The sequence below is a fragment of the Pseudorca crassidens genome, chromosome 3 (genome assembly GCF_039906515.1).
Source record: "Pseudorca crassidens isolate mPseCra1 chromosome 3, mPseCra1.hap1, whole genome shotgun sequence".
Classification (NCBI taxonomy): domain Eukaryota; kingdom Metazoa; phylum Chordata; class Mammalia; order Artiodactyla; family Delphinidae; genus Pseudorca; species Pseudorca crassidens.
Window position 1 is genome coordinate 157,939,105 of NC_090298.1, and position 72,089 is coordinate 158,011,193.

Here is a 72,089-nt window from a genome sequence, read left to right on the forward strand (position 1 = left end):
AGCTGCTCCGCAGCATGTGGGATCTTCCCAGATGAGAGCTTGAAACCATGTCCCCTGCATTAGTGGGTGGATTCTTAACCACTGCACCAGCAAGGAAGTTCCTTGATTAATAGGATTTTATTACATTTTAAATTGCAAGTGCTTAGAAATACTGCTGTTTTGATTATTTAAACCTTTTATTTGGAAATATGTCATATGTACATAAAAGATGCAAGAATAAGAACAGTCTAAAGAATAATTCCATAACCCTCCCACCCCAAGATTTACCCATTGTCAACACTGACATTGACATTCTTGAAGAATATAGTCCCCTCCCCCTTTTAATAGAACTTCCTCATTTGAAGTTTGTCTGGTGTTTGCTGATGATTAAATTCCAGGTTCTCAAACAGAAACACACAGTAGTGATATTGGTTCCATCTCAAGTCATCTCACCTGAAAGCAGACATCCACCTGCCCTCACTGATATTTTTTATTTGATGGTCAGGTACTGTCCAATTTCTACCCTTTATATAGTTACTATTTTTCTTTTGCAACTGATTAGCCAGCTGTAAAAAGATAATTTCAGACTACACAAGAATACTGCTTATCATTTAAATTTCCTATTAGGTTTTACCACCCATTGCTGCTTCATGTCTCACCCAATTTTAATTGTGATGGTTGCAACGAATGATTTCTTTCCAACTGCATGTGTTGATGTTTGTATATTGATTTTCTGTCCATCACCTTTACTTATTTTTTAGTTCTACTAGTGTGGAAAACCTCATGGAATTTTCCAAATTAATAGTTATATTGTGGGGTATTTATCTGTTAAGATATTCCTCTTGACCACTGAAAGGTAAACTCTTAATCCAGTTTTGAGATCTTAATGAACAGAAATTTTTCTTCAGTCTTTCCAGCTTAGCTGTGTTTTTCTCATTGTGTTTTATCCTGCACGTCAAGGTGTTTGTGGCAGAGAGGCAGTCTGCAATATCTCACTTCACTAAGATGCAAAAAAGCAAATATAGAGATCAGAGTTACTCAAAAGTGCTAGTCCTAGACTAGAAAAAGACTTTGCACCAGAATATAAATCACATACTGCTTCCCTTACTGAAAAAGTCTTATCATGAAAAAAGTCAGCTCATCTAAAAAGCATACTTAGTAATTTGATTGATTTACATTCTTGCAAAATCTCCTTACATCAACAGTCCATAGGCTATACTTTGACAAGCAGAGGTCTAGATGACTCATTTGAAAAAGGAAGTGGTATTTCCATCCTGAAAAATTCCATGTGGTTTAAGAGTTGCTCCCTGTGTGGAGAAGCAATCATTCAATATATATTAATGATTTAATGCTATGTGAAGTGTGGTAGATGAAATGCTCCTGGAATGTGATAAATCCAAGATAAGCTCTTATAACTGAAGGCAAAATGCATTTTCTACGTAATACTTCTATTTATGAATATAGGCTCCCTCTACTCTAAAACTTTCTTTTGCATGATTTCAACCTCCTGTCCTACCAGAGCTGAAATTTCAACCATCAGAGTTAGGATAAGACATTTTTTTTTCCTTATTCATTACAATTGAATCGTTTGGCAAAGAGACTTTTTTAATACATGAAGCAATTTAATTTATCTTTAGTAGTTTAGATAAATAAGTAAAAAGATTTCTAGGCACCCTCTCTTAAAATTAAGGAAAGGAAACAAATTAACTCAATAAATACAATAAAGTTTTTCTATTTTCCAAATTTTCAACCAGCTACAATAAAATAAAATGAATTATTTTATTAGAAAATATAACTGTTCAAAGATTAAAAATAAATAAGTTGCCGCCACAAAATTGCAACATAATATACAGTTAACTCATTCTGTTCCGGTCAGTTAAGAGAAAGATGGCAGGAGGAATGATACAGTCAAAAGTAACCAAAAAGGGGGGGGGGGGGCAAGATATGAGGGAAAGGAGAGCTAGAGCAAAAAGAGGAAAAGAAAGAAAAAGTGCTTTATTGAATGAGTTAGTTACATGAGGTCACCAAGAGGAACACATCCTCTGACTGAGGCAGTATGGTGAGACCTGTGTTGTTTGATGACTTTAGTGCCCTGGTGTCTTCAACCCAGAGGTAAAGGAGATGCTCACATCCTCTAGGCAAAGGCACCATCAGCAAGCTTCCACTCTTCCTCACTGGACCAGAAGAATCACAGTGTGGTGGTCTTAACCCTGCTGGAGGAGTATTCACTACCACTTATCCACACCTAGATGGCAGGGGAGGCAAAGAACCTTGGCGTCTGGCAGCCCTGCTTCCACCACTACCGAGCAGGCTCAAAGACAATGGTCAACTCAGGCTTTTCTTCTTGAAGTGTTTCTAACGCACGTTTTGTATCATAATTGAAATACATTCCACACAACCTGTAAAAGTAAACAGAGAAGCTTTGGATTGTACTCTTCAAATAAACACTTTCAGTTTTTGGCTTTAAAAATCTCATCTCCTCACTTAGCCTCACACGTCTAAGCTTTCCAATGCTGCACTTCATGCCTAATGTGGTTTCTGTGATATTCAATATTTTTAACCTTCGAGTTTGGAAATGTTTAAACATGTGCAGATATCGAGAGAATAGTATAATGAATCCCATTACCCATGTTTGACAGTTAACAGCTCATGGCCAATCTTGTTTCATCTATCACCCACCCACTCCTCACATCAGTGGATTATCTTAAACACAGCAGTTCATGCATCTATAAGTATTTCAATGTGTGAAACTAAATGCAGTCTTTTAAAACATAACTGCAATGCCATTAGCACATCCAAAAAAGTTAACAATAATTTCTAAATATCAATATATGTCCAATCAGTGTTTAAACTTCCTCAACTGTCTGATAAAACTTTTATATTATGTTCATTTAATCAGGAGCCACATAAAGTCCACACATTGGGAATTCCTGGCAATCCAGTGGTTAAGACTTGGTGCTTTCACTGCCATGGCCCAGGTTCAATTGCTGGTGGGGGAACTAAGATCCTGAAAGTCGCACAATGCAGCCAAAAAGAAAAGGTCCACACATTGTAATTGCTTGGTATGCCTCTCAAGTCTTCTTTGATATCAGTTCTTCCTCCTTCTCTTTTTTTAAATTTCCCTTGCAACTTAACTAAGAAATCATACCCTTTGTCCTGAATCATTTCTAATAATCTTGATTTGGTTGTGTTATGGACTGTTTGTGTTCCTTCAAAATTCATATGTTAAAGCCCTAACCCTCAATGTGATGGTATTTGGATATGAGGTCTTTGGGAGGTAATGAGGGTTAGATGAGGTCATGGGGGTGGGTCCTCATGATGGGATTAGTGCCCTTATAATAAGAGATACCACAACACACACTCTCTGTCTATCTCTGTCTATCTCTCTCTCTCTCTCTCTCTCTCTCTCTGTGTACACATGAGGACACAACAAGCCCAGAAGAGAGCTCTCATCAGAAACCAAATCAGCCAGCACCATGATCCTGGGTGTTCCAGCTGCCAGAACTGTGAGAAATAAATGTCTATGATTTGTTTAAGGCACCTAGTCTATGCTATTTTGTTATGGCAACCTGAGCTCACAAGACAGGTTGACTGCATCCATGGATTCCCCAGTCTATTTTGAGCCTGTCCCTTATCTCCAGAGTGTCCTTCAGGGCTAGGTCAATTAGCCCACATACAGCAATGTCCCCAGCTTCATCCTGACCAATAATTCCTTTTGTTCCTATTTCTCTTAGCTCTAGAAATGGCTTTTCTTGCAAGAAACATGCTCCACTCTGTCCACACAAGGATACAACGCTGATCTGAACTACTGTTTATTCAAACCTCTATTCCAATTGGTTCTCAGCCTTAAGGCCATGGACAAGGACAGAAATTTCTGGGCTAACAGAATTTATAAACTAAGGGTAAGATATAGATAATAAATAAACAAGAAAATGATATAGCATGTATTATGATGGTCAACGCTATGGAGGAAAATAAGCAGAGAAGAGGAAAGACATGCTGGGCTGTTATTTTCAGTGGGATGGTTACAGTCAGACTCACAGAGAAAACCCTGAGCAGAGAATTTAATGATGCACAGGAATAAGGCATGTGGATATCAAAGGGGGGAAGTTCCAGGCAGAGGGAACTGCAAGTGCATAGTTTCGGAGGTGACAGTGTTTTTCGAAATAGCAAGGAAATCAGTGTGCGTGGAGCAGAAGGAACTAGCGTTAGAAGATGACTTTGCAAAACCAGCAGGAGCCAGATCACATGGGGCCTTAGACACTGCCATGAGTTTGTGGCTCTTACTTTGTGATAGAAGCATGTTAGTCGGAGTGATATGCTCTGATGTTTTAGCTACACCCTACATCTGCAATGGTAGATGCAGAGTAGCCTGACAGAATGATACCAGGGCAGTCCAGACAAGAGGTGACGATGGTTTGAACTAGGGTAGGAGCCATGAAGCTGGCAAAAGTGGTCAATGAGTGGGCATGCTGTGAAAGCAGAGTTAACAGGACATGCCAGTGGATTGGATATGTGCATAAGGAAAAAGATGTGTCAAAGATGACACCAGGATTGTTTTGACCTGAACAATTCAGACTGAGTTACCATTGACTGAGATAGGGAAGAAGCAGATTTTAGACAGAAGGGAACAGCACAGGTTTGGATTTGGACATGTGAAATTTGGGAGGCTTATTAGACATCCAAGTAGAAAGGTGAGACAAGCATTTGAACATGGAATTCATGGAGATATGAACTGGGGGGAGGGGAGCAGCACATATATGATAAAACCAGAAGACTAGACTATGATGTAAACAAGGGAGAAAGTGCAAAGGAGAAAACTTAACCCAGTGATTGAGTCCTGGGGATTCAGTATGTAAAGGTCAGAATGATGAAGGGATGCCAGAGGAGACTGAGCAGAAACAGCCAATGTAGTAGGAGAAAATCCAGAGGAAAGTGTGTTGACCCTAAAACCAAGTGAAAGGAATGTCTTTAGTGGAGACTGTGATCGTCAGAGCTGACAGAACTTATGAAACTAATTAGGAAGCTTTTACTAGCGAGGTAATGTGTACCTCAGTGGTATCATTGATGATGGAAAGGAGCCAACGGTCCCAACACCCTGAAGACAGGCCAAAGTTTATGGAATTTCTAATCTTGATGTTTCTGGAGCACTTTCTATTTAGAAATTCTCCGAAACAAGACCAACAACACCCCTACTACGCAAGGACCTTTGCAGTAAGGATGACCCATGGACAGGTCTAGATCTACAAAGTATGATACCTTGCACAGAAATACAATTCTCTTTGGCTATTTTTCATTGGGACTTGTGTTTCTTTCAGGAATATGGATGAAAGGTCTTTTCACACCCAGATGAACCTTGATTATTCTAAATGTCTGGATGAAATTGAATACATAGTTCATGACTCAATTATTGTATACATATATAAATCTGCAACTGGCCCAGGCCCAACCTCACCCAGAGTGCAAATGAAGCCAACTTGGATTTTGCAAACTGGCCAACTTTTCCTTAGCAATAGGAGCCCTGCCACACAAATCTCTACAGAGCACACTTACTTCAGGCATTTCAGGAGGCAGCCCTGCTGTTTCAGCACTTCACAGAGTAGCATGACCCCCAGATCACCCAGGTCATTGTTACCTAGGCTCAACTTTCGCAGGCTCTGGTTAGAAGTCAGAAGTGTGGAAAGACCCCAGCAGCAGTGTGACGTGAGGCTGCAGTTGTCTAATCTGCAAGAAAGAAGGTGATTTCAAGAAAATGTCCCCTTAAATTATCCTCCACAGGTCTTCCAGATCTTAGCCTGCAATATTTCAAATGCAGGAAAGGCTCAGGATTAACAAGCTTGGAACTGCCTTATGTGCCAAGGGTTATCATTCTCTCCTCTTCAGATGAGAATATTTTTTCCAGTCTACTGGATTTTGTAGTTCAAATGATTAACAGCAGTTTATGAAATGATTTTTCCCAAATTCTGTGTCTCCCCCCCAGATTTTCCTAAAACACTAGGGCCATACCACCCCCACTCTTTTGTGGTAGAGAGATTTATGGTGAAAGGAACTTCAGTATTTACCTTTACACCATCTAAAAGTACAGGTCCTCCTAGTCCCATAATCCTGTAAGAAGCCAAGCCCTAGGAAGACTCTCAGATATAGATGATCTCATCAACATTCCCCTCAACTATCCCCTTCCCTGTAGCCACCATGCATTCCCATCACTGTAATAAGCTCAGAGACTTACTCCAACACCTGAAGCTTGCAGTGGGCATGTAAGAGTCCCTTACAGAGTAGCTTGACCCCCACGTCTCCAAGAGCATTGCCCCGTAGGTAAAGGTGTGTGAGATTCTTGTTTGTGCTGAGCACCGAGCACAGAGCTACACAACCACCTGATGTAATGCCAGAATTCACCAACCTGTAGAAGGAACAGGGAGAAGAATCCTCAGTGCCCAGACTTCCTTGAACATTGCACAGCTGTCTCAACACAGGAACTTCATTTTATCTGAAAAGCTTCATGCTTCAAGTTAAAGGCCAGCATCTTGGATATAATCTGAGGAGAGCAAGACTCTCTATCTCTTGCCCCACAAGAGAGACAAATGATTTCTTAGCAGATGCTTTCCTGGGATCAGCAGGAGAGACAGAGCAAAAGCAATTCCCTCCACATTCCTCCTTCTTACACGTATTCCCTCTGACCATACATGTTCCTCACTACCACTTCTTCCAGAAAGACATCCCAGATTGTCTCTTACTAATTATTCTCATTATTATTATATTAACACTGCAGAGGCCTACCTTATTTGATTCTTATACCAACCAAGCAAGGTGGCAGTGCAGCTGTAACTATTGAATATTTTCTACAGATTAGAAAGCTGAAGCTCATCAAATCATGTGTTGCTTTTAAGGTCAAAGAGAGAGTATTTGGTAGAGAGGGGACCCAGACTTACACCTTCTAGAGCCATCCCCTGTTCTATTGGCCCTTCTGTCCATTGCACACTAACTTCTGCCTTTTAAATGGCCTCTCAGAGTACAAAGCCCTAGGTTTGCATTATTTGCAGTGGAACTAAGATTTTTGATGTACTACTCTTGGGTCAAGTTGAGAATATACTATCACCTAACAAGAGCATAAGGGCTCTGAAATGGAGAACTGTGTCACTCCTGCCTAGAAGCTCAGAGAGTAATATACAGTATACAGAAAGTCACATGTGCTAGGCCTTCAACAAAGCTTTGATTTAAGAATATCTCATGTGGTCACATTTCCTTCTTAACAATGACATGTTTTTAAGTTCCAAGGTGCCTTAGAATCAGAAAAAATAGAAATACAGAAAGAAGTGGTTCAGACAGCATAACATGAACAGATGACCAAAAGGAAACAGAAATAATTATCCATCCGCTAGTCTCCATCTTCCCAGTGAAGAATGAATCACAACAAAAAAGACTGAGTAAGCAAGACAAAGAGGGAAACGAAGCCCAAGAGGGATGAACAAAAACAACTGAGTGGGTTATAGTAAGTTCTTCTTTCTAGCTAAGGAGAATTTTATCAGAGGATCTTCAGTGAACATGCAGAAGGGATTTTCAGGATTTCTGGCTGTCATAGACTGAATGTTTGTAGTCCCCCCTCCTCCAAATTTCATATGTTGAAATCTTAACTCTCAATGTGATGGTATGATTGGGTTGGCCACAAAGTTCATTTGGGTTTTTCTGTAACATCTTATGGAAAAATCCGAAAGAACTTTTTGGCCAATCCAATGGAATGTGGGGGCTTTAAGACGTGATTAGATCTTGAGGGTAGAATCCTCATGATGGGATTAGTGTCCTTTTAAAAGAGACCCCAGTGAGCTGCCTCCCCACTATCACCATGTGAGAACACAGCAAGAGTGGCTGTATGCAAGCCAAGAATAGAGTCCTCACCAGGAACCAGGTGATCTACAGGCACCTTGGTCTTGGATTTCCAGCCACCAGAACTGTGAGAAATAAATGTTTGTTGTTTGAGCCACCTAGTCTATGGTATTTTTGTTACTGCAGCCCAAATAGACTAAGACACTGGCAAAGATGAAGACCATTCCAGAAGACTAGAGATGGTCCTCAAAAAGGAAAAGAAGGAATATTTTGAAAGTTACAGAATAGTAAGATTTACTACTATTTCCAGAAAAGGGCTAAAAAGTATTAGGAACAGCTGTTTGAGGAGAAGTGAAGTGGCAGCAATTACAAGTAGATAGGGTGGTTTTGTTAAGAATAAGTCACATCGGGATTATCAAAATGTTGGTAACCACTGAGACTGAGTGATGGGTACATAGAGTACATAATGAAATGTTCAGAAAATCAAACAACCAAGCCCTACCAACCAAACCACTAGATTAGAAGAATGTAACCAACATCATATATCTTGGTTTCACCCAATCCATTCGACTCAGATCTACATTTACTGAACATAGATGTCTTTCCATGTACTATCTTGTTACTGATTTTTTTTAAAATTTACTAATGATATGTCTTATGTCACAAAAATGTCTCACAAAGAAAATTGAGGAAGAAGATTTAACATTTATTGTGTATCTACTAACTGCTTGGCTGTGTGATGATGACTTTAAATAGGATTACTTCATTGAATTATTACAAAACTAAGATGCACGTGTTGTTTTTATATCTATTTCTAAATAGAAAAACTGAGGATCAGAGAAATCAGTTGAAGAATAAGAAGGAGTTTTCTAGATGGTCAGTAGGAATGGGAGAGTAAGGGTAACCCTCAGGCAAAAGGAAAATGGTATACAAGGGTGAGGAAGGGTGAAAGAGTGGGCCAGGTTCTTAGAACTAAAACTTCAGTATGACTCAAAAGAGTGAAAGGTATGGTAGGCAAGAGGGAAGAAGCAGCAATCTAGGGCTGATCAGGGATAGCCTTGTGTGCCAAGCTAAGATATACCAAATTTACCCTGATTTCAAAGAAATACGTTTGAAGGTTTTTTGAGCGAAAGCCCAGTATTATCAAATTTGCATTTCAGAAAATTCCCTCTGTTGTTATGTAAAAGGAAGATGAGAGGCAGAGGAAATTGAAAGTAAACACAAGATTAGAATTAGCCTCTGTTTACTTGTCAGCTCTCTGGAAAGTCCCACTATTCAACAAGGCAGAATAGAGAGGACAAGAAAAAGGAGAGGGGTAGGAAAAAAGTTACAAGAAATAAAGAATTTTGCAAATGCTTAGTGTGTGATGCTTGTGTAATATTGTGGAAGGGGCAGGGGCAATATGCAGCCAGAGAGAAAGACCTAAAGTTCAAGAAAAGAAATGTTGGCTATACCTAACAAAATATAAAATGCCTAAAAGTTTTGCCTCATTAATTCCACCTGTAGGTATCTGTCTGAAAACAAATACACACACATAAAGTTGTATATATAAATATGCTTGCTGCAGAGTTATTTGTAATAGTGAAAAAGTAGAAACTCATCCAAAGGTTCATTATTCAATGAGCAGATAAATATATTACCATAATGTATAGTATAGAGCATTATGCCAAAATCTGTAGATCTGTATATACCAGCATGGCAATGTGTCCACAATAAATGAAAAAAGTAAATCATGGAAAAATGGTCTCATAATGATTCCAGTTTGGACAGACAGTGTTTGGGGTTGAATCATGTCCCCCAACATTTCATATGTTGAAGTCTTATCCCCCAGTACTTCAGAATATGACCTTATTTAGAAGTAGGGTCATCGAAGATGTAATTAGTTAAAATGAGGTCATTAAGGTAAGTCCTAACCCAATCTGACTGATATCCTTATAAAAGGGAGATATTTAAACTCAAAGATAGACACACACCAACACAGTGAGAACACCATGTGCAGATGAAGGCTAAGACTGAGGTGATACACCTACAAGCCAAGGAATGTCAAAGATTGCCGGTAAACCACCAGAATCGGGAAGAGAAGTATGGAACATATTCTTCCTCACAGCTGTCAGAGGAACAAATCCTGCCGACACCTTGATCTTGGACTTTTAGCCTCCATTACTAAGACAAAATAAATTTTGTTTGGAACATTTTAACAATAGCAGAACATGCTTCTCAAGTGCACATGAAACATTTTCTAGGATAGATCATATGTTAAGCCACAAAACAAGTCTTAGCAAATTCAAGAAGACTGAAATTATACCAAGTATCTTCTCAGACCACAATGGTATGAAACTAGAAATCAATAACAGGAGGATAATTGAAAAACTCAAAAATACATGAAAATTAAACAATGCTCTTCTGAACAACCGATGGGTCAAAGAAAAATTATAGGGGCAATAAAATATCTTGAGTCCAAAAAAAAATTAAAAACAACATACCAAAACTTATAGGATGCAGGAAAATCATTTCTAATGGGAAAGTTTCTAGCCATAAATGCATACATCAAGAAAATTGAAAGATCTTAATTAAACAACTAATTCTACACCTCAAGGAACTAGAAAAAGAGGAATAAACAAAGCCCAAAGTTAACAAAAGGAAGGAAATAAAAGATTACAGCAGGGCTTCCCTGGTGGCGCAGTGGTTGAGAGTCCGCCTGCCGATGCAGGGGACATGGGTTCGTGCCCCCATCTGGGAAGATCCCACATGCCATGAAGCAGCTGGGCCTGTGAGCCATGGCCGCTGAGCCCATGCGTCTGGAGCCTGTGCTCCGCAGCGAGAGAGGCCACAACAGTGAGAGGTCCACATACCACAAAAAAAAAAAAAAAAAAAGATTACAGCAGAAATAAGTAAAATAAAAAGTAGAAAAATAATAGAAAAAAATAACAAACTAAGAGTTGGACCTTTGAAAAGATAAAATTTACAAACCTTTAGCTAGAAACCTCCCCCCCCCAAAAAAAAGGAGAGAGAGAAAGAAAACACAAATCAATAAAATTATAACCCAAAGAGGAGACATTAAAACTGATATCACAAAAATACAAAAGATCATAAGAACTGCTATAAACAACTATAACAAACTGGACAACCTAGAAGAAATGGAAAAATTCTTAGAAACATACAAGCTACCAAGACTGAATCAGGAAGAAAAAGAAAATCTAACCAGATTAATTACTAGTAAGGAGATTGAATCAGAAATAAAATTAAAAAACTCTGAGCAAAAAAAAGGTCCAGGACCAGATGGCTTCACTACTGAATTTTATTAAACATTTAAAGAAGAATTAACACCAATTCTCCACAGACTTTTCCAAACCTCAAAAAGGAGGGAACACTCCCTAACTCATTTTATGAGGCCAGCATTACCTTGATATCAGATAAGACACTATAAGAAAAGAAAACCAGAGACCAATTTCCTTGATGAATATAGATGTAAAAATTCTCAACAAAATACTAGTAAACTGAATTCAGCAGCATGTTATAAGAATCATGCAGGACTTCCCTGGTGGTCAAGTGGTTAAGAATCTGCCTGCCTGCAGGGGACGTGGGTTCAATCCCTGGTCCAGGAAGATCTCACATGCCACGGGGCAACTAAGCCCGTGCACCACAACTACTGAGCCTGTGCTCTAGAGCCTGCGAGCTGCAACTACTGAGACCATGTACCACAACTACTGAAGCCTGTGTGCCTAGAGCCTGTGCTCTGCAATAAGAGAAGCTACTACAATGAGAAGCCCACGCACTGCAATGAAGAGTAGCCCCTGCTCACTGCAACTAGAGAAAGCCCATGTGCAGCAATGAACACCCAGCACAGCCAAAAAAAAAAAGAATCATGCAATATGATCAAGTGGAATTTATCTCTGGGATGTAAGGATAGTTCAACATATGCAAATCCATCAATGTGATACATCACATTAATAAAATGAAATAAAAAAATCACACGACCACCTCAGTAGATGCAGAAAAAGCATTTGACAAAATTCAACATCTGTTCATGATAAAAACCCTTAACAAATTAGGTATAGAAGGAACATACCCCATCATAATAAAGGCCATATATTACAAGCCCACAATTAACATCATACTCAACAGTGAAATTTTGAAAGCTTTTCTCTATAATCAGAAACATGACAAAAGTGCCCACCTTCCCCACTCCTATTCAACATAGTACTGAAATTCCTAGCAAGAGCAATCAGGCCAGAAAAAGAAATAAATGTATCAGAATTGGAAAGGAAGAAGTAAAATTGACTCTACAGATGACATGATTTTTATATAGAAAATCCTAAAGACTCAACAAAAAAAACTGTTAGATCTAATCAATGAATTCAGTAAAGTTGCAGGATACAAAATCAACATACAAATGTCAGTAACATTTCATGTAGCATTGGTGGTATAGTGGTGAGCATAGCTGCCTTCCAAAAGCCAGTAGCATTTCTATACACTAATAACATTATATACAAAAGAAATAAAGAAAACTATCCCATTTACAGTAGCATCAAAAACAATAAAATACTTAGTAATAAACTTAATGAAAGAGGTGAAAGATCTCTACACTGAAAACTATAAGACATGGGTGAAAGACATTTAAGAAGACACAAACAAACGGAAAGATATCCCTTGTTCATGTATTGGAAGAATTAATATCATCAAAATGTCCATACTACTTGAAGACATCTACTGATTCAATGTAATCCTTATCAAGACTTCACTGGAATTTTTCACAGAAGTAGAAAAAACACTTCTAAAATTTGTATGGGTGCGAATAAACAAATAAACATTTTCAAAATTATAAAAAAAAAATTTATATGGAACCATAAAAGACCCAGAATAGCCAAAGTAATCCTGAAAGAGAAGAACAAAGCTAGAGGCATCATACCTCCTAATTTCAAAGTATATTGTAAAGCTATGGTAATCAAAACAGTATCATAGTTGCATAAAAACAGACAATAGACCAATGGAACAGGATCCAGAGACCAGAAATAATTTCATGAATATGCCGTCAACATATATTTGATGAGGAGCCAAGAATACTCAATGGAGAAGACAATCTCTTCCATAAATGGTGCTCGGGAAATTAGATATTCACATGAAAAAGAATGAAACTAGACCCCTTTCATACGTCACTCACAAAAATCAACTCGAATAGGATTAAAGACTTAAAGATAAGACCTGAAACCATAAAATTCCTGGAAGAAAATATAGAAAACAAAGCTCATTGACATGGGTCTTAGTAATGATATTTTTTTAATATGACTCCTAAAGTATTAGCTGCAAAATTAAAAATAAACAAATGGGACTACATAAAACTAAAGCTTCTGCATAGCAAAAGAAATAATCAACAAAATGAAAAGGCAACCTACAGAATGGGAGACAATATTTGCAAATCATGTATCTGATAACAGGTTAATATACAAAATGTAAAGAACTCATATAACTCAATAACAAAAAAGCAAATAATCCAATTTTAAAATGAGCAAAAGGCCTGAATAGATATTTTCCAAAGAAGGTATTCGAATAGCCAATGGGTACATGAAAAGATGCGCAACAGGACTACTCACCACGGAAATATAAATTAAAACCACAATGAGATACTACCTCATGTCTGTTAAAATGGCCATCATCAAAAAGAAAAGTAATAACTATAGATAACACTGCTGTGTGGTATATTTGAAAGTTGTTAAGACAGTAATTCTAAAACATTTTTGGTAACTATATGAAGTGATGCCTATTAACAGTGGTAATCATTTTGCAATACATGTATGTCAAGTCATTATGCTATACACCTTAAACTTATACAGTGCTGTACTTCAATTATATGTCAATAAAATTGAAAGAAAAAAAGTAAAAATAAATGTTGCTTAAGCCACTCCTTTTGTGGTACTTTATTACAGTAGCCCTAGAAAACCAATACACAGAGTGTATTAAGATGGATGGGTAGATGGACAGATAAATGGATGGATGATTGTTCGTGTATAACAAAATGTCTGGAAGTTTGCTCATCAGCCTGCTGTAAATGGTTCTCTCGGGAAGTGAGCTGAAAAGGAGCTTTCAATTCTTACTTCATGTATTTGTATTATTTAACATTTTCACACTAAGCATGTATTACTTTTGTAATTAAAAAACTCACAAGCAGGACGTCCAGTTTCCAGGCCAGCATGTAGAAAGCTTAGAGTTGCCATTCCGTCCTAACAACAAGGTAAAAGCTGAACAAGCTGACGAATCAACAATACTTCTTAAATCCACGAGAAGTATGGCCACAGCACAATTTGCTGCCCCCAAAATTGGGGAGACACAGAGGAAAATACAAATACAAAGAATCATAACTTCCTGAAACCCATGAGCTTAAACCTCCGAGGGAATCAGTGCCCAGGGAGGAAAACCTGAATTGTAATTGACAAATAAATAAAGGCTAGTTTTGGACAAGTCTGAACAATAAAAACACCAGAGGACCCCGTCATAAGGGGACCTGCATACTTTTGTGAGTTTTACCTTCAGGAGCTCAACCAAGTTCTCACATTAAAAATCAGGGGAAAATCCCTCTGTGCTTCCAGTATGGGGAGGAGTAAAGGAACCATTTTAAAATACAAGCATTATGTCAGAGATATTGTCAGTTCTGTTCCAGACTACTGTAATGAAACAAATATTGCAACCAAATTAGTCACACGAATTTTTTGGTTTCCCAGTGCATATAAAAGTTATGTTTACACTGTACTGTAGTCTATTAAGTGTGCAATAGCAATATGTCTAAAGAAAACAATATGCATACTTTAATTGAAAAATACTTTATCGCTAAAAAAATGCTAACCATCGTCTGAGCCTTCAGTGAATCATAATCTTTGCTAGTGGAAGGTCTTGACTCAGTGTTGATGTCTGCTGACTGATCAGAATGGTGGTTGCTGAGGTTTAGGGTGGCTGCGGCAATGTCTTGAAATAAGACAACAGTGAACAACAAGGTCCTACTGTAGAGCACAGGGAACTATATTCAACATTCTGTGATAAACAGTAATGGAAACAAACGAAAAAGAACGTATACATATGTATAACTGAGTCACTCTGCTGTACAGTAGAAACTAACACAACATTGTAAATCAACTACACTTCAATAATTTTTTTTTAAAGACAACCATGAAGTTTGCCATATTGATTGACTCTTCACTTGAACACTTAGAAGAATTGTAGGGTTATTAATTGGCCTAATTTCAATATTGTTGTGTCTCAGGGAATAGGGAGGCCCACTGAGAGGAAGAGAGATGACACAGGAACAGCCAATCTGTGGAGCAGTCAGAACACACACAACATTTATCAGTTAAGTTCACTGACTTATATGGGTGTGGTCTGTGGTGCCCCTAAAACAGTTACAGTGGAACTATCAAAAATTGCTGATCATATGGATCACCATAACAAATATAATAATAGTCAAAAAGTATGAAATACGGCGAGAATTACCAAAATGTGACACAGAGACACAAAGTGAAGAAATACTATTGGAAAATGGTGCGAATAGACTTGCTCAACACAGGGTTGCCACAAACCTTCAATTTGTAAAAATTGCAATGTCTGTGAAGCACAATAAAACAAAGATCAATAAATTAACGTATGCCTATATACCAGAAAACTCTGTTCTTTTCAACAATACTTGTCTTCAAGAGAAAATAGTTGCCCAAAGCCTAACCTGCTGGGATATTATTAGTCTAACTGATCTTAGGGAAGGGAAATACTCAGCTTCAGCCTACTCTAGGCATACTGTTCTGCTAAGAGGGGGGGGAAAAAAACTGAGAAGCAGTTGAAAAGCACTGAGAATTAACAGTCCAGAGGTATAAATTCACTAAAAGACTGAAACCTAATCATAGGATTATAGAGTGCTTCAACTCTTCCCACACTTCATTACCACATTACTAAAGTTCTATTTAGAGTAGTTCCCGCTACACAGTACGTCATGTCCAGGATTAAAGAAGAAGTTACAAAACAGTATAAAAGGCAAAAAATAAAGGTTGAAGAAACAGAGGAAACATCAGAACCAGAGTCAGATATGGCAGGAATGTGAAATTATCAGACCAGGCATTTAAAATAATTATAACTAATACCCTAAGAGCTCTAACGGATTAAGTAAATAGCATGGAAGAACAGACAGGCAAAGTAAGCAGAGAGAAGACCAGTCTCTCCCAACAGGAAACCTGCACAAGCCTCTTAGACAGCCTCCTCCACCAGAGGACAGACAGCAGAAGCAAGAAGAACTACAATCCTGCAGCCTGTGGAACAAAAACCACAGTCACAGAAAGATAGACAAGATGAAAAGGCAGAAGGCTATGTACTAGATGAAGGAACAGGATAAAACCCAAGGAAAACAACTAAATGAAGTGGACACAGACAAACTTCCAGAAAAATAATTCAGAATAATGATAGTGAAGATGATCCAGGACCTCGGAAAAACAATGGAGGCAAAGATTGAGAAGATGCAAGAAATGTTTAACAGAGACCTAGAAGAATTAAAGACCAAACAAACAGAGATGAACAATACAATAACTGAAATGAAAATTACACTAGAAGGAATCAATAGCAGAATAACTGAGGCAGAAGAATGGATAAGTGACCTGGAAGACAGAAGGGTGGAATTCACTGCCACGGAACAGAATAAAGAAAACAGAATCAAAAGAAATGAAGACAGCCTAAGAGACCTCTGGGACAACATTAAATGCAACAACATTTGCATTATAGTGGTCCCAGAAGGAGAAGAGAGAGAGAAAGGACCCGAGAACATATTTGGAGAGATTACAGTCGAAAACTTCCCTAACATGGGAAAGGATATAGCCACCCAAGTCCAGGAAGGTCAGCGAGTCCCATACAGGATAAACCCAAGGAGAAACACACTGAGACACAACTAATCAAATTGGAAAAAATTAAAGGCAAAGAAAAATTATTGAAAGCAGCAAGGGAAAAATGACAAATAGCATACAAGGGAACTCCCATAAGGTTAACAGCTGATTTCTCAGCAGAAACTCTACAAGCCAGAAGGGAGTGGCATGATATATGTAAAGTGATGAAAGGCAAGAACCTACAACCAAGATTACTCTACCTGGCAAGGATCTCATTCAGATTCGATGGAGAAATCAAAAGCTTTACAGACAAGAAAAAGCTAAGAGGATCCAGCACCATCAAACCAGCTCTACAACAAATGCTAAAGGAACTTCTCTGAGTGGGAAACACAAGAGAAGAAAAGGACACAAAAAGAAAAGAGAACAAAAACAAACCCAAAACAATTAAGAAAATGGTCATAGGAACATACATATCAATTACCTTAAATGTGAATGGATTAAATGCTCCAACCAAAAGATACAGGCTTGCTGAATGGATAAAAAAACAAGACCCATACATATGCTGTCTAGAAGAGACCCACTTCAGACCTAACGACACATACAGACTGAAAGTGAGGGGATGGAAAAAGATATTCCATGCAAATGGAAATCAAAAGAAAGCTGGAGTAGCTATACTCATATCAGGCAAAATAGACTTTAAAATAAAGAATGTTACAAGAGACAAGGAAGGACACTACATAATGATCAAGGGATCAATCCAAGAAGAAGATATAACAATTACAAATATATATGTACCCAACATAGGAGCACATCAATACATAAGGCAACTGCTAACAGCTATAAAAGAGGAAATTGACAGTAACACAATAAGAGTGGGGGACTTTAACACCTCACTTACACCAATGGACAGATCATCCAAAATGAAAATAAATAAGGAAACAGAAGCTTTAAATGACACAATAGACCAGATAGATTTAATTGATATTTAGAGGACATTCCATCCAAAAACAACACATTACACTTTCACCTCAAGTGCGCACGGAACATTCTCCAGGATAGATCACATCTTGGGTCACAAATCAAGCCTCAGTAAATTTAAGAAAACTGAAATCATATCAAGCATCTTTTCTGACCACAACGCTATGAAATTAGAAATGAACTACAGGAAAGAAAAAACGTAAAAAACACAAACACAGGGAGGCTAAACAATACATTACTAAATAACCAAAAGATCACTGAAGAAATCAAAGAGGAAATCAAAAAATACCTAGAGACAAATGACAATGAAAACATGATGATCCAAAACCTATGGGATGCAGCAAAAGCAGTTCTAAGAGAAAAGTTTATAGCTATACAAGCGTACCTCAAGAAACAAGAAAAATGGCAAATAAACAATCTAACCTTACACCTAAAGGAACTAGAGAAAGAAGAACAAACAAAACCCAAAGTTAGCAGAAGGAAAGCAATCATAAAGATCAGAGCAGAAATAAATGAAATAGAAACAAAGAAAAAAATAGCAATGATCAATAAAACTAAAAGTTGGTTCTTTGAAGAGGTAAACAAAATTGATAAACCATTAGCAAGACTCATCAAGAAAAAGAGGGAGAGGACTCAAATCAATAAAATTAGAAATGAAAAAGGAGAAGTTACAACAGACACCACAGAAATACGAAGCATCCTAAGAGACTACTACAAGCAACTCTATGCCAATAAAATGGACAACCTGGGGAAAATGTACAAATTCTTAGAAAGGTATAACCTTCCAAGACTGAAACAGGAAGAAATAGAAAATATGAACAGACCAATCACAAGTAATGAAATTGAAACTGTGATTAAAAATCTTCCAACAAACAAAAGTCCAGGACCAGATGGCTTCACAGGTGAATTCTATGAATCATTTAGAGAAGAGCTAACACTCATCCTTCTCAAACTCTTCCAAAAATTTGCAGAGGAAGGAACTGTCCCAAATTCATTCTCTGAGGCCACCATCACCCTGATACCAAAACCAGACAAAGATACTACAAAAAAAGAAAATTACAGACCAATATCACTGATGATTATAGATGCAAAAATCCTTAACACAATACTAGCAAACAGAATCCAACAACACATGAAAAGGATCATACACCATGATCAAGTGGGATATATCCCAGGGATGCAAGGATTCTTCAGTATAAGCAAATTAATCAATGTGCTACACCATATTAACAAATTGAAGAATAAAAACCATATGACCATCTCAATAGATACAGACAGAGCTTTGGACAAAATTCAACACTCATTTATGATAAAAACTCTCCAGAAAGTGGGAATAGAGGGAACCTACCTCAACATAATAAAGGCTATATATGACAAACCCACAGCAAACATCATTCTCAATGGTGGAAAACTGAAAGCATTTCCTCTAAGATCAGGAACAAGACAAGGATGTCCAGTCTCACCACTATTATTCAACATAGTTTTGGAAGTCCTAGCCATGGCAGTCAGAGAAGAAAAAGAAATAAAAGGAATACAAATTGGAAAAGAAGAAGTAAAATTGTCACTGTTTGCAGATGACATGATACTATACATAGATAATCCTAAAGATGCTACCAGAAAACTACTAGAGCTACTCAGTGAATTTAGTAAAGTTGCAGGATACAAAATTAATGCACAGAAATCTCTTGCATTCTTATACACTAATGATGAAAAATCTGAAAGAGAAATTAAGGAAACACTCCCATTTACCATTGTAACAAAAAGAATAAAATACCTAGGAATAAACCTACCTAGGGAGGAAAAAGACCTGTATGCAGAACACTATAAGACACTGATGAAAGAAATTAAAGATGACACCAACAGATGGAGAGATATACCATGTTCTTGGATTGGAAGAATCAATATTGTGAAAATGACTATACTACCCAAAGCAATCTACAGATTCAATGCAATCCCTATCAAATTACCAATGGCATTTTTTACAGAACTAGAACAAAAAATCTTAAAATTTGTATGGAGATGTAAAAGACCCAGTTAGCCAAAGCAGTCTTGAGGGGAAAAAACGGAGCTGGAGGAATCAGACTCCCTGAATTCAGACTATACTGCAAAGCTACAGTAATCAAGACAATATGGTACTGGCACAAAAACAGAAACATAGATCAATGGAACAAAATAGAAAGCCCAGAGGTAAACCTACGCACCTATGGTCAACTAATCTATGACAAAGGAAGCAAGGATATACAATGGAGATAATACAGTCTCTTCAATAAGTGGTGCTGGGAAAACGGGACAGCTACATGTAAAAGAATGAAATTAGAACACTCCCTAACACCATATACAAAAATAAACTCAAGATGGATTATAGACCTAAATGTAAGACCGGACACTATAAAACTCTTAGAGGAAAACATAGGAAGAACAGTCTTTGACATAAATTACAGCAAGATCTTTTTTGATCCACCTCCTAGAGTAATGGAAATAAAAACAAAAATAAACAAATGGGACCTAATGAAGCTTAAAAGCTTTTGCACAGCAAAGGAAACCAAAAACAAGACGAAAAGACAATCCTCACAATGGGAGAAAATATTTGCAAACAAATTAATGGATGAAGGATTAATCTCCAAAATATATAAACAGCTCATGCTGATATTAAAAAAACAAACAACCCAATCCAAAAATGGCAGAAGGCCTAAATAGACATTTCTTCAAAGAAGACATACAGATAGCCAAGAAGCACAAGGAAAAGTGCTCAACATCACTAATTGTTAGAGAAATGCAAATCAAAACTACAATGAGGTATCACCTCACACCAGTTAGAATGGGCTTCATCAGAAAATCTACAAACAACAAATGCTGGAGAGGGTGTGGAGAAAAGGGAACCCTCTTGCACTGTTGGTGGGAATATAAACTGATACAGCCACTATGGAGAACAGTATGGAGGTTCCTTAAAAAACTAAAAATAGAATTACCATATGATCCAGCAATCCCACTACTGGGCATATACCCAGAGAAAACTGCAATTCAAAAAGGCACATGCACCCCAATGTTCATTGCAGCACTATTTACAATAGTCAGGTCATGGAAGCAACCTAAATGCCCATCGACAGACGAATGGATAAAGAAGATGTTGTACATATATACAATGGAATATTACTCAGCCATAAAAAGGAATGACATTGGGTCATTTGTTGAGACGTGGATGGATCTACAGACTGTCATACAAAGTGAAGTAATTCAGAAAGAGAAAAACAAATATCGTACATTAACGCATATATGTGGAACCTAGAAAAATGGTATAGATGAACCTGTTTCAGGGCAGAAATTGAGACACAGATGTAGAGAACAAATGTATGGACACCAAGGGGGGAAAGCTGAGGTGTGTTGGGGGTGGTGGTTCGATGAATTGGGCGATTGGGATTGACATGTATACAGTGATGAGTATAAAATTGATAACTAATAAGAACCTGCTGTATAAAAACAGATACAAAAACCTGAGCCTAGGGGATTAGGGGAGGGATGGAGTGGGAGGTTGGGGTTAGCAGATGTAAGCTATTATATATGGAATGGATAAACAACAAGGTCCTACTGTATAGCACAGGGAACTATATTCAGTATCCTATGATAAACCATAAAAAAAAAAAAGTAAGCAGAGAGATGGAAATTCCAAGAAGGAACCAAAAAGGAAAGCTAGAGATTAAAACAACAACAACAAAAAAAACCCCAAAATAATAACACTGTAACAGAAAGGATGAATGCCTTTGATAGGATTATTAGTAGACTGGACATAGCTGAGAAAAGAATCTCTGAGCTTGAGGATATCTTAATAGGAAGCTCTAAAACTCAAAAGTAAATAGAAAAAAAGATGGAAAATAAAACCCAGAATATCCAAGAACTGTGGAATAACTATAAAAGTTGCCATATGAGTGTAACACATACATAATGGGAATACCAGAAGGAGAAGAGAATGGAACAGAATAATTGCAGGAAACAAATAGGACCAAAAATTTTAACTAAGTTAATGTCAGATGCCAAATCACAGATCCAGAGAACACCAAGCAATATAGATACCAAAAAAAAAAATGGAAAAAAAAAAAAAAAAAACTACAGCTAGGCATATCATTTTCAGAACACAAAAAATCAAAGGTAAAGGAAAAATCCTGAAAGAAGCCAGAGGGAGGAAAATACTTTTTCTGTTTAGGAGCAAAGATAAGAATTACAACTGACTTATTCTCAGAAATCATGCAAACAAGAAAAGAATGCAGTGAAATATTTAGCGTTGAGAGAAAAAAAAATCCTAGAATTCTGAATCCTGTGACATTAGCCATCAAAAATGAATATTATTCAGCCTTTGTTTCTCATACAAACAAAAACTGAGGGCATTTGTAGCCAATAGAACACCTTGCAAGAAATGCTACTTTAAAAACTTCTTTAGAGAGAAGGAAAATAATATATGTCAGATGTGCATAAAGAAAGGAAGAGCACCAGAGAAGGAACAGGTGAAGATTAAATAAAAACTTTATTTTTATTATTCTTTTTTTTTTTTTTTTTTTGCCGTACGCGGGCCTCTCACTGTTGTGGCCTCTCCCGTTGCAGAGCACAGGCTCCGGACACACAGGCTCAGCGGCCATGGCTCATGGGCCCAGCCGCTCCACGGCATGTGGGATTTTCCCGGACCGGGGCATGAACCCGTGTCCCCTGCATCGGCAGGCGGACTCTCAACCACTGCGCCACCAGGGAAGCCCTATTTTTCTTATTCTTAATTGATCAAACAGATAACATCATGTTCAAAATAATAGCAACAATGTATTCAATGATTTATATTTATGTGTATAAATATCCTTATATATAAATTGAATGAATGACAGCAATTATACAAGAGACAGAAAGGAGGAATTAGGATTACTTTGTTATTATAAGGTATTCATACTGTGAAGTGGCATAGGGTTATTTGAAAGTAGACAGATTAGTTGTAAATATGTATTGCAAACTCTGGAGCAACCACTAAGAAAATTTTTTTGAAAGTAAAATGGAGGGAATCTTGGCTGTCCAGTGGTTAGGACTCAGCACTTTCACTGCCATGGGCCCAGTTCAATCCCTGGTCAGAAAACAAAGATTCTGTAAACCGGGCAGCACAGCCAAAAAATAAAGTATGATGGATGTGCTAAGAAAAGAGACAAAATGGAATTATATAAAAGGTCCACTTAAAGTCACAAAAGGCAGAAAAAGAGATGAAGACAAAAATAAGATAAAAGAACAAGAGCAATAAATGGAAAATGGGAACAAATATGAGATATTAATCCAACAATGTCAATAATTAATTTATCAACGATCTAAATAAATCAATTAAAAGGCAGGTATCAGAGAGTGAACAAAAAATAAGACCCAACTGTTTATTGTCTACAAGAAATCCACTTTAGGACTTCCCTGGTGGCACAGTGGTTAAGAATCTGCCTGCCAATCCAGGGGACATGGGTTTGAGCCCTGGTCTGGGAAGATCCCACATGCTGCGGAGCAACTAAACCCATGCACCACAACTACTGAGCCTGAACTCTACAGACCACGAGCCAGAACTACTGAGCCCATGTGCCACAGCTACGGAAGCCCGTGCACCTATAGCCCTTGCTCTGCAACAAGAGAAGCCACTGCAATGAGAAGCCCACACACTCCACCAAAGAGTAGTCCCCACTCGCCACAACTAGAGAAAGCCCGTGCATAGCAACAAAGACCTAAGGCAGCCAAAAATAAATAAATAGAAATCCACTTTAAATATAAACACATACAGATTAAAATTACAGGAATGGAAACAATGTTTTAAAAAATAAGTGTAAAGGGATAGAGAAAGATATAGCATGCTAACACTAATCAAAAGAAAGCAGGGGATATGTGGCATAGGTGATACATGATAGATAGATAGATAGATAGATAGATAGATAGATAGATAGATAGATAGATGTATACATATATGCAATAGAATATTATTCATCCTTAAAAAAGAAGGAAATCCTGCCATTTTGTGACATGAATGAACCCAGAGGACATTATACTAAGTGATTTAAGCCAAAGAGAGAAAGACAAATACCATGTAATCTCACCTATATGTGGAATCAAAACAAACAAACAAACAAAAAAACCCACCAAACTCATAATTAACAGAGTAGAATGGGGGTTACCAGAGGTTGGGGGGATGGGGGAAAAGGGGAGATGTTGATCAAAGAATATAAACTTTCAGTTATAAGTTCTGAAGACTGAATGTACAGCTTGGTGACTGTTCATTCACCAAGTTAATATGTTGTATATTTGATATTTGCTAAGAGTAGATTCAAGTGCTCTCACCACATAGGGACAAAAAAGTAACAATGTGATGGGTATGTTAATTAGCTTGTGTGTGGAAATTAGTTCACAATGTATACATATATAAAAACATCACGTGGTACATATTAAATATATATGACTTTTATTGGTCATACCTTGATAAAGCTTGAAATTTTTTTTAATTTAAAAAATAAAGTAGGAATATCTATATTAATTTCAGACAGAGCAGCCTGCAGAGCAATGAAAATTATTAGGGATAAAGAGGGACATTATATGATGTTTATATTGGTCAATTTTCCAAGAAGACATAACAATCCTTAACATATGTGTGCCTAAAAAAAGTCAAAATATGTGAGGCAAAAACTGATAGAACTGCAAGGAGAAAAAATATATGTATCTATAACACATTGCTGGACACTTTAACACACCTCTATTGGAAATTAACAGATCCAGCAGGCAGAAAATCAGTAAGGACATAGTTGAACTCAGCAACTCTATCAATGAACTGAAAATAATTGACATCTACGTGTGGTTGCCAAGGGGGAGTGGGAGTAGGGGAGGGAGGGATTGGGAGTTTTGGATTAGCAGATGCAAACTATAATATTTAGAATGGATAAACAACAAGGTCCCACTGTATAGCACAGGGAACTATATTCAATATCCTGTGATAAACCATAATGGAAAAGAGTATATATGTATATATCTGAATCACTTTGCCGTACAGCAGAAATTAACACAACACTGTAAATCAACTATACTTCAAAAAAATAAATTAAAAAAAATTGACATCTATGGACTACTTCATCCAACAACAGAGGAACACACATTCTTCTCAGGCTCACATGTAACATTCACCAAGATAGACCACATTCTGTGTCATAAGACATATCTTAACAAGTTTAAAAAACAAATCAGACTGCAATCAAATGAAACTAGAAATAAATAACAGAAAGATAGCTGGAAAATTCCAAAATACGTGGACACTAAACAAGACACTTCTTTTTTCTTTCCATGTTAATGACTGTGTTTTAATTATTGCATCTTCCCCTTTACCAGAATATTTATGAATTATTCTTTGTGTAATCCCAAGGTGCATTATTAATGCAAATCAAAGGACAGGTTAGTTATAAATATTAATGACCCAGGCAAAGTACCTTTGGCATGGAATTTCATAACACAGTCAATTTTCTAAACAACACACTTCTAAATAAAGCATGGATCAAGGAAGAAATCTCAAAAGAAAATTTTAAATATTTTAAACTAAATGAAAATAAAAACAAACTTAAAATTTGTGGGATGCAGCAAAAGCAGTGCTTAGATGGAAATTTATAGCAAGGGATGCATATATTAATAAAGAATAAAAATCTAAAATCAATTATCTAAGCTTCTACCTTAGGAAACTAGAAGAAGAAGAGCAAGTTAAATTCAATGTAAGCAGAAGAAAAGCAATAAAAATTAGAGCAGGAATCAATGAAATTGAAAACAATAAATTCTTAACAAGAAAATTAGTGAGGGCTTCCCTGGTGGCTCAGTGGTTAAGAATCCGCCTGCCAATGCAGGGGACACAGGTTTGAACCCTGGCCCGGGAAGATCCCACGTGCCGTGGAGCAAATAAGCCCATGCTCCACAAGTACTGAGCCTCCACTCTGGAGCCCGCAAATCACAACGACTGACCCCATGCCACAACTACTGAAGCCCACGCGCCTAGAGCCCGTGCTCCGCAACAAGGAAAGCCACTGCAATGAGAAGCCCGTGCACCACAACGAAGAGTAGCCCCACCTTGTCTCAACTAGAGAAAGTCCACACACAACAACAAAGACAAAACACAGCCAAAAATAAATAAATATATATATATATTAAAAAAAAAAGAAAACCAATGAATCTTGGGCTTTCCTTGTGTTGCAGTGGTTAAGAATCCACCTGCCAATGCAGGGGACAAAGGTTCAAGCCCTGGTCCGGGAAGATCCCACATGCTGAGAAGCAACTAAGCCCATGTGCCACAACTATGGAGCCTGCGCTCTAGAGCCCACGAGCCACAACTACTGAAGCCCGCATACCTAGAACTGGTGCTCCGCAACAAGAGAAGTCACTGCAATGAGAAGCCCACGCACCACAAGGAAGAGCAGCCCCACTTAACAGAACTAGAGAAAGCCTGCATGCAACAACGAAGACCCAACACAGACAAAAATAATTTTTTAAAAAAAGAAAGAAAATCAATGAATCCAAAAGAATCCTGAAAAGATCAATAAAACTGATAAATTTCTAGCCAGGCTAATGAAGAAAAACAAAGAGAGAGGACACAAATTACTAATATCAGAAATGAAAAAAGGGAAATCTCTACAGTTCCCCAAAATATTAAAAGGATAATAAAGGAATCCTACAAACAATTCTATGTGCACAAATTTTATAAGTTAGACGAAATGAACCAATCCTTTAAGGACAAAATTTGCCAAAACTCAAACAAGAAGAAATAGTCTGAATAGAACTTTATCTATTAAAGAAATTGAATCAATAATTAACAAACTTCCAAAAGAGAAAGTACTAGACACAGATGGTTTCACTGATGAATTCTAACAAATGTTTAAGGAAGAAATTTTACCAATCCTCTACAACTTCTTTCAGAAGAGAGAAGCAAAGAGAACATTTCCAAACTCATTCTATGAAGCCAGCATTATAAATATCTCTTATGAGCAAAGGTGCAAAAATCCTCAACAGAATATTACGAAATTGAATCCAACAATGTATAAAAAGTTATATACCATGATCACATGGAATTTATCCCAGGTATTCAAGACTGAATCGACATTTGAAAATCAATTAATATAATCCATCACATCAACAGAATATAGAAAAAATTGTATGATCATATCAATAGATACAGAAAAAGCACTTGACAAAATTCAACACCAATTCATGATAAAAGTACTCAGCAAACTAGGAATTAGGGAAACTTCCTGGACTTGTTTTTAAAAATCTACAAAAAACCCTACTGGTAACAGCATACTTAAAGGTAAGGAACTTGAAGTTTTCCCACTAAGATTAGGAAAAAGACAAGGATGTCCCCTCTCACCACTCCTTTTCTTCATCAGAGTAGAAGTCCTAGCTAATGCAATAAGACAGCAAAAGGAAAAATAATAAAAGGTATACAGATTGGGAAGAAAAAATAAAGCTGTGTTCACAGAGGACATGATCTTCCATATAGAATATCTGAAAGAACTGACAAAAAAACTCCTAGAATGAAAAAGCAATTTCAGCATGGTTGCAGGATATAAGGTTATGAGGACACAGGGAGGGGGAAGGGTAAGCTGGGACGAAGTGAGAGAGCAGCACTGACACATATACACTACCAAATGTAAAACAGATAGCTAGTGGGAAGCAGCTGCATAACACAGGGAGATCAGCTTGGTACCCTGTGACCACATAGAGGGGTGGGATAGGGAGGGTGGGAGGGAGGCACAAGAGGAAGGGGATATGGGGATACGTGTATACATATAGCTGGTTCAGTTTTGTTATACAGCAGAAACACAACATTGTAAAGCAATTATATTCCAATAAGGATGTTAAAAAATGTGGTATATATATATATATATATATATAATGAAATACAACCCATCCATAAAAATAGAATGAAATAGCGACCTGGTGGTGCAGTGGTTAAGGATTCGCCTGCCAATGTGGGGACATGGGTTCAATCTCTGGTCCGGGAAGATCCAACCTGCCACGGAGCAACTAAGCCTGTGGGCCACAACTCTGAGCCTGCACTCTAGAGCCCATGGGCCACAACTACGAGCCCACATGCCACAACTACTGAAGCCCACGTGCCTAGAGCCTGTGCTCCACAACAAGAGAAGCCACCGCAATGAGAAGCTCATGCACCTCATCAAAGAGTAGTCCCACTCGCCACAACCAGAGAAAGCCCACACGCAGCAACGAAGACCCAATGCAGCCAAAAAATTAAAAAAATAAAGAATGAAATAATGCCATTTGCAGCAACAGGGATGGAACTAGAGATTGTCATACTAAGTGAAGTAACTCAGAAAGAGAATAACAAATACCATATGATATCACTTACATGTGGAATCTAAAATATAACACAAATGAACTTATCTATGAAACAGAAATGGACTCACAGACATAGAGGATAGACTTGTGGTTGCCAAGGGGGAGGGTGTTGGGGGGATGGAGTGGAAGTTTGGGGTTAGCAGTTGCAAACTGCTATATATGGAATGGACGGACAATGGGGTCTTACTGTATGGCACAAGGAACTATGGTCAGTATCTTGGGACAAACCATAATGGAAAAGAATATTGAAAAAAGAATGTATATATAAATATATGCATAACTGAATCACTTTGCTGTGCAGCAGAAATAAACACAACATTGTAAATCAACTATTTTAAAAAAAGATGTGGTACATATATACAATGGAATATTACCCAGCTGTAAAAAAAGAATGAAACAATGCTATTTGCAGCAACATGGAGGGATATGGAAATTATCATACTAAGTGAAGTAAGTCAGACAGGAAAGACAAATATCATATGATATCATTTATATGTGGACTCGAAAGAAAAAAATGATACAAATGAACTTATTCACAAAACAGAAACAGACTCACAGATTTGGGAAACAAACTCATGGTTAACAAAGGGGAAATGTGGGGAGGAAGGGATAAATTAGGATTTGGGGGTTAACATATACACACCACTATATATAAAATAGATAATCAACAAGGACCTACTGTATAGCACAGGGAACTCTACTCAATATTCTATAATAACCTATATGAGAAAAGAATCTGAAAAAGAATGGATATATGAATATGTATAACTGAATCACTTAGCTGAACACCTGAAACCAACACAACATTGTAAATTAACTATACTCTAATATAAAATAAAAATTTAATTAAAAAAAATCCATCCCTTTCCTATACTAGCAACGAACTAGTAGAATTTGAAATAAAACACAATACCATTTATATTAGCACCCAAAAAACTGAAACATTTTAACCGAGCAGGACCCTATGAGGCCTTCCCAGAATAGATCCACACCCATGTCCTCCACCTGCCTTTTGTCTGAAGAAAAACTTTAGTCAACGAATAAATTTAATCAGAGAACTGAGAAAATGCAGAAAGAAAGGAAAACAGTCAAGCAAGACAAAATAATAATACTTTAGTCATTAAACAAAATCAAGGACCTTTAGTTCTTCCTCAAGGATTATAGATACTATTCTGAGCCATGTTCTTTGAGTTGTTTTGCAGAAACTGAAACCCCCACCAGGTGGAAGAAGTTAACTGTATGCTGCCCACAAGTGCGTAGACCCCAGACCATTTGGAACCAGGTTGATGATGCTGACTCTTGATTACCTCACCACCAGCCAATCAGAAGAATGTCCACAAGCTGACCACGCCCTGCTCCTTGAACACTATAAGGCTCCTTACTACACCCTCCAGTGTGGGACTCACAGTTCTGAGGACATTAGCCCATTGTGGCCCCCTTTGCCTGGCAAAGCAATAAAGCTATTCTTTTCTACTTCATCCAAAACTCTGTGTCCACATTTTTATTCGGTGCAGGTGAACAGAGGCCGAATTTCAGCAACAATACTTAGGTATAAATCTAACAAAATAGGTATAAGATCTACATAAGGAAAACTACAAAAGCCTGATAAAAGAAATCAAAGAACTACATATATGGACAGATATTTCATGTTCATGGATAGGAAGACTCAATGTTGTCAAGATGTCAGCTCTGCCCAACGCGATCTATAGATTCAATGCAGTCCCAACATACTTCCCAGCAAGTTCTTTTGTGTGTGTGGATATTGACAAAATGATTCTAAAGTTTATATGTAGAAGCAAAAGACCCAGAATAGCCAACAAAATAGTGAAGGAAAAGAACAAAGTCGGAGGACTGACACTATTCAGCTCAATGACTTATGTAAAATAACAATAATGAGGACAAAAGAATAGAGAAGTTGATCAATGGAACAGAATAGAGAGCCCAGAAATAGAGGAACATAAATATAGTCAACTGATCTTTGACAAAGGAGCACGGGCAAAGATAAGTCCTTTCAACAAATGGTGCTGGACAACTAGACATCTACATACAAAAACATGAATCCAGACACTCATATCCTTCACAAAAATAACACAAAAATTAACTCAAAACAGACCTAAAGATAAAACACAAAACTATAAAACTCCTAGAAGATAACATAGGAGAAAATCTAGAGGACTTTGGGTTTGGCAATGACTTTAGTTTGGAGATGACCAAACTCATGATCCAAGAAATAAATAATTGATAAGTTGGACTTTATCAAAATTAAAATTTTCTTCTCTGAGAAAGACACTGTCAAGAGAATAAAGAGACAAGCTACACTGGGAGAAAATATTTGCAAAAGATATATCTGATAAAGGACTGTTATCCAAAATATACAAAGAACACTTAAAACCCAACAGTAAGAAAAGAAAAAATCCAGTCAGAAAATGGGCTAGGGTTCCCTGGTGGTGCAGTGGTTGAGAGTCCGCCTGCCGATGCAGGGGACACAGATTCGTGCCCCCAGTCTGGGAAGATCCCACATGCCGTGGAGCGGCTGGGCCCGTGAGCCATGGTCGCTGAGCCTGCGCATCCGGAGCCTGTGCTCTGCAACAGGAGAGGCCACAACAGTGAGAGGCCCGCGTACCGAACAAAAACAAACAAACAAACAAAACAAACAAACAAAAAATGGGCTAAATGCCTTAACAGACACCTTATCAAAGAGGATATACAGATGGCAAATAAACTTATGAAAATATGCTCCACATCATATGTCATCAATGAAATGCAAATTAAAACAACAATGAGATACCACCACATACATATCAGAACAGCCAAAGTCTGGTACACTGAAAACACTAAATACTGGCAATGATATGGAACAATAGGAACTCTCATTCATTGGTGGTGGGAATGCAAAATTTTATACCCACTTTGGAAGACAGTTTTTCAGTTTCTTACAAAACTAAATATTTGTTACCATATGATCCAGCAATATCACTCCTTGGTATTTACCCAAAAGAGCTGAAAAGTTATGTCCATGCAAAAGCCTGTACACAGATGTTTATGGAAGCTTTATTCATAATTATCAAAACTTGGAAGCAAACAAGATATCCTTCATTAGGTGAATGGATAAATAAAGTGGTACATCCAGACAATGGAATTGTATGATATTCTGTTTAAGGCAAAATTATGGAGACAGTAAAAAGATCAGTGATTACCAGGGATTAGAGGTGAGGGTGGGATGAATAGACCAAGCATGGAGGATTTTGGGGTCAGTAAACCTACTCTCTGTGTTACTACAATAGTAGATACATATCATTATACAATTGTCCAAACCCACAGAGCATACCAAATGAAGAGTGAACCTAATGTAAACTATGAACTTTGGGTGATTATGATATGTCAGTGTAGGTTCATCAGCTGTAACAAATGTACCACTCTGGGGGGTGATGGTGATAATGGGGGAGATTATGCATATGTGAGGTAGGGGGCATATGAGAAATCTCTGTATCTTCCTCTCAATTTTGCTGTATCTAATTCCCCTCTAAAAAATGTCTATTTAAAAAGAGAAAAGCACAAGAGCAACATCTAGGTTTAAGATCTGTTTGGGGAGCCACCTGTATACAGGTTGTTTCCAAAGCTGAGGGGCATATGAGAGTTCCCAGAGAGTGTAGAAACATTTAGTGAAAAAGAAAACCAATCGTGAAATCCCCAGACCACAGGAAGAGAAGTCAATGCAGAAGCCAGAAAAGCAGAAGCCATAAAATTAGCAGGAAAAACTGAGCAGTGCCCTAAAAACAAGAAAGAAGGGTTTCAAGGAGGAGATGATGAACAGAATTAAAGGCAACAGATTTCAACTAGGATTAGGACTGAGGAGAATCTACAAGAGTCAGAAACAGGATCACTGAGGGTCAACTGAGAGTTTATGCTCTGGGCCTCTTCACTTCTTTTTGCTTTGTGTGGAGTGTTTTCCCCTGGCTTCCTCATGGCTCTCACTCTCAGTTTATTTAGTACCCAATCCCATGTCATCTGCATGAGAGGCATTTACTGAACACTTGGGCAAGGAAGGAGTCCTCATTGTCACTCCAGTTTTTATTATACAGCTTACATATATTGTACATTGTTTTGCTTGTCTATTGTCTAGTGTTTATCACCCACTATAAGAATGTGAAACCCGGGTCTTGGTTTGTTTTACTCACTGCTACTATCAACACCCACAACTGAGCCCCCAGAGTACCTGGAAAATAAAGGGGATAAATCATATCTGTTGAACAAACCAAGAGTAGCAGAAGCCAAATTGCTGAGATAGAGTAATGATATAAGGGAAGGAAGTGAAGGCATTGAATATAGACTTTTTTTGGTAAAGAGCTTGGCAATATATGAGGATGGGTCACTGGGACAGGTCCAAGGAGGTAACAGAGCTTTGGGAACATCTATGGGTTTTAATTATGGATTAACAGATTATTCCTCAGTAAAGACCCTTCCTGATGTATTTGGTGCTGATCTGGTTGGTATTTCTGTCAATAACATTAATGAAGACATTTACAGTTTGCTTGTTATATGTCTAGGTAATACTGACCGGACCATTATTCAAAAATGCCTAGACAGCTCTCTCACTTGCCCGCTTGCATCTCTTACAAGCATCCTACATTAATAAATCTAGTTCTTGCCTATCACTGTGCCTCTTGCTGAAGTTCTTCTGCACTGAGACACAAAGAACCTGAGCCTCAATAAGTCCAGACACCAGCACAGAGATTTCTTCAAGATGGCAGAGTAGAAGGAGGTGCACTCACTCCCTCTTGTGAGAGCACCAGAATCACAACTAACTGCTGAACAATCACGGACAGGAGGACACTGGAACTCACCAAAAAAGATACCCCACATCCAAAGACAAAGGAGAAGCCCTAACGAGATGGTAGGAGAGGAACAATCACAATAAAATCAAATCCCATAACCCCGGGGTGGGTGACTCACAAGCTGGAGAACACTTATACCACAGAAGTCCACCCACTGGAGTGAAGGTTCTGATCCCCACGTAAGACTTCCCAACCTGGGGGTCCAGAAACAGGAAGAGGAATTCCCAAGGAATCAGACTTTGAAGATTAGTGGGATTTCATTGCAGGACTTCGATAGGACTGGGGGAAACAGAGACTCCACTCTTGGAGGGCACATACAAAGTAGTGTGCACATCAGGACCCAAGGGGAAGGAGCAGTGACCCCATAGGAGACTGAACCAGACCTACCTGCTAGTGTTGGAGGGCCTCCTGCAGACGTGGGGTGGGGTGGCTGTGGCTCACCACGAGGACAAGGACACTGGCAGCATAAGTTCTGGGAAGTATTCCTTGTTGTGAGCCCTCCAAGAGTCCACCATTAGCCCCACCAAAGAGCCTGTAGCCTCCAGTGCTGGGTTGCCTCAGGCCAAACAACCAACAGGGAGGGAACACAGCCCTACCCATCAGCAGACAAATGGATTAAAGTTTTACTGAGCTCTGTCCACCAAAGCAACACCCAGGTTTACCCACCACCAGTCGCTCCCATCAAGAGCTTGCACAAGCCTCTTAGATAGCCTCATCCACCACAAGGCAGACAGCAGAAGGAAGAAGAACTACAGTCCTGCAGCCTGTGGAATGAAAACCACATTCACATAAAGATAGATAAGATGAAAAGGCAGAGGATTATGTAGCAGATGAAGGAACAGGATAAAACCCCAGAAAAACAACTAAAAGAAGTGGAGATAGGCAAGCTTCCAGAAAAAGAATTCAGAATAATGATAGTGAAGATGATCCAGGACCTCGGAAAAACAATGGAGGCAAAGATCGAGAAGATGCAAGAAATGTTTAACAAAGACCTAGAAGAATTAAAGAACAACGACCTAGGAGGATTAAAGAACAAACAAACAGAGATGAACAATACAATAACTGAAATGAAAAACACACTAGAAGGAATCAATAGCAGAACAACTGAAGCAGAAGGATGGATAAGTGACCTGGAAGACAGAATGGTGGAATTCACTGCCACGGAACAGAATAAAGAAAACAGAATCAAAAGAAATGAAGACAGCCTAAGAGACCTCTGGGACAACATTAAATGCAACAAGATTCACATTACAGGGGTCCCAGAAGGAGAAGAGAGAGAGAAAGGACCCGAGAAAATATTTGAAGAGATTATAGTCAAAAACTTCCCTAACATGGGAAAGGAAATAGCCACCCAAGTCCAGGAAGTGTAGAGAGTCCCAGGCAGGATAAACCCAAGGAGAAACATGCTGAGACACATAGTAATCAAATTGACAAAAATTAAAGGCAAAGAAAAATTATTAAACGCAGTAAGTGAAAAATGACAAATAACATACAAGGGAACTCCCATAAGGTTAAGAGCTGATTTCTTAGCAGAAACTCTACAAGCCAGAAGGGAGCAGCATGATATATTTAAAGTGATGAAAGGGAAGAATCTACAACAAAGATTACTCTACTGGCAAGGAACTCATTCAGATTCGATGGAGAAATCAAAAGCTTTACAAACAAGAAAAAGCTAAGAGGATTCAGCATCACCAAACTAGCTCTACAACAAATGCTAAAGGAACTTCTCCAAGTGGGAAACACAAGAGAAGAAAAGGACCTACAAAAACTAACCCAAAACGATTAGAATATGGTAATAGGAACATACATATAGATAATTACCTAAAATGTGAATGGATTAAATGCTCCAACCAAAAGACACAGGCTCACTGAATGGATACAAAAACAAGACCCATATATATGCTGTCTACAAGAGACTCACCTCAGACCTAGGGACACATACAGACTGAAAGTAAGTGGATGGAAAAAGATATTCCATGCAAATGGAAATCAAAAGAAAGCTGGAGTAGCAATACTCATTTCAGATAAAATAGACTTTAAAATAAAGAATATTACAAGAGACAAGAAATGACATTACATAATGATCAAGGGATCAATCCAAGAAGAAAATATAACAATTATAAATATATATGCACCCAACATAGGAGTACCTTAATACATAAGGCAAATGCAAAAAACACTTATAAAAGAGGAAATCGACAGTGACACAAAAATAGTGAGGGACTCTAACAGCTCACTTACACCAATGGAAAGATCATCCAGACAGAAAATTAGTAAGGAAACATAAGCGTTAATGACACAATAGACCAGATAGATTTAACTGATATTTATAGAACATTCCATCTGAAAACAGCAGATTACAGTTTCTTCTCAAGTGCACATGGAACATTTTCCAGGATAGATCACATTGTGGGTCACAAATCAAGCCTCAGTAAATTTAAGAAAATTGAAATCATATCAAGCATCTTTTCTGACCACAACGCTATGAGATTAGAAATAAATTACAGGGAAAAAAACATAAAAAACACAAAAACATGAAGGTTAAACAATACACTACTAAATAACCAAGAGACCATTGAAGAAATCAAAGAGGAAATCGAAAAATACCTAGAGAAAAATGACAACAAAAACACGACGATCCAAAACCTATGGGCTGCAGCAAAAGCAGTTCTAAGACGGAAGTTTATAGCAATACAATCCTAACTCAAGAAACAAGAAAAGTCTCAAATAAACAATGTAACCTTACACCTAAAGGAACTAGAGAAAGAAACCCAAAACCCAAAGTTAGCAGAAGGAAGGAAATCATAAAGATCAGAGCAGAAATAAGTGAAATAGAAACAAAGAAAACAATAGCAGCGATCAATAAAACTAAAAGCTGGTTCTTTGAGAGGATAAACAAAATTGATAAACCATTAGCCAGACTCATCAAGAAAAAGAGGGAGAGGACTCAAATCAATAAAATTAGAAATGAAAAAGGAGAAGTTACAACAAACACTGCAGAAATACAAAGCATCCTAAGAGACTACTACAAGCAACTCTATGCCAATAAAACGGACAACCTGGAAGAAATGTACAAATTCTTAGAAAGGTATAACCTTCCGAGACTGAACCAGGAAGAAATAGAAAATATGAACAGAACAATCACAAGTAATGAAATTGAAACTGTGATTGAAAATCTTCCAACAAAGAAAAGTCCAGGACCAGATGGCTTCATGGGTGAATTCTTTCAAACATTTAGAGAAGAGCTAACACCCATCCTTCTCAAACTCTTCCAAAAAATTGCAGAGGGAGGAACACTCTTGAACTCATTCTATGAGGTCACAATCACCCTGATACCAAAACCAGACAAAGATACTACAAAAAGAAGAAAATTACAGACCAACATCACTGATATATATAGATGCAAAAATCCCCAACAAATACTAGCAAACAGAATCCAACAACAAGTTAAAAGGATCATACACCATGGTCAAGTGAGATTTATCCCAGGGATGCAAGGATTCTTCAATATGTGCAAATCAATCAATATGATACACCATATTAACAAATTGAAGAATAAAAACCATATGATCATCTCAATAGATGCAGAAAAAGCTTTTCACAAGATTCAACACTCATTTATGAAAAAAACTCTCCAGAAAGTGGGAATAGAGGGAACCTACCTCAACATAATAGAGGCCCTATATGACAAACCCACAGCAAACATCATTCTCAATGGTGGAAAACTGAAAGCATTTCCTCTAAGATCAGGAGCAAGACAAGGATGTCCACTCTCACCACTATTATTCAACATAGTTTTGGAAGTCCTAGCCATGGCAATCAGAGAAGAAAAAGAAATAAAAGGAATACAAATTGGAAAAGAAGAAGTAAAATTGTCACTGTCTGCAGATGATATGATACTGTACATAGATAATCCTAAAGATGCCACCAGAAAACTACTAGAGCTAATCCATGAATTTGGTAAAGTTGCAGGATACAAAATTAATGCACAGAAATCTCTTACATTCCTAAACACTAATGATGAAAGATCAGAAAGTGAAATTAAGGAAACAATCCCATTCACCATTGCAACAAAAAAATAAAATACCTAGGAATAAACCTACTTAAGGAGGTAAAACACCTGTACTCAGAAAACTATAAGGCACTGATGAAAGAAATCAAAGATGACACAAACAGATGAAGAGATATACCATGTTCTTGGATTGGAAGAATCGATACTGTGAAAATGACTATACTACCCAAAGCAATCTACAGATTCAATTCAATCCCTATCAAATTACCAATGACATTTTTTACAGAACTAGAAAAAAAAATCTTAAAATTTGTATGGAGACACAAAAGACCCCATATAGTCATAGCCATCTTGAGGAGAAAAAATGGAGCTTGAAGAATCAGACTCCCTGACTTCAGACTATACTACAAAGCTACAGTAATCAAGACAATATGGTACTGGCACAAAAACAGAAATATAGATAAGTGGAACAGGATAGAAAGCCCAGAGATAAACCAACGCATCTATGGTCAACTAATCTATGACAAAGGAGGCAGGGATATACAATGGAGAAAAGATAGTCTCTTCAATAAGTGGTGCTGGGAAAACTGGACAGCTACATGTAAAAGAATGAAATTAGAACACTCCCTAACACCATACACAAAAATAAACTCAAGATGGATGAAAGACCTAAATGTAAGACAAGACACTATAAAACTCTTAGAGGAAAACATAGGAAGAACAAACACTCTTTGACATAAATCACAGCAGCACATTTTTTGACCCACCTCCCAGAGTATTGGAAATTAAAACAAAAATAAACAAATGGGACCTAATGAAACTTAAAACCTTTTGCACAGCAAAGGAAACTATAAAAAAGACGAAAAGACAATCCTCAGAATGGGAGAAAATATTTGTGAATGAATCAATGGACAAAGGATTAATCTCCAAAATATATAAACAGCTCGTGCAACTCAATATTAAAAAAACAAACAACCCAATCCAAAAATGGGCAGAAGACCTAAATAGACATATCTCCAAAGAAGACATACAGATGGCCAAGAGGCACATGAAAAGTTGCTCAACATCACTAATTATTAGAGAAATGCAAATCAAAACTACAATGAGATATCAGCTCACACCAGTTAGAATGGGCATCATCAGAAAATTTACAAACAACAAATGCTGGAGAGGGTGTGGAGAAAAGGGAACCCTCTTGCAATGTTGGTGGGAATATAAATTGGTACAGCCACTATGGAGAACAGTATGGAGGTTTCTTAAAAAACTGAAAATAGAATTATCTTATGACCCACTACTGGGCGTATACCCAGAGAAAACCATAATTCAAAAAGACACATGCACCCTAATGTTCACTGCAGCACTGTTTACAATAGCTAGGTCATGGAAGCAACCTAAATGCCCATCGACAGACATATGGATAAAGAAGATGTGGTACATATATACAATGGAATATTATTGAGCCATAAAAAAGGAATGAAATTGGGTCATTTGTAAAGACGTGGATGGACCTAGAGAATGTCATACAGAGTGAAGTCATTCAGAAAGAGAAAAACAAATGTCATATATTAACGCATATATGTGGAATCTAGAAAAATGATACAGATGAACTGGTTTGCAAGGCAGAAATAGAGACACAGATGTAGAGAACAAACGTATGGACACCAAGGGGGGAAAGCAGGGAGGTAGAGGAGGTGGTGGGATGAAGTGGGAGATTGGGATTGACAGGTATACACTAATATGTATAAAATAGTTTACTAATAAGAACCTGCTGTATATTTTTTAAAAAATTAAATTAAAATAATGCCTAGAAAATGAGTCAAAAGAAAGATATGAAGAAATTTAACAGACCTAAATGTGAGGTGCCACACAGGTTGGAGAGGGCAGGATATATTGTAGAAGCCTTCTAGAGAGCCTACTAGCAACTCACCATGAGGCAGCGGTGTGCTGGAGTTAAGGGGTGGGTGGTGGGTTACACTGGACTGAATCTGCATTGGGTTTTCCTGCCTTTAAGCTCTTTGAGCCTCACGTTCTCGTCTTTGAATTGGAGACACTGATATCTACTCAGTGTAGTTTTTATGAGGCCAAATGAGATAACCCAATGTAAAGAACATGGAAGAGCAGTGATACACGGTAAAGTGCACGTATCAGTGGGTATTTTTGTGGTAGGCACATATATACAATGGAATATTACTCAGCCATAGAAAGAAACAAAATTGAGTTATTTGTTGTGACGTGGATGGACTAGAGTCTGTCATGCAGAGTGAAGTAAGTCAGAAAGAGAAAAACGAATACTGTATGCTAACACATATATATGGAATCTAAAAAAAAAAAAAAATTGTTCTGAAGAACCTAGGGGCAGGACAGGAATAAAGATGCAGACATAGAGAATGGACTTGAGGATGTGGGGAGGGGGAAGGGTAAGCTGGGATGAAGTGAAAGAGTGGCATGGAAATATATACACTACCAAATGTGAAATAGCTAGCTAGTGGGAAGCAGCTGCATAGCACAGCGAGATCAGCTTGGTGCTTTGTGACCACCTAGAGGGGTGGGATAGGGAGGGTGGGACGGAGATGCAAGAGGGAGGAGATATGGGGATATATGTATATGTATAGCTGATTCACTTTGTTATAAAGCAGAAATTAACACACCATTGTAAAGCAATTATACTCCAATAAAGATGTTAAAAAATTTTAAAAAAGAAATACATTTGGTCTTTGTCCCCCATTCCCAGCTCAGAGGTCCTAAAACCCTGGGGACTTCCTGAGTAATAGGAGTGTCTCGTTATTCAAAGGAGCCCCTTTTGATCGCACCTGAGTTTATGCTAATGAGGTAACTTAAGGTCGGTTCCCTAGATAGGCTCAGATGGGCTGATCATCAGAAAGCCCAAGTGATTAGAAAGTTGGAACTTTCAGCCCCATCCACCAACTTCCAGGAAGGAGAGGGGAGGAAGGCTGGAGATTAATCTCTATAAAATCTCTTGAACAATGAGATTTGGAGACCTTCTGGGTTGGTGAATATATCCACATGCCAGGAGGGTAAAGCACCCCAACTCCATGAGGATAGAAGCCCCTGGGCTCCAGACCCTTCTGTACTTCACCCTATGTGTCTCTTCATCTGATTATTTGTACCCTTTATAAAAAATGTAAATGTAGGTAAGTATTTCCCTGATTTCTGTGAGTCATTCTAGCAAATTTTCCCACCTGAGTAGGGGGTCGTGTGAATCCTCAATTTGTAGCCAAGTCAGAAAGAAGTGTGAGTAATCTGGGGACCCACTACTTGCAATTGATGTCTGACATTGGCAGGGGTTGGTGGAGGCAGTCTTTTTGGACTGAGACCTTAGCTGAAGGGTCTGCAATAACTCTGGGTAGTTAGCGTCAAAATCGAATTGACTTGTAAGACACCCAGTTGGTGTCTGCAGAGAATTGGTTATTGGTGTTAGAAACACTCCCAAAATGTGTATTATTATCGACTGCAGACGTCCAGTAGAACTCATGATCTAATGTGATTGCCAGAAATATAAGGAAATCCCAGGCTTCACCAGTGACATTATAGTGCCCTGCCACAGGAGGTGAAAGTTCCACCACACATCTTTAGGAGTATGAGGTTCAGGTCTGGGCATTGTACTTCGAATAGAGACATTAACAGACCAACTCTCACCTAGGACAACATAACTAAATAGGTGAAGGTGCTAAGCCATGTCCTAGTTAAGGGTTTAGAGACAGCCAGGCAAAAGATGAGAAGACCTAGAGTGTGACTGTTGTCTCTGAGGAATTCAGATCAGCATCTCTTAGCAGAACCTGGGGAGCAGAACAAGGACCAACGCACAAAAAACAAAGAAGGGGCTGCATAGAAATAAGAACTGCAGGCAGTGTAGGAATGACCAGCGTGCCTAGAAATTTTTACCCGTAAAACGGGTGACTACCCACGTGAATGTCTTAGAAGCAAAGGTTTCGCTGCTTCACTGGGCTGCACAATTCCTAAGCTTTCTTTCAACTCTGAGAATCTCCACTTCTATATGTAATAGAGAAGAACAAATCTGACTCCATATTAGATCTGGTTCTTTTACTTTAACCTTTGTGCCCTGTTGCCTGAGCTTAGTCATGCTTTGCCCCTTTGTATAAGAATGTTGCCTGTAGCCTGAAATATACAGAATAGCCTATTCTCAAGGCTCTGACTTTTAAGAGTCATCCATGTGGAGATAAAAAGTTGCAGAATACAGGGTAACATTTGTCTTGCTGGAGGTTTATGGGAACAGTGTGACCTGACCTACATGGACAGTGCAAGAACAAAGGATTATAACACCAAGAAGTCTGCAACAACCACCCACGCCCTTCCCTCAACGTGCCTTTAAAAATGTTTGCTGAAACCCTTAAAGGAGTGCAGGGTTTTGGGGTACATGAGCCACCCATCTCGTTGCATGGCCCTGCAATAAACCTTTCTCTACTCCAAACTGCAATGTTCCAGTTTGTTTTGCCTCACTGTGTGCTGGGCACACGAACTTGCATTCAGTAGCATAGACATAACTAACTTACTAGCAGTTGGTAGTATCTAGTGCTTCAAACTACTTCAGATATTGTCTCTTCCACTCTTGACCCTCAACTTCATCTGATTAATCTTTTTTAGAGTAACCCCCATTCACATTTTCCAAACAATGTATCCCTAAAGATAAGTTGCTTTATTGCTGAGACACTCATGAAGACTTACCCCAGTTTCTGCAGGTTACATTGTGGATTCTTTGCTTTTTCACATAAAATTCCAACTCCTGAGTCTCCCAGAGCATTTTCTCCCAAGTAGAGTCTGGTCAGGGAATGGTTGGTGCTCAGAACAGATGCGAGATCATCACAACACACCGATGTGAGACAGCAACTGACCAACCTTCAGAGATGGCAGAATGTCACAACACCTCTCTCATCCCACTCCCCACTCTGCTGTGACTCAAGAAAGCACTTGTCCTGCCTTTGCCTATAGTCCAGTCCACACATGGAAAGAGCACATCCAAGCCCTTTATTAACTTTTTGCTTCTTTTTCTGGTTGGTATAATAGCATGCAAACACCTTCCAAGCCCATGCAATGTTACAACATCTTCCCAGATCTCTACATGTACTTTTATTGTGGCAAAATATGCATAACATAAAATTTACCATCGTAAACATTTATAAGCGTTCATTTATAAGTGCTACAATTCAGTAGCACTTAAGTAACATTCACATAATTGTGCAACACTACTGCTGTTTATCTCCAGAACCCTTTTCATCTTCCCAAACTGAAACTTCGTACCCATTAAACAATAACTCCCAATTCCCCTCCCCCGAGCCCCTGGAAACCACCATTCTACATCTTGTCTCTATGAATTTGACAATTCTAGGTACTTCATATAAGTGAAATCATACAATATTTGCCCTTTTTCTTCTGGTTTATCTTACTGAATATGTAGTCTTGTTTTGCTTTGCTTTTTTATAATAGCCACCCTAATGGGTGTGAATCAGCCCTACCATTTTCAAGTGCTTTCTTGTCTTCTTCAAAATTCAAGTCTCCCAGAAGCATTTAATGAAGAGCCGCATAGAATGTCAAGTGTCTGCATTGCTTTAGCATCATTTTTCCTATTCTGTGTGGACCAAGGCCCTGTCATCAAGTCCAAAAACTCTTCTATAGCAATGAGTACATTGGTTTTATTTTCTCAGCTAGGTTGTAAATACCTTAAAGGCAAGCATGACATTTTGGATTTTTTAAGTTCCCCTCCAGGGCTGAGTATATGGCTTTTACTGCAACAAACACTAACTGAATTAATTATTGACAAACACCCAGAGATAAACAGAGGGAATCCTCTGAGCAGCAAAGGCCATTCTCACACTAAAATTCCAAACCATCGTGACTCATTGAAGCCACAGCTCATACTTCTTGAGGGAAATTAGTTCAGACTCACCAGAGCTTCTTCAGATTGCAAAACAGATGCCTCAGTCCCACACACAAAAGTCTGATTCCAAAGTCTCCCAGGGCATTGTGGCTCAGATCCAGTTCCACCAGCTTCTGATTGTTGCTCAAGACCGAGGAGATGTTGAAGCAGCACTGATGGGAAAGGCAACACTGCCCCAACCTTCATGCCAAGCAGAGAAACAGAAAACGTCAGAACTTGGGCTACTTTTCCGTCACTGCTTTCTGGTCTAGATTGGTTTTTAGCACCAGGAAGGGGCACTGTGTTCTCATGTTACGAAGAGAAAGTTATAACTAAATGTTTATGAAAGAAAGTATCATCTTATCAGAACTCCTGACTACAGCTCAAGACATATTGGGAAGTTAGCTGTTGGGCTCACTGGCTCACAGTCTGAGACCACAGCTGCCAGTGAACACCCTCCATAAATAATGGGCATATATATGAGTATATAAATGGCAGGTTCCTGCTTTGTAAATGAAAACAATGGTGAACCTATGGGTTCCACCTCTTTACCACATGTTCCTAACAGCTGAAACTCCTTCAGATGGATACCGTTCTCTCTAGGGTTGTACCCATCTACCTTTTCTCTTTGCCAACCTTGTCCCTGCTATACTGTTTGATGATTTAATCCCAGCCCTTCAGCTAAACTGAAGGAGCAAGCAGCCCTGATTCTTGATTTGCTTTACACACACAAACACACACTCTGTCACCACCATCACCACCAGCAACAACAATTAGTCCCTATCAGAGGAGCGAGAACAACATTCCAGCTCATCTCCAGGCGAATAGTTCAAATGTCCTGGGGCTTGTTGGATCATCTTTTCTGCCTCCATTTCCACACCAACTAGAAGCAAATGGATAATAGATCTTATCTGCAAAACATCTCATTCTCACCCATGTCTCCCCATTTGTGTCTCACTTTCTGGAATCACACAGGGGCACCCACAGGGGCGATGGGGAGAGTGGCATGGGATGATGGTGGAGAGGAAGGTTAAATGTCAAAACTAGCCAGAGCCTTGAAGGCAAGAAGAACAATTTATGATTTGTCAAAAGAGCAAAGATAAAGCACTTAAGCCATGATCAAAGTATACTTTTCTAAATAACACTCTGTCTTTTGTACAGAGAATGATTGGTGAGTGGCAAAAGTAGATGCAGGGAGACCAAACAGCCAACATTCATTCAATATGTAGTTTGGGGCATGAACACACGGTAAGAACAATGTCTCCAGACGTTATAGAGACAATTGCAGAACAAACGTGAATCCTGTCATGAGAGGTTTATGGTCTTAGAGTCTATTGCACTATCCAGGCAAATCATGGTGGTTGTTGGACCTGGGCTGGTGGAGTTGAGATAGGCTGGGACCTGGGACTCTTTACTGCAGTACTTGCACCTGGACAAATATCTGCTCAAGCAACAGAATGCAAAGAAACTCTAAGGGACTAAACATAACTGCATTCATGTGTGCGGTTGGGGCAAATTATGAACAATAAGATACAAAAAAGTCAAAACCCAACTGCCATTTCTGAGGTGCCGGGAGCAAAAGCAGGGTACTGCGCATGGTCCCTGAACACAGCACCACCAAGGGGGTGGCAGGCCACCTAAGCCACACCTCTGGCCCCTACCCTCACCGCATTTAAGGGCACCTGTTACTTGTTTTTGCTCCCTTGTGCTGTAGCACGAGCCCCAGTAAAGCCTTGCCTGGATTCATATCTGGCCTCTAGTTACTTTCTGTTGATTAAGGTGTCTAAGGACTCTAGTCAGTAACAGAGTGAGGATGAGGAAAAGTGGACGATGGTTTGTGTAATAGGTAAAATAAGACTGGTGATGGAGTGGTTATGATGAACAAGAGAGGAAGGAATGAAAATCTCCTGGAGTGGTGGACTTTAACACTGGCTGTGTGGCTCATCAAAAATACAGATGTGTGATGGAAGACGGCTGGAGGGGTGGCCAATGCGACTGTGTGCTCAACTCAGGGCATGCGAGTCTGATTCACAGTGTGGGCTCACAGCAAGCATTTTATTAATAAATCTACAAGAGATTCCCTGTGACAATTTAACCTATGCAAACTATTTTGGTGGGTTCCAGCCCAGGTAGCCATTGCTGTATTTGATGAAACTCTTCAAATCTCATCGGTAAGCACGGCTGATGAAGAAATGGAAGATACTGAAAGTCACGTCCTTTCATAACACCAACAAATGACTTAATTTCAGTTCCCTTTTATTCTTCCCCATCTTAAACTTCCCAAACAACTGTCCTCCAATCAATTTTGCCTTCCCATTTGCTATGGGCTGAATTGTGTCCCCCCCAAATATTTCATGTTGAAGTCTCAACACTTAGGACCTCAGAATGTGACTATATTTGGAGACAGGGTTTAAAAAGTCATTAAGTTAAAATAGGTCATTAGGGTAGGCCCTAATCCAACATGACGTGTTCTTGTAAGAAGAAGAAATCAGACACACACAGAGACCATGTGAAGACACAAGGAGAGGACAGCCAAACACAAGCCAAGGAGAGAATACGCAGAAGAAGCCAACCCTTCTGACAACTTCATCTTGGACTTCTAGCCCCCAGGACTGTGAGAAAATTAATTTCTGTTGTTTAAGCCTCCCAGTCTGTTGTACTTTGTTATGACAACCTTAGAAAACTAATCACTAATCTGGTCCTTCTTCTCCCTTTCTCTCTCTCTCTCTCTCTCTCTCTCTCACACACACACACACACACACACACGTGTTCTTACCACAATCTGCGAATGTTACATCCAGGTTGCTGGAGTGTTTCACATAATACCTTCATCCCTGGGTCCCCCAGGGTATTGCCACTGAGGTTCAATTCAGTGAGGTTCCAGTTATCGCTCAGGACTGAGAAGATGCCCCTGCAAATGCTGGAAGTGAGATAGTTCACCAATCTAGAAATTGGAAGGAAGGAAGGTCAGAAAACAAAGTCAATCTCTAAGAATAGCAAACTGAAGCAAGGGGCCAGGAGTGGCTGACACCAGTTCAAAGGCCTCCTGGGAATTAAGAAATGAGTCACAGAACCAAAGATTGTGCACTGAGGAATGAAAAAGGTCAGAGGAGGGCTTCCCTGGTGGCGCAGTTGTTGAGAGTCCGCCTGCCGATGCAGGGGACACGGGTTCGTGCCCTGGTCCGGGAAGATCCCACATGCCGCGGAGCGGCTGGGCCCGTGAGCCATGGCCGCTGAGCCTGCGTGTCCAGAGCCTGTGCTCCGCAGTGGGAGAGGCCACAACAGTGAGAGGCCCGCGTACTGCAAAAAAAAAAAAAAAAGAAAAAGAAAAAGGCCAGAGGAGACTTGGTAAGACTGTTCTACACACCTATGATTCAAAGAGCCTATGATGACTGGATAAAGAAGATGGGATGTATACACACACACACACACACACACACACACACACACACACACACCACAATGGAATACTACTCAGCCATAACAAATAATGAAATTTTCTCATTTGCAACAACATGGATGGACTTGAGGGTATTACGCTAAGTGAAATAAGTGAAAGACAAATGCTATATGATATCACTTATATGTGGAATCTAAAAAATAATACAAATAAACTTATTTACAAAACAGAAAGAGACTCACAGACATAGAAAACAAAGTTATGGTTACCAAAGTGGGGGGGGAGGAATAAATTAGGAGGTTGGGATTAACATATACACACTACTATAGATAAAATAGATAACCAACAAGGACCTACTGTATAGCACAGGGAATTATATTCAATATTTTGTAATAACCTATAAGGGAAAAGAACCTGAAAAAGAATATATATATATATATATATACATATATATGTATCTGAATCACGGTGCTGTACACCTGAAACTAACATGACACTATAAATTAACTATACTTCAATTAAAGAAATAAAAATTAAAAACTAAATTAAATTTAAAAATAATGAAATTTTGTTGTAACAACATGGATGAACTTAGAGGGTATTATGCTAAGTGAAATAAGTGAAAGAGAAATACTATATGATATCACTTATATGTGGAATCTAAAAAATAAAACAAATGAGTGAGTACAATGGAAAAGAAACAAACTCACGGATATAAAGAACAAACTAGTGGTTACCAGTGGGGAGAAGGAACGGGGAGGAACAAGATAGGGGTAGGGGATTAAGAGGTACAAACTACTATGTGGAAAATAAATACACTATAAGAATACATTGTACAACACAAGGAATATAGCCAATGTTTTATAATAACTATAAATGGAACGTAACCTTTAAAAATTGTGAATCACTATGTTATACACCTGAAACTTATATAATATTGTACATCAACTATACCTCAATAAAAAAAAAATAATAAAATTAAAAGTAAAAAACAATGAAGAAAGAGCCTGTGACTTTGGCTGACTGTGAATACCCTCTGGCCCTTCCCTCAGGCATCCTTCTCCTCCCTCAACAGTCGGCTGTCCTGCCCATGGCCCTGGACACTCTGCTAAGTGACCCAGAGACCAGTTCTCACCAGTTCTGCACAATAGCATCAGCAGTGCTCTCGAAAATCCCTAGGCCAGGGCATAGGAATAAAGTCAGGATCTCTGAGGTGGGACCAAGCATATTGATATTTTTAAGACTTCCAGGTGCTTCATGACATTTTTTTTTCTTAGATTCCATATATGTGTGTTAGCATACGGTATTTGTCTTTCTCTTTCCGACTTACTTCACTCTGTATGACAGACTCTAGGTCCATCCACCTCACTGCAAATAACTCAATTTCGTTTCTTTTTATGGCTGAGTAATATTCCATTGTATAACTGTGCCACATCTTCTTTATCCATTCATCCGATGATGGACACTTAGGTTGCTTCCATCTCCTGGCTATTGTAAATAGAGCTGCAATGAACATTGTGGTACATGACTCTTTTTGAATTATGGTTTTCTCAGGGTATATGCCCAGTAGTGGGATAGCTGGGTCATATGGTAGTTCTATTTGTGGTTTTTGAAGGAACCTCCATACTGTTCTCCACAGTGGCTAAAGCAGAAATGAACAGACCATTGTACAGCAATTATACTCCAATAAAAATGTTAAAAAAAAAAAAAAAAAAGACTTCCAGGTGATTTCAAAGTTCAGCTCTTGTTAAAATGCAGATTCTGACTCCATGGATCTAGGATCAGGCCTGCAGTCCTGCACTTCTAACAGGCACCAGGTGGATGCCCACGCTGCTGGCCCTTCGAAGGCTCTAGAACACGCAAAGCAAGCTCCTGCCCTCAGAAGAAGGCAGCTGTCATCTAGCAAGATGGGCATCAGGCTTGTCATCAGGAGTTTTAGTCTGAGTCTCCGCCAGCCTTGCTCACAGCTGTGTGATCTCTATCAGATGTCTTGTTTACTCAGCTTCAATTTTAGAGCCCTAGAGAGCAGATCTTCTCCTCTTAGTCCCCCTCTCTCTTTCTCTCCCTCTCCCATCTTCTCTCTAGCTATTCTGAACTCTTTGCCATTGTCAAAATGTACCCTGCTTTCCCACGTCCCACCCTTTGAACCCACTATTCCCTCAATCTGGGCTGCCCTTTGCACATCCACGGCTCTCTCATGCCCCATCATTCAGGGTCCGGCTGTTCAAGGGCTCCACCCACGTGCTCCAGGTGCAATCCACCAGTATTCTTGCCAAAGCTCATCCTCTCTACCAACTGCCCTTGTTTCCTGCCTGTCCCCACAACCCAACTGTAAGTCACTGTGAGCAGGACCTTGGTCTTAGCCACCACTGAAGCCCCAGCGGGTGGTCCTTGATGACCCGACAGTAAATAGAAAAGTCATCCTGGTAGTGGTGCTGAGGCAAAGAGAGGGAGCCAAAAATGTATTGCTGCCAGTGGAAGGGTCAGCTCTCTTTCTCCTTAATTTTGTCCTATGTCAGGTGTCTTCTATAGCGGTTAAACCCAAGCATTCACAGAGCAGCCACCTCCCCACAGCCACTGTAGCTGTGGCAGTTTCTGTGCAAGGACTTAGAAGTCAAGTAACTCAATCCCATCACTGTACACACACAGCAACTGGCGTCCAACCCCCTAGCAAGGGGGTGAACAGACCCTGAAGGGGGCGCTGTTGATAAACGCCTGGCTGCAAACACAAGGTGGGAGCCTTGGAGCACTCTCTCCCTTCCAGCCCCATTTCCCTCGATTTCCCCTCATTGGTTGTTTCAGTGAAGCCATGTCCCTCCCCATTTTCTCCAACGTAAGTACTCTTCCTCAGACCATATTCATGCTTTCTTCATACAAGAACCCATTGCACAAATCCCTTTACCTTCTCTTCCACTCACGCACATCCTATCAATCCTTCACGGCAGGCTCAAACTTCACTCCTCCAAGAAACCTCCCCCAAGCATCCAACACTGAGGGCCCTCTGTCCTCTGCGCTCCTGGGCAGAGTCAAAGGGGTTGTTTTGCCCCTTAGGTACTGATAGGGTATTATGCACTAAAGCCCCAAGTACATTACAAGCAATTTGAGTTTACATTTTTATTCCATTCTTTCCCCCACAGAATGCCTTGCGCTAAATTGGCATCCACCAAACATTTGCTTTTTGTCTCATTGGCTTTTTTCTCATGGCGTTTGTCCACCTACCCTTTCTCTACTAGTCAATGTCTGCCAATGAAGGGGTCTGGTAGAAATGAGCGGTGGTGGCATTATTATGTACCTGTGGCAACTGCATTTGCAAGACAGTTGAGAAGGAAGGAGAGAGAGCAAGAGCCAAGAGATAGGTGGCTAGAAAATAGAAGACATATACTACCCCCTGCCTGAAGCAGAATCTCCTTACCGCTGAGAATATGCGACATGAGGATCAGAGAGGACACAATCGTTCACATCAGAGTGTTGAACTTCCTCCTCTTTCTCCTCCTCCTCTTCCTCTTCCTCCTCCTTGGATGAGTTATGGAGCAATCTCAGGGAAAGTGATTCCATGTGGTGACAGTTCTCAATACAAAAAGAAGAAACCACATGGTCCATTCTCGTGGAGAGCTTGATCTCAATTTTGGGGAAATAGCCCATGGCCCTTTGCACAAAGTCCTCCTCCTGCATCTCATACAAACAGTAGAACAATTCCAGCTGGCTGGGCTCAATCTGTAACATCTTGGCCTTGGCTTTTGCTTCAATCCATTTTAGCAACTCCAGCCTGATTTTCTGAGAGATCTTGCAACTCAGTTTTTTCTCCAAGTAGGAGGTTCTCTCCTGGTTTATAAGGCCAAAGAGAAAACGGACAACAAAAATCAGATACCCTTTCTCAAACTTGCCGTAGTTTTCGAGAAGGACCGTCACATCTCGGTTGGGAAGCTTCAAACTACTCCGCTGCATGTTCCTCGTCTCCCCCTGATTCTCCTCTTCCAGCAGATAGTACATGGCAGCAAAGAACTCCTGGAAGGTCATGTGGATGAAGCTGTAGAATTTCTCACAGTCCACTTCCTTTTGGAATAGGTTCATCCTCAAGAAAGCAGACACATCTGCCTTCTGCAGGCCATGATTCCTGAGATCACACTCCTCAAACAGGATTTTCTGGTTCCAGATTCCATCTGCAGCCAATGAACAGAGACCCCAGAGGGTGGCAGAGTTGTGGTGCTCCTGGCTCCCTCCTTGGGACTGCAACAAACTGGAGAGGAAGAAGATATACACTGCAGTGGTGGTCTTGGATGTCCGAGCAAGACTCTTGCCACTGTCCATCTGCTGTTTCAGCCCCGTGCACACGATCCAGCAGACCAGGGGAATAAAGCACATGGTGAAGAGGATCTCATTCTCCTGAATCAGCCTGAAGGCTTCCCTGGCTTGCTGCTCATCTGAGAAATACTTAAAGAAATATTCCTTCTTTTTGACCTCTGAGAAACCCAGGATCTCCACATGACGAGCCCGGCCCAGCAAGTGCTGAAGTTTCTCCAGGGCCACAGGTCTTGTGGTGATGAGCAGAGAGGCCTCGGGAAGCAGTCTTTTTCTGATGAGACTGCTCAGGAGAATGTCTCCGCGCTCTACCTTCTGCCAGTTCGTGCAGAGTGCTTCTGTGCGCTCATCAAAGGCACCTTGAAGCTCATCAAAACCATCCATAAGGAAGAGGATCCTGGAAGGTTTGCTCACAATCTTGCCTATGGGTGGGTTTGGGCCAGGGCAGCAGCTGGCGATCAGGTCCCCCAGGCTCCTCTGCATCCCAAGGCTCACCTCCCGACAGTGAATGTAAAACAAATAGTCAAATTTGTCCTGGTAAAGTTCCTCTGACGCCCAGTCCAACATGATCTTCCTGGCCAGTATTGTTTTCCCAATGCCCGCTGCTCCCTGGAATACCACCGTGTGCACAGGCTCAGAGTGTTGGTCCTCAGGATCAAAAAGCAATTCCAAGTTCACGGAACTCACGGGGCCATCCTGCATCTTGGCTGAGGTCCTACCAATGGCCAGGAGCTCATGTTCTCTCTCCTGCTGGCTCCGGTGCTCCTTGATGAGACGTAGCCTGGTGAAGCGTTTGTTGAGGTTCACGCTCTCACCCAGACGGGCATTCCTGTCTTTGATACACTGGAATCTGCTTCTCACATATTTTCTGTACTTCTTACAGTAATCTGTGGCAGAGACAGAAAGTTAGATTTTGGAAGAAGCCTGAGCACATCCACCAGAGATGAGCTGTCAACAGGGGCCGGTGGTCTATAAGGAATGGTAACTGGAATTGAGGAATGGGAGTTGCAGTTTCTCTCCACTGCCTGGGTATGAACAGCCCCAGAAAATCTAGAGTGTCAAAATCTTCCTAGACACGGTGAAACAAAAGAACAGCAAAGCGTCATATGAACTGGCCCTGGCCAGGAGATCCTTTTTATTCAATCTTACACCTTTAGGTAGTCTGCAGCTCATGCCTGATAAAACCTGAAACATTCAATTGTCTCCCCTTGGTTCTGGGACTCCAAGGAGCCATGCAAACATGAATCTATTCCTTAAGCTGAAGTGGATTTCCTCAGACAGGCCTTTTCACCCCCAAGGGGCAGGAACATGTTAGGATCACCAAGTTATCGACCTTCCTAGCTTCAAGTACCTACAGAAACAGGTCTCCAAACCCAACTAGAAGTGTCACCCCCATTGCTTACCTTTCTTTTTTTTACAAATAGAGATTCTGGAAAGGTACCCCAGTAAACCCATCCACTCCTCTTCAAGGCTTTCCTCCTGGCTTATCACAGAAACATTTGCATTGTCTGAGAGTAAAAGGAAGAAAAATTCAAAGTGTCAAAACCCAGGACTCCTGATTAAGGTGATGTCATTGAGATCCAATATCTAACACATGGCACAGGTCAAAGGCACCTGCCCTGAACATCTCCCAAACCAGAATACAGCTCAGTTGAATGTCCAGTTGGGGGCATCCCTGTACTCCTAATTTCAAAGCAATGGATACCACCCAGAATTATGTCCACACTGTATCCAGTCTTGGAATCTGTCTCCCAAGCCTGGAAATCAAACAGTAAACATGTGAGGCATCAAGGTTTCTTATCCTCATTTGTCTTTGGCAGACTCCCTCCCTGGTGCTCTGGTTTTGAGCCCATCCCACACACTTTCCAATATCCCCAAGATGGCTAAAGGCCAGCAATATCATCCTTCCTTGACCCCAAACACCTGAAATTCATCTTACCCATATCCTGAGTCTTCAAGAGTAAGAATAACCAATCTGGCTTATGTCTATTTCTCTGTTTCAGTATTCAGAATCCTGGCTGACTTTAGATTCACCTAGAAAGCTTTAAAAACACTGATTCCAGGACTCCACCCCCGGTGATCCTTTGTCAGTTCTCTGAGGTGGAGCCCAGGCACCATTATATTTTAAAAGCTCCAACATGCATCCACAGTTGAGAATCACAGATCTAAACAATCGCTGAATAACACATCCCAAAGAAGCATCTCACAGGAGAAATTAGACACAGTAGAATAAGAGCTAGGCACCAAGGGAAACACATGGGACAGAAAACTTTAGGTGGGCAGGAACCGAAGAGCTACATAAAGGATTCCTGATAGGTGTCTACTTATTCTGAATGGCAATGCTGTTCAAACAACACACACAAAACCACAAAACAAAATCGAAACATTAACTCCAACCAAGACTAAAATTTAATTCTTACCTAAAACCTAACCCTAGCCAGCACCCCCCCCATAAAAACAAAAAACTTCTAACCCTAGTTATAATTCTTCCACCCCAAAACCCAGATGTAGAAGCCAAATGGCACAGTGGTTAAGGGCCAGGCTTCCACCAAAGACACACTTGGCATTGAATCCCAGTCTTCGCTCTGATTAGAACAGAGTCGTGGGCAACCAAAACCTTTTCCAGGCTCACTTCACATGGTTGTGCAACCAAACTCCAGAATTATTTTTCATCTTGTAAAAATGAAACTCTATACCCATTAAACAGCAATTCTCCATTCCCTATTCCCTGCAACCACCAGGGGCTGTGGCTGGCTTATTTCACTCAGTATAATAAAACTGAAAGTTCATTTGAAAAAGCACAGGCTTCCTGGGGTTCTTGTGAAGAAAGAATAAAATCCACAAAAACTGCTTAGTGAACTGCTTCTGCCACTATGATTATTATACTTTAAAAAGGTTACTGAGTATGTAAGTACTGACACATTTATAACTGTGTTATACACAATTTGTTTATAACATCCCACTGGTGTATGCCCTTGCTCTCATGCCCCCATATTATTTTTATCTCCCTCATTAGACCCATATTGCTTCCCCAGTTCACCGTGCTTCTGACCTGATGATTCATTTTTTTTTTTTGCCAGTAGAAATACATTTTAATTGACTTTAGACACACCAATATGGACAGTACCGGGTTGGAAGAAAAAACAGGGTAAACATTCATTAGAAAACAGAAGTTTAAATATATAAAACTGACTTCAAATAGCATGAATATACTACATACACACCACCATTTTTGTCTGACCATTTCAGAAACGCTGATTCATTTTTATTCCCCCTTTCCGCTAGCTCAACATCATCATCCTGTGATTTTCTAGATTCCTCTGAGCCCATCCCTGTACCCTTCCCTTGCTCAGAACCAGAGCCAGAAGGAAGAACCTCACCCTCAGCATGTCCACAAGGATGAAGAGTATTTCTTTGATCATTCCAACACCCAAAGTAATGCCCATAGGAAAAGCTTTTCCCTAGAAATTACATAGTTCTATAAGGTGAGAGATGATTGCCCCCTGAGCCATGGGAAGCAGAGATTCAAGTTTGTTGACTATGCAGGCAGACACATGAGGAGCTAGATGGAGACCTGGAGGAAGTTTCAGGCACAGGAGAGATTTGGATAAAGTGTAACTAATCAGAGAAGATTCCTAGCGGTATATGAGCCCTGACTTAGGTTTTTAAAGGAGTTAGAAAAAAGTAAACTGCTTTCCTCCATCTTCTCATAGCACTATCATGAGAAGAAAAAAGAAGATGAAGCCAAGATAATAAAACAAGTGATTAAAAAACAAGCATACTGGGCTTCCCTGGTGGCACAGTGGTTAAGAATCCACCTGCCAATGCTGGGGTCACGGGTTCGAGTCCTGGTCCAGGAAGATCCCACATGCCGCAGAGCAACTAAGCCCATGCACCACAAGTACTGAGCCTCTGCTCTAGAGCCCATGAGCCACAACTACTGAGCCCAACTGCTACAGCTACTGAAGCCCATGCACCTAGACCCTATGCTCCGCAACAAGAGAAGCCACCGCAGTGAGAAGCCCGCGCACCGCAACGAAGACCCAACACAGCCAAAAAATAAAATAAATTTAAACAAACAAACAAAACAAATAAACAAACATACTAACTTTGATTCGTCAAAGGATACCATCAACAAAGTGAAAAGGCAACCCATAGAATGGGAGAAAACATTTGCAAATCATATATCTGATGAGAGGTTAATATCCAGGATATATAAAGAACTCCTACAAGTCAACAACAAAAAAGACAAACAACCCAATTAAAACATGGGAAAGGGACTTGAACAGGCATTTCTCCAAAGATAAACAAATGACTAACAAGCACATGAGAAGGTGCTCATGTCACTCGTCAATAGGGAAATGCAAATCGAAACCACAATGAGATACCCTCTCACACCCATTAGGACTGCTACTACCAAAAAATATAAATATATATATAAAATAAGTGTTGGTAAGGATGTGGAGAAACTGGAACAATTGTACACTGCTAGTGGGAGTGTAAAATGATGCGGCCATTATGGAAAACATTCCTCAAAAAATTAAACTAGAATTACCAGTAATTGTAATGTAATGTAAATGTAATGTAATGTAATATAATCCAGTAATTCCACTTCTGGGCATATACCCAAAAGAGTTGAAATCAAGGTCTCAAAGAGATTTGTACAGCCATGTTCATAGCAACATTATTCACAATAATCAAGAGCTAGAAGCAACCAGAAAGTCCACTGACGGATGAATGGATGAACAAACTGTGGTATACACATACCACAAAACATCATTCCACCTTAAAAAGGAACGAAATCCTGCCATATGTGACAACACGGGTGAAGCTTGAGGATGTTTATGCTGAGTGAAATAAGCCAGACACAAAAAGACAAATACTGTATGATTCCACTTATAAAAGGTACTGGAATAGCCAAATTCATAGAGACAGAAAGAGGTTGCCAGGGGCTGAGGGGAGGGTAGAATGAGGAATCGTTGTTTAATGGATACAGAGTTTTGCAAGATGAAAAGATTTCTGGAGATTGATTGCACAAAAGTGTGAATGTGCTTAACACCAATGAATCATACACTTTAAAATGGTTGACAGTAAGTTTTATATTATGTGTATTTTATCACAACTTAAAAAAATACACTGTCTTCCTTCCACTCACCCCATTCTGGCTCATCCCTCTTAGCTTTCTCGTAAAGGTCTCTCCTGTTGATTGCAGCAAAAATCCACTTGGCCATGGCCCATGCTTTCTCCTCTCCATTGAAATCAATCATCAGAGTGGCTATATCCACGTGATCTGCTTTCTCTGTCTGACCCCGAGGAAGTGACGTGCAGCCCTTCTGACTAGGATAGTCTTCTAAGTGCATCTTGAATTTCTTAAAGTCTACGTCTTCCAGATCCTCCAGGTAACGAGCCAGCTTGCAGCGGACGCTTGCCATGCTCATCTGCAGCCCTGGTCAGAGTCCTTGGGCATAGGTCCACACTGGGAAATCGGGTGGTGAAAACAGCATATGGATAAGAAGTCTTTTAAGAAGTCTACCCTCAGAGAGAACTAAACTATCAAAAACCCAGAAGATTGAAAGGAAAAAAAAAAATCACCAGACTCTAACAAGTTGCCATCTTTAGTTTTGAAAAGTGAGTCAAATACTTACCAGAGAGTTTTCCTATTGACTTGACCCAGGAGTGTGTCCTGAGCCATGGAAAAAAAGGTGCCCCTGTGGAGAGAAACAATTAAACCCACAAACACAGTCACATTAACATTGCAATGTGTATCTTAAACCACTTCCTGATGCCACCTTGATGTATCACCAAGAGAACTTTGGTCCCACTGATCACTGGCTATGTGTGACCTTGGACAAATTCTTCACTATTCTTCAACTTCAGGTTCCTCTTCTATAAAATGACAGAGTGGAAAATATGTTTTTTACATTCCTTCCAACTGAAAGACTGGTTTCTTGTTTCTGTTTTGAACCAAGGAAAGATGAGTAAGGGACAAAAGAAGAAGGATGCCAGGAGTGAGTAACTATGGCGATAACAGGGAGCATATGTCTAGAGAGAGAAAAGGAGAGAGAACATAAAAGCATGTAGAGGAGAGGATGGTCTGCAATAGCCCTTTTATCAGTCCACTGATTGATAAAAACTGAAATGAGATGGAACTTGGGGTGATAAGGGAGAATAATAAACACATATATTTCTTTAATGTCTCTTTGCAAAAATCACGATTATAATAATTATTAGAACTCACATTTATTGAGAGCTTCTCATGGGCTAGGGGCTGCACTGATGCACAAAGCCCAAAGGTTATATTCCTAGTCCCATGGTGTGGAAGTAGAAACTGAGTCTTAGGATAAGTGACTTGCCCAGGGTTTCACAGCCAGGAGGGACAAAGCCAGGATTTGGACCAGGGTCATTGATTTCTGAGTCATGCCCCTAACGTTGCATTTTTCTCAGCTTAAAAAGTGTGAGACCGTTTCTTCCACCACTTAAGTAGGTATCTCAGTCAGATAGGAGGAAAAATTATCGAGGATGATAAAAATAAATGGTTAAAAGGCAAAGACATTTTCCCAGGTTTTATCACACAGAGTCTTTCATTATAGTGTTCAACAACTCAGTTTCCTAACTAGAGTTTGAGTGCCACAAAGACTAGAAATAAGCTGCTATATCTTTTGATCATACACATCTCCTAGATTTTAGATGGATGAACACATTGGCTTTGTTTGGAATTGATCCCTTCATATTACTGAATTTGGAAAAGCACAACATTAGCCCAAAGACATAAATGATGTTAAAGGAAGGGAGGGGCCCTGCGAAGCTTTGGAACTCTCCAAAATGGAATTTATAAAGAACACAGTTTAATGTTCAAGACATCTCAGACATGTTCATCTCTCTTTCTATCTTCATTCTTGCCTCTCCACTCCTGGCCTCGTGCACCCCACGCCAAATCCATTCCCTATGCATCTGGCAGGTGGCAGGAGGGGAGGGGGCACTCCAGACAGATCCACCAGCTCTGCAGACCCTCCCAGGTCCCATTCCATTGATCTTTCCATCCACATCAGGACTCTGCCTTTCCTCTGTGCTCCCCTATCCCTAACCCTAGTGCACCCCACCCTGACCTTTACCTTCTCTGTCCCTTGGTTTCTAAAATACTCATTTGCTTTTATGCATCCCATCTATCCTCTCCCTGGGGGAATGCTTGGCAAATCTGCTGGAGTCATGGGTGTAAGCAATGGTTTCTGCTCCTGTCCTCACCCCCCGTCCCCCCACACACACTCGCACTCGCACACATAGCACCCAAATACTGATAAACATAAAAGAACATTCCAGAAGCATTGTTGAAGGACAGACCTGAAGGCTGGCAAAAGAAATCTCTAGTCAGGTTCTGGCCCTTGACACAATCTCCCCATTCTTCCCAAGACCATTTCAGCCATCCCGCTCCACAGAGCTGGACTCACCCAGACGCCAGCCTCAGGAACAGCCGGAGAGGAAACTGGACGAATTTTATAGCAGTCACAGCCCAGCAGGAAGGATGTGGTCTCACTATGGAGTGAACAGGCTTGCATCACAGACAAAGGCAGAGACTAACGATTACTCACATCACTGGATTTTCCAAACTGAAGTTCTCAAAGCTGAGACTGGTTGTAGCCAGAGATGTCAGCCTCTCCTCCGTGGCCACTGGGGTAGAGAATGGGAGGAAATTCAACTGATACTCAGTGGATGTTCCCTGTAACTCTGTCAGCAGCCACGTGAGTGTTTTGTTGACACAGAGGGAAGTACGTTGGAGAATACCACTAGAGCTGGTAAATAGAGAATTAAGAGCATAACCTGGCCATCAGACTGCAAATCCCATGCACTTTCAAGCCGTCACGTGGAGGCAGTCTGCAGACAGTACAATAACAATTGACTGTTATATTTTTAACCACTTTATTAAGGGTAAGTGTATACCTGTGAAACCATCACCACCATCAAGGCTATAAACATATTTATCACCTCCCAAAGTTTCTCCCCACCCTATTATGATTATGATTTTGTGTGTGTGGTGAGAACACAATATAAGATCTACCCTTTTACCAAATATTAAGTACAGAATACAGTATTTTTTTATATAAATTTATTTAGTTATTTATTTATCTTTGGCTGTGTTGGGTCTTCATTGCTGAGCGTGGGCTTTCTCTAGTTGCAGCAAGGCGGGGGCTACCCTTCATTGTGGTGCGCTTCTCTTGTTGCGGAGTACGGGCTCTAGGCACGCGGACTTCGGTAGTTGTGGCCTCTGAGCTCTAGAGCACAGACTCAGTTGTTGTGGTACATGGGCTTTGTTGCTCCGCGGCCTGTGGGATCTTCCCGGACCAGGGCTCGAACCCATGTCCCCTGCATTGGCAGGTGGATTCTTACCCACTGTGCCACCAGGGAAGTCCACAATACAGTATTATTAGCTACAGGCTCTACGCTGTACAGCAGATCTCTAGGACTTTTTCGTCTTGCATAATAGAAACTGTCCACCCTCTGACTAATATTTCCCCTTTTCTTCCTCTCCCTAGCCCCTGGCAACTGTCATTCTACTCTGTTTCAGTGAGTTTGACTATTTTAGATTCCACATGAGTGATTTCATTCAGTATTTCTCTTTCCTGTCTCATTTATTTCACTGATTTCATTCAGTATTTATCTTTCCACCCATGTTGTTGCAAATGGTAGGATTTCTTTCTTTGTCACGCCTGAATAACATTGTATGGTACATATACACCACATTTTCTTTATTCATTCATCTACTGATGGACGCTTTGTTTGTCTTTATCCATTCTTCTATTTATGGACATTTTATCCATCTTCTATTATGGACAAGGTTGTTTCCACACCTTGGCTATTGTGGATAATGCCACAATGAACATGGGAGCAGATATCTCTTCAAGATCCTGATTTAAATTCCTTTGGATGGGCACAAACTCTGTTCTCTGACTCACTGACTTACTTGTTCAACTAACAAGTAAGTTGAACAAAGAAGTACCTAGTGTGTGTCAGGCATGAACGCAAAGCTGAAAAGCACCTTGCCTTACCCAAGAGGAGCTGGAGGACAGAGAAACACCCAGACCTACTTTCCTAGCTCTCACCATGGCTGCAGGACCACAGTCCAACAGTGGCATGAGTTCCATAGAGCATGGTGAGTGAGAAGCGCTCAGCACGCCCAGGAGAGTGCAGGAAACTTGGAGCAAGAAGGAAAAGCATCCAAGTCTAACAGAGGGGCACTGGTATGCTACTTCATGCCTCAGTTTGCTCATCTGTGAAATGGGGGTGACAAGAGCACCAACAGGAGATGGTTGTCATAAGGACTGAGCAAACGGGTAGATGTGAGGCCTTTGGAACAGAGCCTGAATCAAAGAAGCTGGCATCCGTGGTTAGCTCCTGTTACTACCGTTTTTACAGAATTATGTGCAAAATGCCCTGAGAGATGAAAGAGAGGCATCTACTCCCACTGAAGTAAGGGCAGGATAGCAAGACCTGAGTCTAAAGATCTGCATGTTGTTAAGGGCCAGGGTGCATGCAGGAGCAGTGAGGAATCCAGATGCTGAGGCCAGAGAGGGAGACAGCAGATCAATCAACCAATACCTGAGAGGGAAATGCATGGTGGAAAGCAGTGTTCAAATGTCATTCCAGAATTTTGAAAATATACTCTAATCATGTATAAAAACTAATCAGGAAAAAAGATCACCATGCTTTGCTTGTTATTCTGCCTCCTTCCTTGCTAAAAGGACCCCAATTTTGTGCAAGAATTCACTTTTTCCTTACAGGACTCAGGAAAAGTTAATCCTTTTCTCCAAATTAAGGGGGGTTTATATAACCCAATAATTGGATCCTGCTCTCCTAATAATGATTGTTTAAGGAGTGGGCTGGTGAGTAAGTTCTGGTTATAAGACCAGGACTTCACATAAAACAGTCTGTGCTCTGAAGAAAGACTTTCCATAAGGTTTGGTCCTTTGCTGCCAATAGATGTGGTCACATCAGGTTATGATGCCTGGAACTGCTGTGGCCATTTAATGACTATAAGGGAACATGAAAGACTCTAAGGATGGCAGAGCCAGAGATGGAAGAAACATGTCCACTGAAGCAACCAGCCCAACAGTGAAATGCTCTGGTGTTTAAGCCAATTAATATGGTTTCTCTGTTCCTTAAATCCAAAGGCAACTTATACATAGATGCCATTGTTGAGGTGTGATTGACTATTCTTCTCTGTGAGTTTTGATTTCCCTGAGGTCAACACTGAGCTAATACTCACCAGTACAGGTGTAGCATGGCTATCGACTTGTGCCTGGGCTAACAGGTGGGCATCGGTGTCCTGAAGATTGTTAAATAGTTCTACAAAAGACCCTAGCTGTCAGCCACTACCATTTCCTCACCATTTGCTCATCATCGTTTTTCCCTGTGGCAACATGGCCACAAAATAAGGAGTTATCAGCCAGCTCTGAATTTCAAGGTAGAACAATGGTCTTGAATGGAAGGCTTTTATGATAGAATGGAGGCTTTTTGAGAGAGAAACTCTTCGTTGAGCTCCAAATAGCATGAGCATTCATGAATTCATAAAATAAATTTTATCTCATAAGCTATAGCACAGGGAAGATTGTAAGGTGATATGAGAACAATTTCAAAGAACATGAACATTTCAACAGGAGACTGAATTGGAGAAATGGAGAGTCCCTGCAATGGTTAATTTAATGTGTCCATTTGGCCAGGCCATGGTACCCAGACATTTGGCCAAACACCATTCTGGATGCTGTTGTGAAGGTATTTTTTAAATGAGATTAACTTTTAAATCAGTAGATTTTGAGTAAAACAGATTACCCACCATAATGTGGTTGGGTCTCACATAATCAGTTGAAGGTATTAAGAGAAAAGATTGAGATCCCCCAAGAAAGAAGGAATTCTGCCTGCGATTTGCCTTCAGACTCAACAATGCAACATCAACTTCTCCCCTCCTGCCCTGCAGATTTCAGACTTGCCAGCCTGCACAATCACATGAGCCAAATACTTAAAATCCTTCAAGATAGATAGATAGATAGATAGAGATGTTGATATAAATATAGACGTAGTTACATATATATAAATGTGATATATATACATATATATATATACACAATATATATATGTACATATATATATATATATACACAATATATATATATGTACATATATATTGTCTGAGTGTGTGTGTTCAGGCTACTATAACAAAAATACCATACTAAAAAACTGGGTGACTTCAACAACAAACATTTATTTCTCATAGTTATGAAGGCTGGGAAGTTTAAGATCAAGGAGCCAGCAGATTCAATGAGTGATGAGGGCTGCTTCCTGATTCATCGAAGGTCATCTTTTTACTCTGTCCTCACTTTGCAGGAGGAGTGAGGGACCTTTCTGGGATCTTTTTTTTTTTTTTTTTTTTTTTGCGGTACGCGGGCCTCTCACTGTTGTGGCCTCTCCCGTTAGCGGAGCACAGGCTCCGGACGTGCAGACTCAGCGGCCATGACTCACGGGTGCAGCTGTTCCACGGCACGTGGGATCTTCCCGGACCGGGGCACGAACCCGTGTCCCCGGCATCGGCAGGCGGACTCTCAACCACTGCGCCACCAGGGAAGCCCAGGGATCTTTTATAAGAATAGCAATAATTGCATTCATAAGGGTTCCCCCCTCAGATATAATCACCTCCCAAAGGCCCCACCTCTAAACACTAATCACACTGGGGATTAGGTCTCAACATATGGATTTTGAAGGGACACAAACATTCAGTATATTACACACACACACACACACACACACACACACACACACACATCTGTTTCTCTGGAGAGCCCTGACTAACACAGTCCCTGGGTAAGGACCAAAAGCCCAACAGCGTACCTGCAGCCCAAGCCCCAGGATGAGGAGTTACAGAAACTACTAGTGGATGCAGGGGATCTGAGAATAGAGGAAAACATGCCTCACTGTCCCAGATGTAGCCCAGAGAGAGTACACACCTCCCAGAGAAATCTCTCTTCTAAAACAAGGAAATGGTGCCTGAGATGCCAGGTGGGCAGGCCATGACATATTCACAAAACCCTACCTGGCCCAGACCCAAGGAGCGAGCATGCATTCTGGGACAACCAGAAATGCCAAGGGACCTAAGACAGGGATGAGGATGTGGTGCCAGAAGCAGCTGGGAAGGACGCTGGTACCCAGGGGAGATTTCAGAGGGGCCCAGAAAGGACAGAGATCAGCCCAGCAGCTAGACACCCTTCCGCTACTAGGGAGAAGAGAAGAGACAGGAGGTAGAGAGTCCCAAGGCAGCTGAGCTTTCTTAGAAAGAGACTGCATTTTAAACTGAAAGTGACTGTTGGACAAATCACATGGCAGAAACATGATGTGGCAGGAAGGGGCAGTGATGCACAATTTGAATTGGCACAAAGATAAATTCAATTTTTGAAAATAAAGTTACAATTTAGAATTACTGAGTCTTCGGGATCTCTTGTAGGGAGAAGCCTGGCATAATCACTTTATGTTGCAACTGTGCTCTTCCCTCTTTCCCACAAGGTGTATTTCCCTGGGGCTCAGAATGCTGGGAACACACCCTTGTCCTGGCAGTCACCATCCCCAGTTGAGATGGGTTTCCATGGGCTTATGAGCCCAAGTGTTTCAAAGACCCCCAATTCTTGGACCTCTACATCTTCTGAGTAATGGATTGAAGAAGAATTGACTGACAATTGTGAAAAAAGTTGTCAAGTCCTGCTTTTTTTTTTTTTAACAGATTTATTGGGGTATAATTGCTTTACAGTGGTGTGTTAGTTTCTGCTTTATAACAAAGTGAATCAGCTATGCATATGTTCCCATATCTCTTCCTTCTTGCGTCTCCCTCCCTCCCACCCTCCCTATCCCACCCCTCCAGGCGGTCACAAAGCCCCGAGCTGATCTCCCTGTGCTATGCGGCTGCTTCCCACTAGCTACCTACCTTACGTTTGGTAGTGTGTATATGTCCATGCCTCTCTCTCGCTTTGTCACAGCTCACCCTAATTCCTGCTTTTTAAGGGACAAGTCCTCCACACAAACATCCCATGAACCATATTTGGAATCAGTTTCTTTGTTCCCATTTAGCTTTCCCTTTTTCTGTGTTCATAAGCTTTTCTCTAGAATTACTTTTTATAAACAGCATTAGGGTCAGAGACCCTTGTCATGGGGCTCCAACTATGGCTTACTGTCTCATCTACCTTTAAACGAGCCCCACCTCCGCCGTCAGTGCTTCCCTATTCTGGAAGACACATTCCAAGTTGAAGCAAATCTAGGAGCTTTTACTGCAAACTCGAAACCAGAAGGAAAACAGATAAATATTTTGAGAGGAAAACCGATAAACTGCTACTCAAGAGTACAGTTGACCCTTAAACAACTGGCAAGGGTTAAGGGATGCTGACCTTCTGCAGAGTCGAAAATTTGCCTATAACTTAGAGTCGGCCCTCCTTATCAGCAGTTCCTCAGTATACTACAACGTGACCATGATGACATGACGCTAAGTGAAATACGCCAGTCACAAAAGAACAAATACTGTTCCACTTATATGAGATTCTTAGAATAGTCACATGCACAGAAACAGAAAGAATGGTGGTTGGCAGGGACCCAGGGGAGGGGGAAATGGAGACTCATTGTTTGATGGGTACAAAGTTTCAGTTTTGCCAGATGAAGAGTTCTTGGGATTTCCTGGCGGTGCAGAGGTTAGGAGTCTGTGCTTCCACTGCAGGGGGCATGGGTTTGATCCCTGGTCAGGGAACTAAGATCCTGCAAGCCACACAGCATGGCCAAAAACAACAAAAAAAGAAGAGTTCTGGAGATGGACGGCGCGCAACAATGTGAATGTTCATCACACTGCTGTACTATACACTTAGAAATTAGTAAAATGGTAAATTGCATGTTATGTATGTTTTCTACAGTATAAAAGAAGAAAATCAGTTGTTTTATACATTTCCACCCCTGATTTTCCCTCTCTCTCATTTAACCCAGAAGAGAGTAAAGAAAAACTGTAGTATAAGTGCTATTCCTAGCACTCAGTTAAAAGTAAGCAATTATATTTCACTTTACCAGTTACATCTATATAAATTGTGGATGGATTGGATACTTTAAATGTTTATATAAATATATAGAAAAGACTGGAAAATAGACACACATCATATTTTTGCTTCTGATATCATCCCTAAAAGAGGTCACTATGTGGTAAGTGGGAGACATTTCCACTACATGCAATTCTGTATTGTCTCTATTTTAATGAACTTCAGCAACTTTTTAAAAGTTATGGAAAGAAGCTAAAAAGATTTCCTATTAACGATAGCAGAAGAGAAACCTCTAACTCTTGTGTCTTCTCTGAAATCAACCCAGAACAACAAAGAGAAACGAAAAAAGAACTTCCACTTCTATGAAGTCACTAATCATGAGAGGGCCCCTACGCTCTTGGGGCCTGGGACTGGAGTGAGAAGGGACACAATGAGAGAGACCATCTGCAGGAAAATAAAGAGAATCCAAGGTTTTCCAGAGTAGGGAACACACACTAGTGGGAAACAGCAATCCCAGCCCCACCCTCCTTTGAATTGCAAGGTCTGGGTATATGGGCAAATCACCAAACATCTTTGAACCCTGTGGACCACAGTAGTGGAAGGATGTTGGGATGAAACAGGGACATACGTTTCAAGAGGGGTGGTTATCTGTTACCAGTGTGGGGAGAAACTGTGAGCGAACCACTAGGAGCCTGATCCTTTCTGACACGGGATAGCTAAGGAGAAGTCCAAGCTAAATCACCCAAAATCTGTGACATGCAGGGTTTTGACATGAGTCAAGGGGACTTCCTGTTTTTCGAAAGGGGACCACACCCAGCAGAGAGGAACAGCAAGAACAGGGCAAAAGGCAGGAAGGCTGGACCCACACTGCAGCCTGCTGACGTGCATGGGTCCCTCTCAGAATAATATTTTCAAATGCATAAAATAAAGCACAGAAGATTACAAAGGGAGACATATTGAAATACAGGTACCAAAATATTTTTTTTAAGTTTGTGATATTTATGCCTCAATTAATGAGATCTAGCAGTGGGCCTAATAACTGTTATAATTTGGAAGAAATGATGAGGGTAACTGGTATTTCAGTATATCTGTAAAGTGATATCAAAATATCTTTAGGGACTACTCTGGTAGCGCAGTGGTTAAAAATCCACCTGCCGGGCTTCCCTGGTGGCGCAGTGGTTGAGGGTCCGCCTGCCGATGCAGGGGACGTGGGTTCGTGCCCCGGTCTGGGAGGATCCCACATGCCATGGAGCGGCTGGGCCCGTGAGCCATGGCCGCTGAGCCTGCGCGTCCGGAGCCTGTGCTCCGCTAACGGGAGAGGCCACAACAGTGAGAGGCCCGCGTACTGCAAAAAAAAAAAAAAAAAAAAAATCCACCTGTCAATGCAGGGGACACAGGTTCAAGCCCTGGTCTGGGAAGATCCCACATGCCGCAGAGCAACTAAGCCCATGAGCCACAACTACTGAGCCCATGTGCCACAACTACTGAAGCCCATGCTCCTAGAGCCCATACTCCGCTACAAGAGAAGCCTGCGCACTACAGCGAAGAGTAGCCCCTGCTCGCTGCAGCTAGAGAAAGCCTGTGAACAGCAACGAAGACCCAATGCAGCCAGTAAGTAAGTAAATAAATAAATAAGTTTATTTTTTTAAAAAGAAAATATCTTTAATTTCTACTGGTGACAAATGTATAGGATCTATGAATACTACTGGGCTGTGTTGCCTGCCTTCATTAGAGAAAATCAAGATTAAAATTTTTCCCATCCAAGTTAACAGACCCCCTGAATTATATCCACAGAAGCCTTGGGGATATATGCTACCTCTTCCTCCAACTACTTTTTCAAAAAGAGCTGTCCAGGAAAAACGCCATTACTTCAAAGAAAAGTGATAAATTTTTTAAAGGAACTATCATGGAAACTATGTAAAGATAATGCAGGAGGGAAAAACAAAAGAAGAAAAGGCATCTGGCAAATAAAAGATAATGGAAAACACTTAAATACAGTAGCATGGTGGAAGTTAGTAGCATTCCAAAGTAGGTGGAAGTTAGTGGGGCAGGCACAATAGTGCACACCCACCCCCAGCATGTCTACATGCTGGTCCCCATAAACCATGAATATATAAACTTACATGACAACAGGGAATTAAGGGAGCACATGAATCAAGTTTGCTAATGAGGTGACAAAACTGGGGAGAGTCTCCTGCATCATCCAGGTGGGACTAATGTAATCACAAGGGTCCGTATAAGTGGAAGAGGGAGGTAGAAGAGTTCAGAGTGATTTGATGTGAGGACTCAAGGAAAAGAGACCTCTAGAAGCTGGAAAAGGCAAAGAAACAGGGTCTCCCCTAGAGCCTCCAGAACGGAATGCAGCCTTGCTGACACCATAATTTTAACACCCTGAGACCCATTTTTTTTTTTTTTTTTTTTGGCCGTATGCGGACCTCTCACTGTTGTGGCCTCTCCCGCTGCAGAGCACAGGCTCCGGACGCGCAGGCCCAGCGGCCATGGCTCACAGGCTCAGCCGCTCCGCGGCACGCGGGATCCTCCCGGACCGGGGCACGAACACACGTCCCCCGCATCGGCAGGCGGACTCCCAACCACTGCGCCACCAAGGAAGCCCCTGGGACCCATATTTGACTTCAGACCTGCAGAAGTAGAAGATAATCATTTTTTATTGTTTCAAACCAATAAGTTTGTGGCAATCTGTTACGGCACCCATGGAAAACTAATACAATTAAGAAGCCCTAGTCCTCCCAGAATAGAGAGTCCAGAAATAAACCCACACACCTGTGGTCAATTAATCCTCGACAAAGGGGGCAAGAATATAAAATGGGAAACAGTCTCTTCAGCAAACTGTGCCGGGAAAGTTGGACAGCTGCATGTAAATCAATGAAGTTAGAACACACTCTCACACCATGCACAAAAATAAACTCAAAATGGCTTAAAGACTTAAATATAAGACATGACACCATAAAACTCCTAGAAAAGAACATAGGCAAAACATTCTCTGATGTACATCGTAGCAATATTTTCTTAGGTCAGTCTCCCAAGGAAAAAGAAATAAAAGCAAAAATAAACACATGGGACCTAATCAAACTTATAAACTTTTGCACAGCAAAGGAAACCATAAACAAAATGAAAAGACAACCTATAGAATGGGAGAAAATATTTGCAAACCATGCAACTGACAAGGGATTAAATTCCAAAATATACAAACAACTCACACAACTCAATAACAACAACAACAAAAAATCAAAAACTGGTCAGAAGACCTAAATAGACTTTTCTCCAAAAAAGACAACAGATGGCCAACAAGCACATGAAAAAAATGTTCAACATGGCTAATTATTAGAAAAATGCAAATCAAAACTACAATGAGGTATCACCTCATGCCAGTCAGGATGGCCATCATCAAAAAGCCTAGAAATAATAAATGCTAGAATGGGTGTGGAGAAAAGGGAACCCTCCTGCACTGTTGGTGGGAATGTAGATTGATACAGCCACTTTGGAGAACAGTATGGAGGTTCCTTAAAAAACTAAATATAGAGTTACCATATGAACTAGCAATCCTACTCCTGGGCATATATTTGGAAAAGATGAAAATTCTAAATCGAAAATATACATGCACCCCAATGTTCATAGCAGTACTATTTATAATAGCCAGGACATGGAAGCAACCTAAATGTCCATCAACAGATGAATGGATAAAGATGTGGTACATATATACAATGGAATATTACTCAGCCATTAAAAGGAATGAAATGGGGTCATTTGTAGAGATGTGGATGGACCTAGAGAGTGTCATACAGAGTGAAGCAAGTCAGAAAGAGAAAAACAAATATCATATATTAATGCATATACATGGAATCTAGAAAAATGGTATAGATGATCTTATTTGCGAAACAGAAATAGAGACACAGACATAAAGAACAAATGTATGGATACCAAGGGGGAAAGGGCGGGGGGAGGAATTGGGAAACTGGGATTGACACATATACATTATTGATACTATGTATAAAATAGACAAGTAATGAGAACATATTGTATAGCACAGGGAGCTCTACTTAATGCACTGTGGTGACCTAAATGGAAAGGAAATCCAAAAAAGAGGGAATATATGTGTATGTATAGCTGAATCATTTTGCTGTACAGTAGAAACTAACACAACATTGTAAAGCGACTATACTCCAATAAAAATTAATTTAAAAAAAAAAAAACTAGGACTTCCCTGGTGCTGCATTGGTTAAGAATCCACCTGCCAATGCAGGGGACATGGGTTCGAGCCCTGGTCCATGAAGATCCCACATACTGTGGAGCAACTAAGCCCACGCATCACAGCTACTGAGCCTGCGCTCTAGGGCCCACGTGCCGCAACTACTGAGCCTGCATGCTGCAACTACTGAAGCTCACACGCCTAGAGCCCATGCTCTGCAACAAGAGAAGCCACCACAGTGAGAAGCCTGAGCACCACAATGAAGAGTAGCCCCCGCTCACCGCAGCTAGAGAAAGCCCACACGCAGCAACGAAAACCTAATGCAGCCAAATAAATAAATAAATAAAAATAGAGTTAGCATATGAAGCAACAATCCTACTCCTGGGCATATATTTAGAAAAGATGAAAACTCTAAATCGAAAATATGCATGCACCCCAATGTTCACAGCAGTACTACTTATAACAGTCAAGGCATGGAAGCAACCTAAGTGTCCATGAACAGATGAGTGGATAAAGATGTGGTACATATATACGCTGGAATATTAGCCATAAAATAAAATGAAATAATGCCATTTGCAGCAACATGGATGGACCTAGAGATTATCATACTAAGTGAAGTAAGCCAGACAGAAAAGACAAATATATGATATCATTTTATATGTGGAATCTAAAAAATAATATAAATAAAGTTATTTACATAACAGAAACAGACTCATTGGCATAGAAAACAAAATTATGGTTACCAAAGGGGAAAGGGGGGAGAAGGATAAATTAAGAGTTTGGGATTAACAAATACACACAACTATGTATAAAATAGATAAAAAACAAGGATTTATTGCATAGCACAGGGAATTATATCCAATATCTTGTAATAACCTATAATAAAAAAGAATCTGAAAAAGAATATACATATATGTATAAACGAATCACTTTGCTGTACACCTGAAACTAACACGATATTGTAAATCAACTATAATTCAATAATTTTTTTTAAAAAAAGCGCCCCTAGTTCTCCATGAAATCATTTAATTTACCAAAAGCAGTATCTATTACACATAAGAGTCTGAAGAACAGGCGTAAAGGGTTAGACAACATGAAGAAAGGGAGATAAAACGATGAGCCGACAAACTCAGGTCAAATGGAAAGGGGAAAGCCTCGCAGAAATGAAGATCACCATAAGAGCAGCAGAAAAGAAAGATAGAACCTGCTAAATCATTCAAGCATGGAGAACATGCTTGAGAAATTGAGAAAAAGAAAGAAGAAAGGACAAAGTGTTTAAGAGAATTTTAAAGCCAAAGGAACGGTATATAAGACAAAGGAGATCCAACATATACATAAATTTTGTCCCTGAAGATAAGAGCAAATGAAATAGGAAAAAATATCAAAGACTTAAAGAAAACTTCCTAAAATAAAGAAATGCTTGAATTTACCAATTGAAAAGGCACAGTGTGTCACAGGGAAAACTGATTTAGAATGTGCAACATTTGGGCATACCTTTCAAAGACTGAAAAATAATCCTATGGACAAAAATAAGCAGGTAAAAGCATTTATTAAGAATAGCAATTAAGGGCTTCCCTGGTGGCACAGTGGTTGAGAGTCCGCCTGCCGATGCAGGGGACACGGGTTCGTGCCCCAGTCTGAGAAGATCCCACATGCCGCGGAGCAGCTGGGCCCGTGAGCCATGGCCGCTGAGCCTGCGCGTCTGGAGCCTGTGCTCCGCAACGGGACAGGCCACAACAGTGAGAGGCCTGTGTACCACAAAAAAAAGAAATCAAAAAAGGATAGCAATTAAGCTGCCCACAAACTTTCGATCAAAATCTCAGCAATATTTAATCAAAATCTTAAAGCAAAGTTTGGCTTAAGAATTGTATATAGAGCCAACATTCTTTTAAGCAAATAGTCAAGAGAAACATATTTTTTAAAAGATTTTTTTGACATGGACCATTTTTTTTGTTTTTTTATAAACTTATTTATTTATTTATTTTTGGCTGCATTGGGTCTTTGTTGCTGCGTGTGGGCTTTCTTTAGTTGCATTGAGCGGGGGCTACTCTTCATTGAAGTGCACGGGCTTATCATTGCGGTGGCTTCTCTTGTTGCTGAGCACGGGCTCTAGGCGTACAAGCTTCAGTAGTTGTGGCACGCAGGCTCAGTAGTTGTGACACAGCGGGCTCTAGAGTGCAGGCTCAGTAGTTGCAGTGCACAGGCTTAGTTGCTCTGCGGTATGTAGGATCTTCCCAGACCAGGGCTCAACCCCGTGTCCCCTGCATTGGCAGGCGGATTCTTAACCACTGCGCCACCAGGGAAGCCCTGACATGGACCATTTTTAAAGTCTTTGTTGAATTTGTTACAATATTGCTTCTGTTTTACGTTTTGGCTTTTTGGCTACAAGGCATGTGGGATCTTAGCTCCCCGATCAGGGATCAAACCCACATCCCCTGCATTGGAAGGCGAAGCCTTAAACACTGGACAGCCAGGGAAGTCCCAAGAGAAACATTTTTAAATAGATAAGAACTTTTAAAGTATCTTTTCCAGGGCTTCCCTGGTGGTGCAGTAGTTAAGAATCTGCCTGCCAATGTAAGGGACACGGGTTTCAAGCCCTGGCCCGGGAAGATCCCACATGCCGCGGAGCAACTAAGCCCGTGTGCCACAGCTACTGAGCCTGCGCTCAAGGATCCACAAGCCACAACTACTGAGCCCATGTGCCACAACTCCTGAAGACCACGCACCTAGAGCCCGTACTTTGCAACGAGAGAAGCCACCGCAATGAGAAGCCCACACATCTCAACAAAGAGTAGCCCTCACTTGCCGCAACTAGAGAAAGCCTGTGCACAGCAACAATGACCCAACACAGCCAAAAATAAAAACAAATAAATAAGTTAATTTTTTTAAAAGTACCATTTCCATGCCTGCTTTTTGAAAAAGAGAAAAAATAAAATAAAAAACAAACCTACTAGAGTACAAACTGAAGCCAATCATGGAATGAAAAAAGAAGATGTTGTAAATTGATGTTCATGGGCAGTGAATTTGTTTTCACATTCTAGAAATTAACTTTTATCAAAATACTTTATTTCAAAAACCACATAGTAGTTCAACACTTCTGTGACAATAGCACTGGTTAAACCCCATTTTCCACCAGCCCTACATGGGGTGCTTATGTGTCTAGTTAAGTGGCTCATTCCCAGCCTCCCTCACAGACATGAGTGGCCATTGTCACAATACTAGCCAATGAGATATTAGCAGAAGTCACAGAGTTGCTCTTTTATGAAAGCTCTAGTATAAGTTTCACTTCTGGAATGGCAATGTGAAGAGCCCTATGGACCCATTCCCAAGCAAAATAACAACAACTGGTGAAAACTGTAAAAATAACAACCATTTAAAGTGTCAGGAAATTGTCCTAAAG

At 40.1% G+C, this 72,089-nt stretch overlaps 1 protein-coding gene across 4 annotated transcripts; it reads right to left on the reverse strand.

Annotated features, from left to right (window-relative positions):
- Window positions 1-1,563: 1,563 nt before the first annotated feature.
- NLRP3 (NLR family pyrin domain containing 3) lies at window positions 1,564-58,104 on the reverse strand. Of its 4 annotated transcripts, none has more exons than XM_067732980.1 (11): window positions 57,883-58,101; window positions 56,083-56,145; window positions 55,593-55,913; window positions 51,841-51,945; window positions 49,551-51,324; window positions 45,515-45,682; window positions 42,769-42,939; window positions 41,550-41,720; window positions 6,209-6,379; window positions 5,533-5,703; window positions 1,564-2,378 (listed from the first exon to the last, which is right to left on the reverse strand). In XM_067732980.1, the coding sequence occupies exons 3-11, from the start codon at window positions 55,873-55,875 to the stop codon at window positions 2,279-2,281; spliced, it is 3,114 nt and encodes a 1,037-aa protein (XP_067589081.1). In that variant the 5' UTR covers window positions 55,876-55,913; window positions 56,083-56,145; window positions 57,883-58,101; the 3' UTR covers window positions 1,564-2,278. The 4 variants fall into 4 exon arrangements, with proteins under 4 accessions (XP_067589081.1, XP_067589082.1, XP_067589085.1 ...); XM_067732981.1 differs by having other exon boundaries at window positions 57,776-58,101; XM_067732984.1 differs by lacking the exon at window positions 6,209-6,379 and having other exon boundaries at window positions 57,883-58,104.
- Window positions 58,105-72,089: the final 13,985 nt, after the last annotated feature.

What these genes read in the sequence shown, in the direction of transcription:
- NLRP3 (XM_067732980.1), bottom strand. Translation starts at nt 55,875, where the DNA reads ATGAGCATGGCAAGCGTCCGCTGCAAGCTGGCTCGTTACCTGGAGGAT. An exon ending in TATTTGTAAAAAAAAGAAAG is followed by an intron (nt 51,325 to 51,840) that starts GTAAGCAATGGG and finishes TCTCTGCCACAG; the next exon opens with ATTACTGTAAGAAGTACAGA. An exon ending in TGCAATCTGAAGAAGCTCTG is followed by an intron (nt 41,721 to 42,768) that starts GTGAGTCTGAAC and finishes CCATCTCTGAAG; the next exon opens with GTTGGTCAGTTGCTGTCTCA.